Source organism: Nelumbo lutea, chromosome 5 (assembly GCF_056320005.1).
Source record: "Nelumbo lutea isolate HS-2025 chromosome 5, American lotus-T2T, whole genome shotgun sequence".
Lineage (NCBI taxonomy): Eukaryota > Viridiplantae > Streptophyta > Magnoliopsida > Proteales > Nelumbonaceae > Nelumbo > Nelumbo lutea.
In genome coordinates this window covers 49,893,267-49,965,355 of record NC_142688.1, presented here as the reverse complement: position 1 = coordinate 49,965,355, position 72,089 = coordinate 49,893,267, and the positions used below count along the sequence as shown (strand labels likewise).

The 72,089-nt window shown below is 36.1% G+C and overlaps 2 protein-coding genes across 3 annotated transcripts; one reads left to right on the top strand and one right to left on the bottom strand.

The window, feature by feature from the left end:
* The first annotated feature begins 25,205 nt into the window (after positions 1-25,205).
* Positions 25,206-65,755, top strand: LOC148852297 (uncharacterized). Of its 2 annotated transcripts, none has more exons than XM_088944778.1 (4): positions 25,206-25,498; positions 25,626-25,713; positions 54,835-54,987; positions 65,446-65,755. In XM_088944778.1, exons 1-4 carry the CDS (start codon positions 25,366-25,368, stop codon positions 65,477-65,479), a joined length of 408 nt encoding a protein of 135 aa, XP_088800904.1. In that variant the 5' UTR covers positions 25,206-25,365; the 3' UTR covers positions 65,480-65,755. The 2 variants fall into 2 exon arrangements, with proteins under 2 accessions (XP_088800904.1, XP_088800905.1); XM_088944779.1 differs by lacking the exon at positions 65,446-65,755 and adding an exon at positions 62,364-63,022.
* On the bottom strand, positions 49,021-51,331 carry LOC148852298 (uncharacterized). The gene is made up of 2 exons (XM_088943716.1): positions 51,128-51,331; positions 49,021-49,789 (listed from the first exon to the last, which is right to left on the bottom strand). The coding sequence occupies exon 2, from the start codon at positions 49,740-49,742 to the stop codon at positions 49,209-49,211; it is 534 nt and encodes a 177-aa protein (XP_088799842.1). The 5' UTR covers positions 49,743-49,789; positions 51,128-51,331; the 3' UTR covers positions 49,021-49,208.
* Positions 65,756-72,089: the final 6,334 nt, after the last annotated feature.

Genomic DNA, 72,089 nt, shown 5'->3' with positions numbered 1-72,089 from the left:
CTGAGCATGTGTGCTATATCTGCCAGGCGGTATAGATACATGTTGATATCCATTGCATGTCTTCTCATCCCTTCAACTCCACCTACTCCTAATAACAAATTGGTGGTTTCTGAGTTTCATAGGCTTATCACATATTTTTACGATATTTCACTGGATGAAAATTATTAGGTCCAATTGGTTAACTTGGCACCTATTGTTGTTTTCTTCCAAAAATTGAATGATTGATATTTGGGGCTAGATTTTTGAAGTAAATAGTTCCATTTTGCCACATTGTTGTCTTCTTTGGATTTGTTGGATTATAGGCGATTAACCCATGGGAAATGCTCTCGTCTTCCTTGGAATAATAGATTCAGCATAGGGTATCCCTTGGATAAAAACTTGAATGGTAGGAGTTGTCTCAATGCATTAAATGTGAAGGGTAAATGATCATACATGTTCTACTTGGGGATAAGGAAACCATGGGTTCATATAACTCTTAGATATCTTAAGCTAAATTTGGTAGCCAATGGCAAAATGTCCATGGAGCAATCAACCAAACACATGGAGTATATTTTACTAACCACCCAATTTACACCTCATCTAGATTTTTCAGATAGTAAATTGAACAAACTCATTACTTAACATATAGAGTTTGTCCTCTAAAAAGAATGCTATCAGAACTGAAGGAATGCAAGAACGTACACATTAGGTATAAGTATAGAGTTTGAACAAACTCATTATGATGGGTCTACAACATCTTTTATTTTTATAGAAAAAATTATAGTTAAAATTAAAAATACATTAGGTAAAAGTACTTTACTTGCTAAATCAACTCTTGTGTTGTTGGATGCTAGAACCATGTTCATGGCTTCATATTTGTCCTACCTGACCGGTAATCGTTCAACTATCCCTTCTGACAAAACTGATTTGAAGGGTTCTGCAACATCTTTTATTTTTAGAAAAAATTATAATTAAAAATTAAATTAAATTAGGTAAAAGTACTTTACTTGCTAAATCAACGCGTATGTTGTTGGAATGCTAGAATCATGTTCATGGCTTCTTATTATTTCTTTGTTTTTTTTTGTGTTTTGTAATTTATATTGTTTTCTTTATTTTGAGGAGAAAGGTGTAGGATAAAGAGACATCATTTCTATTTTCACCTTATTGTGAAGTAGGGGGAATGGATAAGATATACACTATACAGAGAGGGGTTTAAAGGAGAGAACTGGAGTTTTAGAATTTATTTATTCGCTTCATGTGTGAATGATATTATTTGGCCCGCTCATGAATATAGCCATTAGGCCCCCCTCCTAAAGGGGCCTAACGGCTAGTTTCAGCTTTTGGGGGGTTTATAGAAATACACCCCCCTAAACAACAATAAACAGGCATATTTGGGGGTATTTTTGTATTTTGATTATGGGGGTTGAAAAAATGACATAAATACCCTCCAACTGCTAAATGACAACTAGTTTTGGGGGGCATTTTGGGTAAAGTTATAAGTAACTTTACAATGACCAAAATACCCCTCCCAACAACTAAACAACAGTTAGTTTTTTGATTCGTTGAAATCAAGTTAGGATTTTGAACTGGCAATCCGGGTAAGTCGAATTAGATTAATTTTTATCTTTTTAGAATTAAAAAAAATGGTTGATTCTTCTCAAAACTGATTCCCCAACATGTTCACCATGGATGACATTCAATCGCATCACGACAGTGTTACCACTGATGCGATTGATGTCGATGGAAGTGGAACTTTCACCCCCAGTAGTAGTGGTACTTGGGGAAAAAGGAGGGATTCTAAGCTAAATAGTTCGGTTTGGAAAGTTTTAAAAGTAGAGGATATTGAGGGTAAGGGAAGAAGGCCATTTGCCAAAAATGTAGGAAATACTTTAGTAATTGTAGCAAAGGTGGTACAGGTAATTTGATTAAGTATTTTTTTCATTTATGTATTAAATAACTTAGATTTTCTCATTTATTAATTTTTTAAATAGTTCATAATTCCCAAAGTTCATAAGAAAGTTAAATATTTTAGTTTTACAACTTTACTAAGAAAAGAAATCGAAATTTTCAAAAAAAAAAGAAAATAAAAAAATAGTGCAGCCCGGTTCGGCCCAGGCCCAAGGCCCGCCCTGTGGCCCTGCCCGGAACGGCTTGCAGCCCCACCCGGCCCAAGCTTGGAATATGAGCATTTTAAGCGAGGATAGGATTGGAAATATGAAATCAAGGAGGGTAGAATTGGTAATGTAAAATCAGAGCGTTGGACGATGGACGCTCATTCATTTCTCTCTTTTATAAATGGGTAAGACATAAATTTGATAGTGTTTATTAGATATTATAAAAAAAATAAACATCTGTTAATAATTTAAACTTTACAAATACTTATATAATATAGGTAATCATATAGAGGAACTCTATTAAATTTGAGGGAAAACTTAAAATCTTGACATAGTAAAATATAGAAAAAAAATGTATATAATCATTATAATGAGATATTATGTTTTATAGTAATAATCAATAATTACTCAAAAAAATACTGGATATATATTTCTTTATAATGATATTAAAATCTTATAAAAGAGCCATAAGTTTAATTGAAATAAATTAATACACCTATTTTGGTCATAATTTATATTTATAAATTTTGCAATAGAGATTTAATGATAACATCAAATAAATTATAACATTATTATTGTCATTAAGTCTTTTGTTACAATTCATTATTGTCTTTTTGAAATTAATTGAATTTTATAAATTGACTTGTTAATATTGATTTCACAAAGTGAAAGTATAATTAAAAATAATTTTATTTTTATTAATCGAAGCATGTGCAAATGGTGTAGGCCAAAACTACACTTTATAATTGAAATTGTTATTTGCATTTAATAAGTAATTAAAAACATATAAAATCAATAATTACAATGTTTATATTTATCTATTATATTAATTTTAAGTTATGGTTTGTTAATAAGTGTAAAAATTTCCAATGAGTTGGGAGTAATAAGTATTTTAAATTTTGGAAACAATATAGAGAAAATGTGTTAAACACCCCTATAATCTATCTTTTTAATGTTAAATCTTATTCTCTTGAATTTAAAAAAGAAAACAAACAATATGTGTAAACTATGTTTTCTCGTATGGTTCAATTCTCTTTCCCCCTTATTCGGCTATTGAAAATTCTTAGAGGAACAAATAGCTAAATTTACGCACATTATGCTTTTTTTTTGTCCAAATCTCCTGCATCTATTCATATATATTAAAATAAGGATGATCATGTTAAATAAACTCTCCTATCTCCATTACCCCAACAGAGAGTTCCTGATCTATCTTCGTTATTCTATTCTTTGCTCTCTCAAGATACCATCTTACTGGTCTCTAGGTCAAAATTTTCCTTTCTTACCTATCTCAAGTTACTAACTCAACAGTTCCCCTCACTCCCTTTACCGTCCCTTTAATAGTCAATCACACATCATAGTTATAATGTAGTAAGAAACATTTTTTGAATTGATCACTACCAAAAATTTGAAAATCTTCCTCCTAAGGCCTCGTTCATTTGTAGGTAAATATGCAAAGGAAAGTTGGTCGATGGAAATTTTCCATCGACCAACTTTCCTATGTTCTTTTTGCATTAAGCTATGGGCCCCATAGTAAGTTGTCCTTACTTTCCTAGGTAAAACTTACATTTCTCCTAATTGGGTAAGTAACTATCCTACCTGAGAGAAATTTTTACAAAACTTTATGGGACAATGTTACCCATTTTAAGAGTTATTTTTTATGGGTAGAAATGTCATTTTATTATTTACCTAGAAATCCTAAAAATCAAAGGAACATGGGTAAGTGCACTTTCCTAGGTAAACAACACTGTTAGAAATGAATGAGGCCTAATTTGTAACTTTATTTTTCTCAATATGAGTTTGGTTTTTCAATTTGGAAAAAAGGGTGGAACAATCATTGTTATAATCTCGCAACCATCATTTTCAACCACTTAATCAGATATGTAAATAGCTTATCATTTTCATTCTTATCGTGGACATCAAAATAGAGGTTTTGCTCCCTAATTTTTTTTTAAGTTTTCACGTAATATGCATGATCTCTAAATGAAATTAAAGTAATGTTATAAGTGAAAAATAAACATGAAATAATAGTAAACAATTAACAATATCAACATTTAAATTACTATTACGGTAATTATAAGCAAAATTATTATAATATTATTCCAATGAAGAGAAACTTACATTATTTTAAAAACTAATACTCATTCATAAAACCACTCAACTAAATAATTTCAAACACATTCTTACACATAGTAATACGATAGTGTAATAACATTCTCAAATAAACTTATACATAATGCAAGCCCATTTCCATAAGTGATTGTCAATTTATAGGTGAGAGGATACTTATTCCTTTCAATTTTTAGATAAGAACAAATATTTTCTCTCTACATTTTTTTAGTGTCAATGATTTCTTTATGTCTTTTAATTAGAGTCCTTTTATATCTTTCAATGATAAGTTATCATTATTTTTTATCCCTCTTTTAAGATGTTATGGGATATTTCTTTTTATTGTCTTTTATCGGTTATTTCAGTTGCTCTATTCAAATATAAAAATAAAGTTATATGAATTTGGATTTTTTTTCTTTGCTAATGACCGTTTTTTTACCATTTGGTGAGCACTGACAGGAGAATCGTTGAAAGATTTATCTCTCACATGTTCTTTATCTATCTATCTATCTATATATTTAAATCATTGGGAGGGTATACGACAACATTATTAGGTTGACACATATACGCTTTTTGTTCTTTAAATTATTAACACATGTCTCTCTCGCTTCTATTCTTTATTATCTATTTTCTCCCGCGTCTCTTTGTCTGAAAATTTACAAGAATACCACATATAAGACAAACCCCTCTATATAATTGCTTCTATAATATTCAAAGGGGATATTTGGTTTCATTTATGTTTATTGAAAAAATGTTGCCACTTCAGTTCCATATCAGCATTTGGCACAATAAACATTTATTCACATTGAAACCACTGTTTGGTACGATCGTTGAAAAACATTAAAAATAGTTTTTCATTGATTTTTGTAAAAAATAATCATTGGGGGAAGTGAGAAAATTGTGCATAGCCAATGTGGCGCTTATGTGTCACATGGCGTGGCATACCGAAATTTTGATCCGTTGCAACCAGGATCTACCATCCCGTAATAACTTCATCTTTGTTTTACCATCTGATGAAACCCTAACCACGAGCAAAGCTTTGATGCCGCTCACAGACGATCGGAGGAGTGTTTTCTTGGGAACACAAACACTGACCAATGGACGATGGTAAGTTCATTGGTAACACCCTTTAATCCCCCGGCTTGCCACTGGCAAGGTGATTTTTTTTTCAAATAAATTGTAACTTTTCTCTTGTTTTACCATCGACACGGTGCTCATCTGCCATTCTTCATCAACGAGGTGATTGTTTTTCCTTGAACTTTGTCTTCGATTCATTGTACTTTAAAGAATGAATGATGCTCTGTTTTAGTTTGGCAACACATTTTTCCTTGATCTTTCCCCAATTGCTTAATCTTAGGCTTAAATCTTAACAATTGGCTTGAAGGAATGAAGGACTTATACCGCAAATTTCAACCATTATATGTGGGTTACATCATATATTCACCATTGGATCTGAAAATCGATCATTAAATACAAGCATGTGTTGTTTTTGGAAATGTGCCACCAAACAATACAAAGTGAAAAAAACATTTATTGTGTTGAGTTGTAAAGGTGCATTTCAAGAAAAACACCCAAAATAAACCTAACCAAATAACAAAAAAAGTTTAAGGCGAGTGTTTATCAGATAAACCTTTATCTGATAAACGCCCATTCAACAAACATAAACACAACCAAATACATACAAAAAGTACAACAATGCCACATATAAGACAAATCTCCAAATATTATTGGCTCAATTGCATTCAAAAATTACAGTAGTGCCACATACAATTATTTACAATTATGACATATTGTAAAAAAATGCTATTGTCTTCTTTCTCAACTCTCTCTCTCTCTCCTATTCTCTACCTCAACTTTTATTTATTCATTTATTTATTTTATTATTGTTATCTAAAAATTTATTTATTTAATAAAATTAAATAAACTATTTATTTTAATAAAATAAAATCGATAGAATAAAAGATATGTGATATTAAGAGATAGGTTTCAATAAACATTTATTTATTTATTTTATTAAACTATTTATTTATTTAAAAATAATTTACTAACAAATTATTCTATCCCCTTGATCCCAATATTTAGTGTTGTTAATGGGTCAAGTTTGGTTTGAGATAGCCTATACTAGTACCACCCCAACAGACTTTTATTTATTTAATTAATTTATTTAGGAAAAGAACTAGGGCTGACTCAATGGGTTGGGTTTATCTTGATGGAGTTTAAATGACTAAACATAATTATAACGGTTTTGGTTCCATGATTTTTATCTTGATTAATTGTTGGGTTAATTCTCATTCTTATTTGTCTATAAGTGATTCAAGTCTGGAACCAAACATTTTATGAAATATATAATTTTCTTGTATTTTTTTACCATGTTTCATGTTTGAAATAGTAAATTTGATAAATAATAAATAAGATAATATTTGTTAAAAATGTTTAACTTATTAGTATAAAAATAAATTAGTGTTGTTTTGACTATTGGCTTCAATTTAATGTGGTCTATGATTTGATCCCAATTAAATAATCGGTTCAAGTTTGGTTCTACGTGTTGTTTATTATTCATAATAATATAGTTGTAGTTATTTTATTTCAAAAATATAACCTAATTTATTATTGGATATCCCATGGTTTTCAAACCACTATTGACCCGGATTGTTAGATCGTTAGACCCTAGAACCTTTCAGGCAAGCGATTCCATTTTACCCCAAACCCGTTCCCTGGCAAAAAAACCATTTAATCAATTAATGACCCATTGACCCAGGGGTTCAAACCGTCAATCCATTCAATAGTTTTTTGCCTTTTATTTTTAATTATTATTTTTGTTAAAATGGTTCATTCGTTAAAACCAAATGGTCGATCTGTCAATCCAGAAACCGGTGGCCAAAATGGTTCCATTTCCAAGTAGTCTTTAAAACCATGGTATCATTCCAAATAGGTGTAAAAAATTGTATCTCCAAATTGCATTTTTTTGCAAGGGATTCCCCATTAATATCTTTGTATATGATTATCCTTAGCAATAATTTCTTTAGCTACTCCATTTCTAAATTGCTCATGTCCATTGGCACCGATTGGGAGTAGCAATGTGGAAAGTATTTTGAGAATGGGACAAACTATGAATGTTTTATTGTTAATTTTGAATTAAGAATATTTTACTTTGGGTGGACTTATAACTCCAATAATTAAAGTGTTTAGGTCTTCGCCCTAAAGGCCTTGAGGGGAATCTGCATCGATTTAGAGGTTCCCATTTTTTCATTGTTATAAACTTTATTATTATGATCTTAAAATCTATTTTTTCTCTTCAAGAATTCTTATAACAATATTGAATTCGAACTGATCATGTTTCTATACGAATGAGCTTCCTAGTACTTTTGATTATTGTTTAAGGAACATACCAGAAAATGATTTTTTTGAAGCCCTTTATTAGGATTTTATAGGATGTGAGCCGTCTCGCTTTTGTTGGTTGAAATTACCATATCTATATGAGAAAGAATAAACATATTAAATCCTTTTGCCTTTTCCAAGGATTTTACCTTCATTTTTTTAGTAGAGGTGAAAATGGGCTGTTGAGGCTTTACATTCTTTCCAAAGCGGCTACTACTTGCCATTTTCATTTATACACTATAGAAATTCATTTATCAAAAAATTAACTAATTGTCAGTTTCCTTTATATATTTCATGTCAAAGTCAAATACAGACATGATGGCCAGCCACCTAGCAAATATATGGCAGGACACCAAATTCTTTATCTTATTTTCTAAAATTTTTTCCCAAACCTATGGTCTATTTGCATGGTAAAGTTTTGGTTTACGAGATTAGTTTCGAATTTGGATATACGAAAGACTATATTGAGCACTTACTTTTTTATTGTCAAATAGTTCTTTTGAGTATCATTGCATGTTCTTGAGGTGAATCTTACTATCGCTTTCCTTTCATTACTAGTTTGCTTCAATGTCCCCTCATATCCTATGTTAAACGCATATGTTTCTATAATCTTTTAGCCCTTTACCTAATTCTTTTTATTGCTATTGTGATTTTTTTTGTCAATTTTGAGGGAGAATTTTTAAGTGTTTTTAGCAAAAGTTGTCTATTTTTAGCTGTCTTGATAATGGTCTAATATATAATTTAAGCATCCGAAAAATCTCTGTAATTATTTATCGTCTCTTATTTTGTCTATAAATTTGTTAGCAAATTCAAATACCCTCTTAATAGAAAAAACCGTTCTCTTTATTATATTGTACCTTAGGAGCCTGATTTCCATGGTTTTTAAAAATGAATCGGTGGCCAAACCAATCAGGGGTCTGGTTACCGGCTTGAATGGTCCAGCCGTTTGACCTTAACGGCTATAACATTCTAACAAAAAAATTAAAGAAAATTGGAAAATAGTCAAAACCGTTTGAACGGTTTAAACGGTTAACTAACCGAATCAGCGATTTGCTGACAAAAATCAATTTCCCGGGTTTTCCAATCTGGTCCGGTTTTGAAAACCATGCTGATTTCTATTTGAAATAGCCTCCTTTTTTTATTAGATAATGGTAACCCCCCCATTTCTTAGTTATATGTAGTAAGATGTTTAGATGTTTCCAATGACTTTTTGTTATTGTGAGAGAGAACATTAGAACAACATTAATGTATACTAAAAATGTCCAAATGTAATAGTGAACACTATAAAACAAAAGAGTTTTTGTAATGTTACATAAATATCATCAAAAGTGGGACAAATGTTGCACTTGCGAAAGTCGCAAAAAGTTTTTGTGACATTTGCAAATGCTGCTAAAAGCAGTTTAAAAGTCATTCAATGCACTTTTTCCAAATTCAAATATGTTAAACATTACTAAATGTGAGTGATTCTCACTTGTGATGACATTTATTAAATGTTGTTAAAAGTTTTCTTTTTTTACTCATTTGTAGTTTTTTTCGTTTCCTAATAACTTTACATCACTTGTTTTATGCCTGATTCATTAATGTTCACATCCATCCATATAATATATATTGAATTAATTGACAATATAATTCATAAAAGAAACTAAATTTTGTATACAATAAAATTCAATAATATAATTAAACAATTGACAATATAATTAATTGACAATATATTTGAATATAAACAATATAATTAATAATTAATAAAACAATATAATTAATTGACAATAATATAATTATTGTTTTGTAATTAATTGACAATATAATTCAATAAAACAAACTAAATTTCAATAATATAATTAATAAAATTTTGTATACAATTAAACAATTGTGTTTAAACAAATATATACATAAAAGAAAAAACACTAATCAAAAGTAAGAAATTTCCCCTTCGCTTTGGAACGGCCACTCTTCCTACTTGTTATACATGCATATGAGAATCCTGCACCCTGTTGTTAAATGTCCTACAAAAGATAAAATAATTAATGATGTTAGTTTTACATTAAAAGATATGAATATTTATATTAATTTAAAAAGTATGTCTAGCCTCAAGAATATTTTTGGAATTTTCTGGGGACAAAATTCACCCTTCTATATTTTAATTTACTGATGAAAATGAGGGAAAATAGGGTAATTGGTTATCGATATTAAATGAACTGAAAAAAGGCAATGTTAAAATATTCAATGTATTAAATTTTCTCTCATTAAATCCAACATTTAAGGTATTAATTTGCATTCACCTTCATTGAATCATATATTTAAGCCTTTTTTGTTTCTTTTTGTCATTAAATTCTATAATTAAATTCATACATAATAAATTAATAATTTGAATAATATAAAAACTTATACTTTTAAAATCTACCTAGACAAATAGTGTTTTCATTTAGGTGGTGATAAATTTCAAATGGGCCAATTCATGTTATAATAATTAAATAATAAATTTCAAATATATATAGAAATTAGAAAAAGTGGGAACATTTTTAGCATCATATACTTGACATGTTAAACAATAATAAGTATAAAAATAATGTTTTAAAAACCGACCCATAGGTAGTCCATTTTACATATTTTATCAATAAATAATATAGTTATGTTTTACGTATGTTACATATAATATATGTATTATGTTGCATTTATATATGTTTTTTAATTTAGTTTTTTTTTTATTTATAAAAATATTAAAAATTTAATTTAGGGCAAAAAAGGTTTTTTTTTCATGAAAATAGCAAGGGAAGGCACCTAAGGCCCTTGGGATGTATAGATATTAAAAAGTTACCAAAAAAAGATCACCCCAATTGGACATTGGAGTGCAAAGTTATGGCTTCCAAAAGTTTGCTCATAATGTGCAACTTACAACCTAGTTACCGGGTCGAACGGGTAAATGGTTGAACTGCCCAGGTTAGATGGTTTTTAACTAAAACTAGTAGGGGCCCATGCGATGCATGGGAAATTTTGAAAGATTTAATAGTTTATTTTTTATTTAATGTTGATTTATAAAAAATTATTATTGTTAATTGAATATGAACAAATGTTTTTTAATAAATTTAGTTTTATTAATAATTTGTAGTATTTTTTAAATTTTTATTCTTTTTATTATTTTTAAATAAAATTTTGATTAACTTTAAATAAATAAAAATAATTATAAGAACTAATTTTTTTATTAATTCAACTAATAATTAACAATTATATAGGAATGACAATAGGGTGGGTTAAAGGAAAGGCACCCCATCCCTTTCCTTGCCCCATAGTTAAGGCACTCTACCCCTTCCCCACCCTGTCCCTAGTGTCAAGCGAGTACAAGGCAAGGTAACCACTCCTCAATTTTGGGCGAGTTCTGGGGCAAGGAAGCCCACTTCTCATCAAGGATTGGGAATCCTTGAATTTCCTAACCTCATCCCTAGTATTGAGTGGGTTCAAGTAGAGGTGTAAATTGAGTCGTGGTAGTTGGCACGACACAAACCGCATGTGTCCCACACAAAGTGTGAGTCGTGTCATGCTCCACAAGGCATCTCGGGCCATGCCTCCCTCCTCTAGAATAAATTGGGAAGTCGGTTTGGCACGGGTTCGTACTATGCCGTTGGTCGGACTGGTCCATGGGTTGGGCCTTGGGCCAAGCCATGCCGCACACCGAGCTAAGATAAGGCAAGATACCTGCTCACCGTCTAATGTTTTTAAAATTGGACTAGATAGGAAACCATTATGGGGTCAAACGGTCTGAATGTTCAGTCCGAACGGATGACCCACCCTGACAAAAAAAAAAAAAAGAATTAGAAAAACAAAAAAGGCCAAAAACTAATGTATGGGTTGATAGTTCGATTACCCAGGTTAGTAGTTCGCTAACCAAATAGGTAGTTTCTGGACAAAAATCTATTTTGAGGTGAAACAGTGTCCACTTCCCAATTTTGTCGGTCTAATCATCTGGTTTGATCCAGTTTTGAAAACAATGTCCCCGTTAACCCAATATTTAATTTTGATGATAGAAACAATCAAAATGATATATTGAGTATCAACCACATGGTAAATTTCTAAAAGTACCATAAATTGTCTTTAATATTCAAAAATGTAATTTTATGAAAATTTTGAATAATTTTTTATACTTGTGTAAAATTGAAAATTTATTCAAATTTATTTAAATATTTATTAAATAATTTATTTTCCTTTTAAATGATTTACTTACAGAATTATACTAATTTATCTTATAATTTCTAATATAAACTAACCAATAATTTTTGTTTTCCAATATTATACTAATTTATCTTAATAATTTATGTAATTATTTGTTCAAATTATAGTTTTCCATTTTTCATAGTCATTTATCTTTAATAATTTTCAATAATTTGCAATGAAAATTACCTAATTTTTCAATGGTTTTACAAAAATGTAGTTTTATGAAACTTTTTGAAAAAATTATTACATTTTACAAAAATCTAGGAATATTTTTAGGTAGTTGGGTGGCATGGCGTAATGGGAGTGGTGGGAAGGGGAGAGGACAGAAAGTCAAAGAGAAAGGAGGGGGGTAATGGATAAAGGAGAGGCATGGTGATAGGGACTCGTGTGATGCACAGGCTTTGTTAAGCGAAAGTCAAATAATAGAAATACATAAGGGTATATAATTGTTTTATATTTTAACTTTTTAATAAACAATCCAATCAAATTCAACCCGAGTTGGTCGGTTTTCAATTATTTTAGATCGACTTTGGTTTAATAAATATATATTAATATTTTATATTTTAAATTTAATTTTTTAATAGGGAAAGTAGGAAAATTCTCATATTTCTTAGTCTAAAATATTTTATATCATAGATTTAATTTTTGTAAATTATTTTTTAATAATATCGTTGTAATTTATGAAATTTAATATTATTTTTTAAGTTCAAATCTTTTGAACAAACAAACAAATCCAAAAATAGACCCAAATCGATACAACTCGAGTTGGTGGGTTTTCCCTAATGGTTAATTGGTTTCAAGTGACAAAATGCGGAATTGAGCAAATTGATTTGGTTGGCGAAACAACCTACAACTGAATTGAACCAAACATTGAACACTCCTTATTTTAACTAAATTTATAGTTAAATAATAGTTATTTAATCTCTAATAATAATTGATAATTTTCTATTAAACAACAGAATAAAAATATATTTATAAATATTTATTGAAAGTATATTTATATAAAATAATAAATAATTTCTAAAACGAAAATAAATATTAGTTATAGTATATATAAATATATAATGAATATATACTATTATTGTAAAATTATTACTAACAAATATAGTTTTGTCGATAGTTATTTTCTATAATTATTAATTGATATAAGTGAAATTAGTTATTTACAATGTTATTAATTTATTGAAATAATGTTGCTATTTAAATTTTTAGAATATTAACTATTTATTGAATTTAATAATCTATATAATTATAATTCTACTATTATTATATAATATGTTAGTAATTTTGTAAAATATTAAATCATTATAAATATGAATATTATCAATTCTATTGTAATTATTTTTCTACTTTTAAGATTTTTTTTAAATTTATTACATAATTTCGCTATTTTAACTATTTAGAATTTTGTCATGTTAAATATTTTGTTATTTATTTTTTTATATATTTAAATAATATGTAAAAATTTTAAAATTTTCTTTATTTTAATGTCATTACATAATATTAAATATTTTGCTATATTATTTAGCTATTTTTAATGTTTTTTATTTAAGATTTTTAGTTGTTACTTCATAATTTCATGATGAACTTTGTAAAAATATTGAATTATTAATAATATGAATATTATTAAATCTATTAATTTTTTGTGTTTTGAATAGATATTTTCAATTTAGTATATAATTTTGTTATAACATTTAAATAGTTCTGGTTTGTTTTAATTAAAACTTTCTTTAGATAGATATAGATAAAAAGTGGGGGAGAGGATAAATAGGAATTAGAGATAGTTTAGGAGAGAACGTCTTTACTAAATTAGAGATAATTTAAGTGGTAAATAGGAGTTAGAGATAATTTAGGAGATAAATAGGAATTATAGGCAATTTATGAGGAAGTGGGGGAAAGTGGTCCCATTTGGCTAAACATGGGAAAGGCAAATCCCTATTTTTTATTATGGTTGTTAGAAATATTTAAGCAGATGTGATTTTCTTATTGGCTTAAGTGATATTATATGGATTAAAAAAATAGAAAATTCAAAATTCTGAGAATTTTGGAAAGGGGTGGGGGAGAAAGGAGAGATGTACTGACATGGTGGGACCAATTTATATATTTATATGGCGAGTTTCAACAAAACCAAACCCAAAATCAAGGTCGAGTAACGGTTTTAACTATTCAATCGGTGAGGTCAACATATGGGTTGAAAACATCGATGAGAAATAAGAAATGTTTTTATTAATGATGGAAATAGAATGCAAAATTTAAAACCAATTGGATGCAAAACTACTTTTCTATTATCTGTCATTAAATCTCATATCTAGGGTATATTCTCTTATTAAATCCTATATTTAAGATATATTTTTCTCCTCATTAAATTCTACTAATTAAATCCACAACATGTATTTTAATAATATAAAAATAAATATTATGAAAAGTAATTTGAAAACACAACCATTTTCTTTCCTCCTCATGTGGGTAAGCAATTCAACCATTTGCTGTCAAATGCATTAGTAAATAATGTCATAATTAAACAAAGATAAGTATGAAATGAAATGCCAAAATTAAATTCTTTATACTAATTGGGCACATTAATAATATTATAAATGCATTAATCAACCAATAGGGAATGTTAATAATATTATAAATTCATTATACTAAACAAAGATAAGAATGAAATGTAAAAATGATTTTTAATAAATGATGGAAATGGAATGCCAAAATTAAAATCAACCTAGAAATGAATTGATGTCTTGGTCCAATAATAAAACTTTTAAAATATAAAATACAAGAATTACAAAAATAAGTATTATACATAATATATAATTTTATCAATAATGGAAATGTAATGCAAAATTTAATGTCAACTTAGAAAACAAACAATTTTTCTTTTTGGGTCATCTGTTAGTGATTTGGTTCAAATGGATTAATCAATGACATGATAGTTAAATAATAAATCTTTAAAAAGTAATAAAAAAGTATAATTAATCAAAATAATATATAAAAATATATATTAATTATGTCAAAAAAAATTAAGTGTGATAAGTAAAAATTGTTTATATAATATAGATGAAATATATAATTTAAAACTGATATGAAAACAAAGCTATTTTCTTATCTAAAAAGTGGGTCAATAATCCAAATTTAAAAAAAAAACTCATGATGTCATAATTGAATAATAAATATTAAAAAAAGATAGAACACAAAAAAATAAAAAGTACAGAATTTTGTCAAAGACATTTGGGGAAATTTTTAATTCATCATATTAAATAAAAATAACTATTAAAATAAAAGTTATGTTTATTTAAGTTAGAAATGGTCATAACTGAATAATAAAAAAAAAGATAGAACACAAAAAATAAAAAGGGCAGAATTTTGTTACAGACAATAGTAGTAATAAATGCTATTGTAATTTAAAATTTCTCCAAGTGCACATTAGTACAAGTATTTAAGTTTATTTTTAATCATATTGTTACTTTTATTAATTTTTATTTTTTATTTTATTCACCACACTTGAATTTTTTATTGAATTCTTGGAGAAACAATATTGATATTCCAAATTTTACTAAAATGTACTAAAATATAATGAATGATATGTTAAAATCAAACATAATGTTTTAACATTAGAAGGTGACATGAGTGACAATAACAGGATAGCATGAATAATTAGGTTCGTCTTATAAGTTTAGCAAAATTAAGTTCAACATGACAACAAAAAAAAACAAACAAAACAAGTGAATTAATGCAATTTAAGTCAAATTAGATAAATGCCCTAGCATAAAAAAAAAAAAACCACCATGCCTATTCAATGCCTAAAGGCTTTTTAGTCATTTAATTCGGCATTGTGGTAAATATCATAAATGCGTTTCTTTAATATTCCTTCTCAAAATCTTGAGTTGCCATTAGAACATGCTCAAACATTAATAGTTTCAATAATAAAAAACCCATTCACTATTTTATACACATATCCAAAATGCCTCATTTTGCTATTATTTCCTTTATCTTTGCTTTTCGATCTTCCTTTCCATCTTATTCTCAATCATCTTCATTTCTTCATCTTAATCTTGCTAATCTCAAATCCATGTTTCCATTGTATTGTATGTAAAAGATTTATTCCTTGGTCTTCTTACTTTTCTTGATGGCTAATGTTAGGGAACCCCTCCTTATTATTTTATCTTTGTTTATGGATGAACTTTTTGCATCAGTGTTAACATTAGGGGTTTCATGAGTACATGTATATAAAATGAATATGCCATTGAGAAAATTATTAGCAATATGGTCATATGTTATTGGGATATGGTCAATCTCCTCATCTGATGGGGTCTCAACATTATCCATTAATGTGCAACAAGTGGTGGTAGTATCCAAATATATGCTATATAACTCTTGTAAGCATGAACAACCATTTTTCTTTAGTTGCTTATATTTTTTCATGAGGTATACTTGATATTAGCATCCTAGTAAATTAAAACCCCTAAAATAAGAAAGTTCCATACACTTTTACAAGCACTTTGTTTCTTTACAATTGGATCTATGGTCCTTATGTGATTGATAATTTTTTTGATAATCAAGTAATCATTTAATGCTTTCTTAAAATGATGGATCTTGCTCTTAAATTGGTCATGAGTGTATGACTTGTTATGTCTTTTGTTGAACTTTAACATTATATTTTTCCATATTTCAATATTAAAAGTTAATGTTTGTTTATTATGTGCTTTCACCTACTCAATCATCCAAGTGGCTGATTCATTTACTACATCCTCTTTTTACGTATTTTTGTAAATCATCACGTATGTGAAATGAATAAAATACATTCAGATACATCACATCATCATAACAAAAGTAAGAGACAATTCTAACAAATCATAAAATATTTTTTTAGTGGCTATGCATATGTATCTATTAAGCAAAGATAATTATGCATTATAATTTCATAGTTATTCTAACTCTATAACACAAATAGGTACATCAACTCTTTGGTATTCAACATCTATTAGTTATCATTTGTTTATATAAATGCATACAATTGTCATATCATAATTTATTTATAGAAATATCTCATAATAACCATCAAATGGTTATAGCAAAGAAAACTAAATTTCAATAAACAAATATTGATTGTAAAACACTTGATTATGATTTATTTTGTACTGGTAATCGAGATAAATTTATAAGTCAAGAGGACACAAAATGAGAAAAAAAAATAGTCAATTAGACAAATAAAAAAATCAAAATAAAAGCTTCAATGTATTTTAATGAAGCATAATTAAGATAGTTTTAAGGAAAACAACAAACTATTGCCTCTATATAACCCACCACTCTCTCTTAGGAATGGCAACGGGGCGGATTCAGGGTAGGGATTACATTTCCCATACATGACCCCTATTTCCAAATCATCCCCCATCCTCGTCTCTGATCCCCATCAAGGAAAGTAATGTTCCTCCATCCCCAACTCTGGCGAGTAAGAGACCCAGATCCCCGATTGCTTTTGACAATATTACATGAAGAATTTATTTTTTTTGCTCTATTTTATAGGGTAGCTCTAAATTTATGTTCATCCCAATTTTCTTGCGCATGGAAAAAAAATATTGAATCCAAAGAACTTTCAATAAGTTTTTTTAGTAAAAATAAATTTTCATTAGAAAAGAAAAAAAATGATACAAATGCAAACAAACTAAAGCATCACAATCAACCCAATTACAAGACCTTACTTCATTTCTTAAAGGCCAAACTGCCAAGCTGATTGCTTCAGCATCCCTCATTTTAATGAAGGATTTTGACATTTTCATTATATTTCCATTAAGCCTTGTTACTCTTTCCCATTGAACCTTGTCAATCTGTCATTGATATTTTGAATCTAAAACAATAGAGTATTAAACCTGTAAATGTTATTAGATAAATGCAATCCATTATTTAACTAGTTTGGCATCTTTCACAAATTGACTAAGTCAATTAACAAATGAAGTTCAAAAAATTTGAAATTCTAATTTCTGAATGAGACTACATGGTTACAACACATGCTTGAATCAGTGAAGGGATTGCATATATGTAATCTATTAACATACTTGAATCAATAAAAACAACTGACTAAAAGGGAGTAAGTCAGCAAAATAACATTAAAATTACACTTTTTTCCAAAATTCAACACCCCCAAGTAAAATGTACTAAATTAAAAAATAGTTTAACTTCAAAACAACCCATTCACGGTTTATCATGGCATCATTAAATATTTAAGAACTCTAACTTGGTTGACTTGTTGTCAAGACATTTTCTTGCAAAAATTAAATTAATCATCAATTACCAATATAAATAAGAATCACAAAATTCATGAACATCAATAATCAAATTAAGAAGCATATTTATTACCTCATAAACATTAGAATCATAGTCAATTATGCAGTAATATGCATCTGTAACTTTCAAATAAACACCTAAAAAGAAAAGACAATAAAATAAAATTAAAGACATCAAATTAGATATATATCAAAGAAAATTAATAATTTTTAATATTAATTACAATACATTATACTTGTTTCAATAACCAATTTTGAACACACATTAAGGCTTTAAAATTTCAACATGAAGTCTATAACGATGTGGACTCACCAATTTACCATTGGTACTGAAAGTAGATTTAGAAACCAAAATTGAAATGAGAATAGCTAAAATGTCCTTAACAATCTTTTGTAATGTTGTATACTTGATTCCATTAGATTCCCACCAAGCCAATATATCAAAAATTGGATTTCTTAGCAAAACTTTCTCCTCCAAGTAATAATCCAACTTAGACTTTATCGTCATATCATCAAAATCATCAATAAATGAATCATACCCACAAATAAAATTGGAATCTATAGAATTATTCATTGTTGAACAATGGAATTGAGATGAAGGAATTCTCTTTTGTTGATGAGTATTGTTACTAGAATTATATATTAATTGATATTTATGGAGTAAATCACAATAAAATCTTTGAATTCTCATAATTTCATCTAAAATAAAACTTCCATAAAGTTTAGCATAGAGATTCTTTAATACTTTCAATTTGAACCTTGGATCCAAAACAAATGCTACAACCATTACTCTATTATAATACACCAGTACTTGTCACACTTAACTAACATACTGATGCCATTGTTCTAATAATCTCATTAGAACATGAGAGCAACTGAGATAATGAAAGTTTAATTTCATAAATCAATGGAAATGACTTGTTTGTCGTTGGATATATTTAGTCCTAGAAAATATTTTAGCCACATTATAACATTCTTACACACTCTCACCAGGTTTTACAATCAATAATCAATTTTTTTGAACTTTATATTTGTAATTAACGTGTTGCTTTTCTAAAAGCTTGCTCTCTTTTGGGTGATACTACCTAAAAAACCACTATATTTTTAACTCTTTCTACATCTTCTACAATGATCCCCAAACCATCTTGGACAATTAAGTTGAGAATATGAGCACAACACCGCATATGAAATAATTTTTCATATAACATAAATCCACTAATATTAAGCTTATTCAAGATAACCTCAACGATGAAATCATTAATAGAGCAATTATCAAGTATCATTGTTGATAATTTCTTATCAATAATCCAATCCATCATGCAATCCACTAAAATGTTAGAAAGTGCTTCCAAAGTGTGTAGACAAGGCACATAAACAAACATAAAAATGCAACATTAATTTAGTAGTAAGAACAAGTGTCAAATATTTGTTTCAAAATTAAATTAGTTTGTTTGTAATAAACTAGTAATACAAAAAGAACTTTGATAATGTACTAAAAAAATTAAAATTTAAAGTAACATGTTAAAAACTAAATACCTCATAATATGAGTTTTCATCTCCCAACTATCACCAATGAAATGCATCATGATAGCCATAAAGCCCTTCTCTTTTGATTTCTAGTCGTCCACATATTAATAGTTATTGCAACCTTAGTAGGATTCTTTTTCAACAAGTGCAATGTTTTTTATTTCTCATTGTCCTATATTAAAGATGTCACTTTTGATAGTATTCTTAAAAAGAACCTTAAATAGAGGTTAAAAACCAATTGTATATTTCTTAAATCCACAATGTTCAACCATTGAAAATGGGTATTCATATAAAATTATCATGGTGGTTAGGTATTTCCTTGAAGCATCTTGATCAAAATGATAATTATTAATACACACTTTTCCAACAGTCATTCTTAGTTCTTTTACTAGAATTTGTTGCCTTATATCTTCATAACACATTCTTAGACAAATCTTATAATGGTCATGCAAATGAGTTAATTTTCTTTTTACACATTAGCATCAGGGGTTTGATTAGGTAAGTTCGAATCATCAACTAAAATTTTATTAAATTTTGAGTGAAAATTTTAATGAGTGACTCATTTGGAGAACCAATTGGAGTTATTGAAGCTGGAGCTTGTGAGTGTTTAAGTTCAACCCCAATTAGAGATTGATTGCTACCAATAGGTGTCATTAATTTAGAACTTTCATATTTATTTTCATTTTTTTAAAATTGGAGATGAAAGTTAGAAAGCAAAAAAATCCCATCAATTATAAATCTAAAAATAAAAAAAATAACATTAAACATGAATTAAATAATAAGTATATCTGTATATGGTGACCTTTGATTGATGAATATCACTACTAACTTATATCAAATACAAAAAACATAAACCCAATGTTTTAAGTGAATTCGATCAAACCATTAATTAAAGTACAGTGAGGTTAATCAATGTGAATTTTTAAAATATGATAAAACTAAAAATTAGAATGTCATAAAGTCTCTATTAGTAGTTGCTTTTCAATTTAGTCATTATTCAAATTATAGAAACAATACAATAAAACTAAAATTTTGATAAAATAACATATGGTAACTGGGATAGGAAAATCTGAAGAATTTTTTCGTAGCTATCTCTTTGCATTAATCAATAAATCATAAATCAGTCTATACATACCAAGTTGCAACTTGTGAGTTTTATAGGAACTTACAAAGTTTCTATTTGAAAGTAGATTCAAATCTGTTTGAGAGAGAGACTTTAAACTTACAACTTGCGAGTTGCAAAATTTCAGATCTATAACATCTATTTGATATTTCAAAAATCAGAAATCGGACTTGTGAGAGGACCATTGCGGGCTTGTGGCGTTGCCTCACTTGAACAAGAGAGAGAGAGAGAGAGAGGGAGAGAGAGAGTACCGACAACGACTACTAATTACTGAAGATGATAGACAATGAACAAAATAAGAAGAGTAGGGTTTTGAATTTCATCCACCACCACAAGTTCTTTTCTCTGTTCTTTCTTCTTTGTCTGTTGAGTTATTGAGTTAATTAGTTTATGTCAGTCAGTAGAAGAGAGTCAATAGATTCTCGAGAGTTTTAATTTTCTATCTTTTACTCTTTTTGAGTTTTTGTTATTTGTGTAATTGCATTTAGTTAATTGTTATTTGTTAATCAAATAATATATATATATATATATATTAATCGGGGGCGGGGTGGGGCGAGGATTTCATTCCCCATCCCTGTCCTCAAACCCAACTAGGGATTTAGTTTATCCAAGGTTTTAAATTTTGCAATGTATCGGTCGATACACATTCTTTTGGAAGAGTTTCGGTACACGGAACATGTATAATTAGATGATTTCATATTTTTTCATCCATATTGGCCTCGAAACGTTCTGATACGCATTATGTATCAACCGAATTTAATTTTCCTTTCCTTTTTAAATTTAAATTTAATTAATTTATTCTCTCTCTCATTAATATTGATTTTAATTAAGCCTTCAAGTTTGAGACTTCACTAAATGCTAATATTATTTAATTAAATGTTCGTTTGAGTTACTTTTAATTACGGCATTTAATATGTCATTAAATGTTATTTAAGTCAAATATCTTGTTAAAAATCAAAGGTAACAAGTTTCAAACCCAAGTTATTGGCTTACAACAATAATTAATTAACATTTATTCCAACCTCAATTGCTTAATAAAACAACATGCTTTTTTACACTTAAGGTAATCTTTCATGCCTTGGTGGATGTTTCCCAACAAATTCTAAAATTTGATTATTAATATTTATATAATAATAAGTTGAGTACAAATTATATTTATTTATTAAAAATTAAGGTATATATTAACTTGTATACATAGTAAATATTATCTAAATCTATATATATAATAAATATTAACTAATAAATGACTGCAGAAAAATATTAGTACATATGCACAAATATACATTTTAGTTTTATTATTTTTCAACGGTTACTAATTATATCCCGATACTTTATGTAAATCATTAAAGAATGATTTTTATGTTTAAATAAATTAGTTATAATCATATAAAACTCATTTTTATTGTTGTTCATATTTTTTAAGGACCTTTATTTTATTTTATTTTCTAGTGTATTCATACGTATTTTGATTTTTCATCCGTATCTATGTGTTTCCAAAGCATATATCGATACGTCTCTTAAAATTACCTTTCCGATACAACTTGCATTTCCAATACTTTGTACCTTGGTTTTAGCCACATCCCCGACCTCAACCCCGACCCTGCCAAAGCACTCCCCATACCCGATCCCATCGGGTCGGGGAGGCTGGATACCTATTGGGGATAGGGAAAATTGCCATCCCTACTCTCTCTCTCTCTCTATCATTCTCCTTCTTTCTCATTGTTAATGATAAAATTGTCTTATTTAAATCATATTTCTCCCCCTTCTCTACCCTCTCTCCCTCTCTCACGATTAATGGTAAAAAAGCTATTCTTTAATTAGATTTCTCTTTGGTCACCATTCAAAAAGTGTGATAAAGCAACTAAACGAGTGCAAGCCTTGTATAATATAAGGGAACATGCTAATAGAGCACCTACATGCTACTATACTTTTCATAACCAATTGAAAACTACAAGATTCACAATCTTTTTACTAGAAAAAAGAAAAAAAAACTTATATCAAAATAAATGGAAATGATTATCAATTTTTGAAGATTTAGGATGTTCTTACAAGGTAAGATTGATAAATAAATCATTATCGGTTACTAATTCAAAAAATTGTTTAGGTGCATGGAATTATCATGTTGCAATGGATTTATGTTGTTTTGGTTCATTATGAATGAATCATTTTATGGAGTCTATTAGATTAATTCTATCTATTCCTTGGTAGGGGGAACTAGAAATTTTATAAGTGGAATGTGGTAATGCCTCTTAAAAAATTGGATGGGGGTTTGATGCTACACTATCATGTTTGATAGTGCTACAATCAAACCATTATGGGGATAGGTTGTTGGAGGGTGGTTTCCTTGGATTTGTTTAGTATGGGTGGGAATTTTCACCGAACCCACTGAATCCACCCAAGCCACCCATTTACTTGACGGGTTGTGTGGTCAACTCATCATCCAATCCGCCCATTTAAGTGGGTTGGGTTGGATTGAGTTGTGGATAACCATTGGGTTAACCATTACAGACATAAGTATTAATTCCTTAGCCTTTTGTTTAATTTTCTTTATTTGAATTAAATAATTTATAATTAATGCATTAATTTTCAATTAATGCAAAATAATTACGGGCGGAATGATTTGGTTTCTTCATGCTTTGCCCGGCCTGGACTGCCCAGTCTGGCCCAAATCTGGATCGACCCGATTTACTTATGATGACCCACTTCAGTCCCAAACCCGTGTACAACCTAATATGGCCGATCCAAATCAATCCACCATTGACTAAACCAGTCCGGTCCGGTCTGACCAGATCGATCCAGATCTAAATGGTTCAAACACCCTCGATGTGATTAGCTTGAAGATAATCTAATTAGATAGTTTAAATTGGTCTGACCGGTTTGAACCTAAGTGTTTCGGTCAAACCCGAAATTTGAACATAATCAAATGGCTTCTCTGCTTGTGTAAAAATAACATGCATGTAATGTGATTTAAGTCTACACCACTTATGTAAATAGTAATTATTATTACCACCAAGCTATGACCAACTTATTTATTAATAGAGATTTAGATTGTTTTTTTAAATCTATAAATATAAGATTAATCGGTTTGGACATATTAGATTGAATTAAAGCGGGTTTGGGTTGAACCCAATTGAGTCATTAATGGGTTGGCAGGTTATATGGATTGGGTTGAAGCTCAACACAAAGCAAACCCAACCCAACCCGCCTAATTACCACCGCTGCTACTTCCTAGTAGCCAAATTATGTTGGTTGTGATTTTAAAGCCCATAATAATTTCCTAATCATGCGTGGTAGGAATTACATTCTTGATCATAGCATTTCTTGTATATTCCCTCGTAACTTGGTAACCTTGATTGTTATTTGTGGTTCTTGATAGGGCATTTAGTTCAATCAAAATAGAGGTTCATCTTGTATATTCCCTAGTAATTTGTGCTTTTGATCTTTAAAAGCTTATCCAAACTCAAAAGGAAATAAGATGATTTGCTTCATGGACCAAAGGTGGAGAAAAATCTATTAACGAATATATATGTGTTTGTTTGTATATTTTTTGGTAGATATATATATTTGTTTGTTAAGACATTTTTTAGCATTCTTACCAAAAATGGACATATTTTTAGCTTGCATCCCTGTATCTTTGATTCTTTCTTTGTAGGGCATCTTAAATTTCAGGGAGTTCTATCAATTTATGACACCATTTTTGTTTTTATGAATTTTCATTTTTTTAGATTAATTTTCACCATCATTTCCTATCTTATCATAGTAAGTACTTCAAAACCCATCCTTATTGCAATAAAAAAGAAAAGAAAAAAAAAATGTTACCAACACAAAGGTAAATGAATAAATAATACCACTAACCCCACTCCTTGTTGCGGGTGAGTTTAAATAACACTGCATTTTTTATTTTTTAAAATAAAAAATCATAAAATTTAGAGGGATTTGAGCAAAAAAGGAAGGAAGAGGGAGATAATTTGACCAAGAAATTTCATTGGCTCAAGAGTAGAAATGCAATTATGTAAAGAGCAAAATTTTATATTTTATATTATTTTATTTGTATTTATACTATATAAATTTGCATTTATACTCATTCCAAACAGAGCCTTAAAATACAAATACAAATATGTAAATTACAAAACCTTATACAAATATAAAATTGCATTTGAAATACACATTGCCCGATTGCTACATGCCTCTACTATCAGATAGCGATTCTGGTATAACAAAAATAATGATATCAACTTATTCAGTTAGGGTCTACACGTCACAACTCACACGATAAACCCAAGGTCCATACCCATGATGGTCATATAATTCGAGAGACGGCTCATAACTCTGATAAAACATAAAGGTATAACAGAATTTTGTTTTGTATTCTTTTATAAACACCTCGTACACCATTAATCTAGAACATTATATCATTTTAAGTGGACCCATGCAAATTATTCTAGTCTTGTGGTTTAAAATAAATTTGTAAGGGATACGGGAAAATAATTTGTACCATTAGCATTTCTCAAGGAAGGAAAGAAGAAAAAGAAAAAGAAAGCAAGCTGGCAGTTCGACGACAGTGTTGTTTCTCTGGTGGAATCCTCTTCTCTTACCGTTTAGCTTAAGCACGAAGGCTGTTTCTGCTGGAGTAGAGCATCTTGAATTTGTGATGGATTTGAGGGAGCTATGGGCAATCTTTGGTCCCGGCTTCGCCGGTGCAGTCTTCGGTGCCGGCTGGTGGTTTTGGGTTGACGCCGTCGTCTGCAGTTCCGTCAAGGTCTCCTTCGTCCATTATCTCCCAGGTTTTTACCCCCCCCCCCCCCCCCCCCTTTTTTTTTTTCTTTTGTATCCATCTTCTACTCTCACCTTTGATCCCTATTCAGATGGTGATTACATTTCTGGTATTCATTTTTGTTTGTCCTCTGGCAGGGATCTTTGCATCGTTAGCCGCTTTGATGTTCAACTGCGTCAGAAGAGATGACATTGATTACTCTCCATACGAAGAGGGAGAGTGGAGGTCAGTTGTTTATTTCTTCTATTCACATATAGTGTTCTTATTTATTTGTAAATTTTATCGTCTAAACTTCAATTTTCCCTTTTTTCATTATATATTAGAATTATTGATCTCTGATGCTTCTGCGCTTTTTTGTGTGTTTGGTTTTTGCTAAAAACGAACATCAACCAGTTCAGTTCATCAGGATCACATTGTTTTAGTCCACTGTGTATACTGTGGTAGGATATATTTGGGATTTAGTAGTCAAGTGGTGCATGCGATATGATAGCTCAGATTCGATTCTGCTTGGCAGGTAAAAGTTGATAGTTTTTAACTCGGAAGACAAAAGAACACGTTTAATCATCATTATTATTCTATAATCAAATATATCAACCATACCTGATTGTGTAGATCCGAATGCCATTGTTTTAGCTGTTACTGGTTAGAACTTCGATCATCCAGTCTCTCTCTAATCAGAGTGTGCTGATCTTCTTGAGTTATCAGGCAACTGTAATGGATCCTCAAGAGCCTTACGATGGGGTTTATACAACCTGAAACTCAGAGTTGACCAGGAATCCTAATATCAAATCAAATGGCTAGGATTAGTTGTCCTTATCCATACTGTCCTCTCACATCTAAACTTTCCCACATCAGATCCTTATTAGAATTAAAGTTTCATACATCAGTTATCAGTTCATCTAGAATCCTGGAAAGGTATCTGGGTGAAAATCATTAAGTTGCCACTTTTTTCTAGGATTGGTGAAATTTTTGCAATTTAAGAAAGTCGGCCTTGGTTTATATATTCTATGAAATTCCTTATGTAGGCTTGGCATGAAGAACTGTAAGTGGTGACTACTCTAGTAGTTTCTTGTCTGCAAAGTGGAAATTGAGGTGTGTGGACCCATAGACAGGCCATGAGGGCGACAGGATGCATTGCTAGGGAGATCAAAGCAACATGTTCTTGGGTTAGAAGATCTTCAAATGGTTATGCCCTGAGGGCAATAGGATGCATTGCTAGGGAGATCGAAACAACATTTTATTGGGTTAGAAGATCTTCAAATGGCTTAACAAATTTGTTAGCCAAGCAAGGGGTAACTAGAAATAAGTGTTTGGGGCTGTAATGTAGTAATCCCTTTGGGGCCAGACTATGTTAGTTTGGTTGTTATCTTTCTATAAGTTTTAATGAGATCTAATGTTATGGATTAAAAAAAAAAATGATTCATATAGACAGCCACAAAAAGGTTGAGGTTAAAACTGAATTGAGTTGAGAAAGTGATTACAAGTGGGAGAAAGAAGACCTATTTGGATGGAGTTAAGAAGGTTTTTGAAGTGATTTGATGTCATGTGGAACCTAGATAAACCTTTATCTAGGATGAATTTTTACTTGCAAGCTTTGCAGGCCTTACTCCTGTGGTCCAACTTGGAAGTTGGAAGACACTAAGAACTAGGAAAAGAATATTAGTAATAGCTTTCCTTTTGACCATTCTCTGACTGGCATAGGAATTTGGACCTGTTGCAAGTTTGGCTGTGTCTCTTGTGCTTCCTTCATTTGTGCACTTTTCTCCAATCCTAATCCTCCTCCTATTTATGGTCATGGCTGTGTGAAGCAGACAGTCCCACCCTAGACCCTAGTTTAAGACTTTTGTTCTTTTTTGATAAATGATGAAATTTTATTAAATCATAAAAGGTTTGAGAATGAAAGCTCACACGAGTTGCAGCCTCCCCCACAAATTACAAGGAAATTACTTACAACACAGATCACAATTGAGCCCAGAATAGGTCTTCCCTATTTGCCCCTTGCTTGGCTAACACATTTGCCAAAGCATTTCCTGATCTTCCCACCCACTGTATAGAAGTAGACATATTCCTCATCAGCCATTTGAACTACTTGATTTCATTTTTGTAGCACCAAGCAGCGTTCTGGGGGTTATTCAGCCAGTTCACCACTACTTTAGAGTCCTTTTCAATAATCAAATAATCCACCTCCATCTGGTTTGCGAAAAGAACCCCTTGTATAGCGGCTAGTAATTCTGCCCTAATAGAATCTCCATGTCCCAGAGGACCTGAGTACAGCAAGACTGCCTCTCCATTCTGATTTCTCAACACTCCCCCCATTCCAGAAGGTCCTGGATTGCCTAGGCTGCTCCCATCAAAGTTCAGTTTCACAGATCCTGCAGACGGGGGAATCCACCTCATAGCTACCCAGATCTTAGTGGAGGAACAGCTTGCTACTGTATGCTCCCATCAAAGTTCAGTTTCACAGATCCTGCAAGCAGGGGAATCCACCTCATAGCTACCCTGATCGTAGTGGAGGAACAGCTTGCCACTGTCATCCAGTTTCTCCAAAGATCACTAAAGGAGAATTGCTGAAGGAGCTCCATGGTTTTTAGCCATTGTATTGCCCTATTCAGAACACAATCCTTCAAATCAAGGCTGTTCCTCTCCTTTTCTTGGAATATTCTTGCATTTCTTTCCTCCCATAAGGTGCAAAGCAAAGCTGCCTGAGCACATCTCCACATGACTCTTCCTCTTTTTTTGGGTCAAGAGAAGGTAGAGTGGTCAAAATCATGCATACATCTGCTGGTAGTTTCCAGCTACACCCAAACAATGAAAGGAGCCAAACCCATAACTCTTCTGAGAATGGATAGGAAATCAATAAGTGATAGCAATCCTCCCCATGAGCTCTACAGAGAACGCACCAGTTGGGAGCAATACACAAGAGATGTCTTCTCTTTTGTAGGTAATCTAAAGCATTTAATTTCCCAAGGTACACTTCCCAACAAAAGGCCATGATCTTTGGGGGAATTGGCCTACACCAAACTTCCTTGAAAGGGAACAACTGATAACTAAGAGAAAGGTAAAGAGACTTGAAATAAGAGGTGCAAGTGAAGGTCCCTTTGGGCCTCAGAACCCACACCCTCTTATTTGACTCCGTTGGGTCCAAACAGACCTGACTGAGGAGGGAGAGAAAATCAGTCAAAGAATCAACTTCATTATCCCTTAACCCTCTACGAAAGCCAAAATCCCAATTCAAAGCCAAAGGAGTTCCTGATGTTGAAACAAATTTTGAGACCCATTTTTATAAAGAGAGAGAGAGTATAACAAGGGGAAAAGGTCTTTTAAGGGGTTATTTCCCACCCAAACATCCTCCCAAAATCGGACAGTTTCCAGAATAGACCTCATACCTAACATACCTGAAATTGAGGAAGAGTGTTATGAATGGCCTTCCAAGGTGCTGCCGAATTAGCCTGTCTTGATACACTAGCGTCCCATCCATCCTCTGAACTACTGCGGATGCTTGCAATCACCTCATGCCATAACCTCTCTTTCTCCAAAGGCCAACACCAAAGCCATTTCCCTAGCAAAATGCTAAAATTTTTTAACCACCCTTGCTATGTCCAATCCACCCTCCTCTTTACTTTCTGCACACAACTTCTCACCTAACCAAGTGATCCTTTTTTGTCTTGTCCTGGTTCCCATAGGAAATCCTCTCATTAATTTCTCCAACTTCTTTGCTTCCCTAGGTGGTATCCTAAACACAAACAAGAAGTGGGTAAGTTCGCCAAAGTAGCCATTATTAACGTGATCCTACCTCCTAGGGAGATGTAGTTCTTCTTCCATGAGGCTAGTCTCTTCTCAAACTTTTCCACCACCAAGTCCAAAAGCTACTCTCCCTAGGGTTTGCCCCTAACAGAAGCCCTAAGTAGGACATAGGCCAAGAAGAGATAGAGGGTCTCCTTGTCTTATTCCCCTTAAAGCTAGAAAGAAGTCCACCATAGTTCCATTTACTAGCACAGAGTAGTGGCAGTTCCTGACACATCCCATGACCCACTTGCACCATCTTCCCCCAAACCCGAAATTTACCATCACTTCCTTCAAAAAAGCTCAATCAACCAAGTCAGGTCTTTTCTAAGTCCAACTTATAGACCACTCCCTTCTTCCTACCCTTCTTAAAATTCTCCACACTTTCATTTGCAATGAGAATCTGATCGGTTATTTGCCTCCCTTTCACAAAGGCTCCTTGGTTTGGTGCAATAATGGTAGGCAGTACTAGCTTTAGTCTAAGAGACAACACCTTTGCAATTACCTTATACAAACCATTAACCAAGCTGATAAAGGTTTGAAATCGTTTTGGTGTAAGGCATCCTTCTTCTTTGGAGCCAAAGCAATGAAGGTGGAGTTCAACCCAGGATTAATCACTCCCCTCCTATAAAACTCATCAAACACTAGCATTAAATCTTTTTCCAATATTTCCCATCAATCCTAATAGAAGGCCATTGTAAATCCATCTGGGCCCAGAGCTTTTGTTCTCTCCATGGAGAAAACAACTTCCTTTATCTCCTCCACTTCAATCCTCCTTTCCATCTTTTCTCTGTTCTCAACCCCAATACTTGGCAAATCCAAACCTTCCAGCCAAACCCTCTCACCTAATGGTCTCCTAAAGATGGACTTAAAGTGATCTATAAATGCCATTGCTATCTCCTTCGGGTGAGTGAGGACTGAGCCCTCAACTTCCAATCTAGAAATGGAATTCTTCCTCCTCCTCCCATTTTCTACTGCATGAAAAAAGACATGTATTTCTGTCTCCCTCCTTCAACCATTTACAACGAGATTTTTGTCTCCAACTACTCTCCTCCTTAAGTACACAATCCTCTAGCTGCCTCCTTGGTCTCCCTCGTTGTACCTTGTCTTCTTCTGCAAAATCTCCTCATTCTTTTATTTAATCCATCAATGTACTCTTTCTTTTCTCAATTCTACCAAACTCCAAGAGATTCCATTTTTGATCTTTGCTTTCAAGAATTGGAGCCTTTTGTGAAACCTCATATGGTCATACCTTCCCATTCCATTGAAGGGTGACATTGTTCCCACCATTCTCTAACTTTCTTTGTGAACTCCAGGTGATGTAGCCACATGTTTTCAAATCTGAATGGGGTAGGCTCATCTCTTCCCCTTTCCTCCTTGCAGTTCACAATGGGCCAATGATTAGAAGTAACTCAATAAGCCTTGGGGGTGCTCTAGAGGATAAATTTCCCCAATGTAATTCTCAATCTGTGGAGAAAAGAAACCTGTCCAATTTGGAACAAAGTGGGTTCGACTGAAGATTAGACCAGGTGAAAGTCATATGGGATAAAGGAATTTCCTCAAGTTCAAAGGCATCCACAAATAGGTTGAAATTCCTCATACTTGTAGTAACACTTTGATTGGGATTGTTAGTCTCTATAAATCTAATCACATTGAAGTCCCCCCCCCAGACCATGCTCCATCCCACAAGCCCCTAATATCACTCAATTCCTCCCATAACTCCATCCTTTCCCTATATTTGTTTGGTCCATATACATTCGTTAGCACCCATTCAAACCCATCCTCCACTTGCTTAAATTTCAGAGAAACTGTGTATTTACCTATTAATTCCTCCATCCCCATCAACATATCCTCCTTCCACAATGTCAAAATCCCTCTAGAGGATCCCCAAGATGGAGCAGCCACCCAGCTAATCAACCTTGTCCTCCATACACTTCTTGTCCATCTGCTATCAAATTTCATTCTCTTGGATTCCTGAATAAGCACTACATCCGGATTGAATTTCCTACTCACTGCTTTAATTGTAGCTCTCTTCCTTGGCACTCCCCAATCCCCTCACATTCTAGCTAAGTATCCTCATGAAATCTCTTTTTTCTGCTCTCTTCCTATTCCCCCCTTCACTTTAACCCTTTTCTTCTCTCACCCTTGACACTAAATTGCCTATCTCCTTCTACATCCCTTTTCAGTCCCTCAACCTCACTTAGCTTTCTTTTCTTGGTCTTACTCCCCTCCTTTTTCTTTTGCAAGAATGCTTTTAGGTCATTCGGGTTCTTTAGTTTACATCCCAATTTACCTACAAATTTTGTAACAGAATCCTCCCTTCTGGACTCCTCTAAATTTTGTAACAGAATCCCAATCTATGCAAGTTGGGAATGTGTGACATTTACTCCCAACTTGAGGGGGAGTGTTGAAGATTAATCAGTTTTATGATGTTTTATGTTAGTTGTTAGATAGGAGGTGGGGACCACAGTAGTTATGCGAATCCAAATTTTATTATGTTTTTGAGTCTTTTATATGCTGTTTTATGTTTTGCTGCCCTATAGGGGCATAGTTGTCTTTGTACTGTTCTTATATTTTTTAGTATAAATAATAAGTGAAGGGGGGCGGCCAGATTATTGCTCTCTTTTCTTTTCAAGGTCTCTTCTTCTCTTCTTCTCCTTCTCTCTTCCTCTCTCTTCAAGAAACTACTTTTCTTTCATATTTTTTAGTTCAGCAGATTTCTACTTGTTTTGTGTAAGTCTGCTGAAACCATGTCCATCTCCTTTAGCCAGAGTTAGCAGCTCTCTACCTTAGTTCTCAGACGAAGGGTCGCTCTTGCTGGAACCCTAGTCTGTGCAGGGCTTTAGATGGGTGAGATCTGGTTCGAAGCAGGTCCAACAGGCTCTGGTTAAGTGGAAGAACCATCCAGTTGAGGATGCAACATGGGAGGACATCTCAAGACTGCTGTTACAATTCCCTAACTTCAACCTTGAGGACAAGAGGTTGATTCTGAAGTGGGTGGGGTTGATAGGATCCTGGACCAGCACAACAGTATGCAGACAACGACTAAAGCCCAGGCTCAACACTCTCCAAATCTGATCAGTGAAGGCAGTAGCTCAGGAAGAGTATCTTGTGTAGTTCAGCCCATCAAGTTCGTCTACACCAGGAAGCCACATCACCATAACTAACTCAACAGTCCCATGTGCAGGGAGGCAGCTTGACAGTAGCCTATTTTGATTGAATATAAATAGCACGAGAAAGCCCTATAAGTGCATGAAAAATATCTGAATTACTTTTCTTCTTCAACCTCTCTTCTCTTCTCCTTTTTTTCACTTCAGGAGGAAGAGCTCCCTTGAAGAAGCTCATTAGAAGTGTTCTTATCAGACACACTAGGAATTTCAGGCTCTCTAAGGTTCTTCTTGAAACCTAAGTTCCAGTGCAGCCTTGAAGGGTGAGAGTGCTGGCCAATAAATCAGACACCAGTCTACCCTTGAGACTGGAAAGCAAAGAGTGAGGGAAAGCTCTTAACCAAAGGGATATGCCCAATTCAAATATCCTCCCAAAACCTAATTTTTTGACCTGAAGCCAAATCATACCTGACATAGTTGAGGAAAGTAGGAAGAATCTCATAAATGGCCTCCAAGGGGTGGCTAAGTAGCTCTACATAGAAAACCAACATGCATCCATTGCTTGACATCCCATGAATACTTGCAACAACTTTATGCGATAACCTCACATTTTCTTTGGGAAACCTCCATAGCCATTTGCTAAGCAAAGCCAAAATTTTCATCTTGACATTACTAATCCCCAAACCTCCTTCTGCCTTTAATTTCACCACCTTCTCCCATCTTACCAAATGATCTTTCTTTCTTTCTTTCCCCCCAATTCCCAAAGAAAATCTCTTGTGATTTTTTCAAATTTCCTCGGTACCTCTTGGGGCATCCCAAAACTTGACACGTGGTTGATTTAGGGTTGTCACCTAGGGGTGTTAAAGTCTTTTTTTTATTCAAATAATTTGCAATAAGTGGGCTAGCTACTCTACTAGCCAAATCATTAAAATTATAAAAAGTATCCTGTATGGGAGTTCTCCCTCTTAAGTGGGGAGTTCTCTCTCTTTAAGTGGGAGGGACAGGTGTCCTTCACCTAGGAAGAGGGGGTAGTTACATAACCACCCCACTCCCTATTTAAGCTCCTTAAGGGGAAGCTAGATACACACAGAGAGACTCTTCGGAGAAAATTTTCACAAGAGATTCTTAAGAAAAGCAAAGATAAGGAGAGAAGAAAAGAGAAGTTCTCTAGGGAAGGCAAGGAAGGAAAAATCTCACTAATACAGGTAGAGAAAAGGAAAGTCCTCTCTGTGAATACTTCCTATTTATGTCTTCTGCTATGTATCCTTCTTTCTCTCCCTTTTGTTATTACTTTTGAGAAAGGAAAAAGAGGGAAATAAACCATCTACAACCAGGTGCCTTTACTTGGTTGATTATGGTCCCTCTTTCAAGACAAAGTTAGGGATTAAACCATCTACAGTCTAATTCTCGAAGATTGATTATGGTTCTCTTCAAATGAAAATGAAGAGTAAGGGGGAATGAACCATTTACAACCAAGTGCCTTTACTTGGTTGATTATGGTCCCTCTTTCAAGACAAAGTTAGGGAGTAAACCATCTACAGTCTAAATCTCAAAGGCTGATTATGGTTCCCTTCAAATGAAAATGAAGAATGGAGGGATGAAAATCATCTACAATCAAATATTCAATTTGATCGACTATGGTTCCCTTTTTGTATGCAAAATTCCAAGGAGTAAGGCTGTCTACAATCAGAATTTCATCTGATTGACTACAACTTATTATGAAGAAAGGAGTGAGAAGGAAATTTTCTTTGTATTAAAGAAAAGATAAATGTATTGCTGTATAGTTTCTCAATTGTATTTTCTTCTCTTTCTTCTCATTCTTGTACACCTGATGTAAAAGAAAAGCAAATGAAATGTTCTTTTTTAAGTATCCTATTGTTCTTTTCTTTTGTTCTATGCGTTCATTTCTCCAAGTCAGAATCAAAAGGTGTTCTCTACTTTCTTGTTGGGATGTAATTAAGGGAAACAATCCGTATGATTCCTTGAATGGGCCTTACCCAAAATAATAAAAACTCAATCACTTGATTGAGTGAATTATGTTGCATGAGAATTTATTAAAATTTTCACACCAACATAATTTTGGCATGCTCGGTGGGACCCATTTTCCTTTTCATCTTTGACTTAAAGTATAGAACAAAAGAGAAAAAAAAAAGAATGTATAAGTCTTATATCAATATTATCTACTTACAGGAAGAAATATCTCAGACATGGCACCTAAAGTGGTTGTCTACTACCACAAATTGACTGCTACGGAGAAGGAAAAGACGGGAGGCTCTAAGAAGCCTTCCTACAAGGCAACATTTACTGTGGACGTGAATCCTCTTGCTGTTGTTACTATGTCTTCTGTCACCAAGGTGGAGAAAAAAATCAAGGAGAAAAAAAGGAAGGTCACTAAGACCTCTCCTATCAGGAAAAGTCTACATGTTCAAGCCATGTTCAACTCTGCCAGGAAGGAAGGTTTCAAGCCACCAAGGGCAAATTCCTCCAAAAAGATTGCTTCGTCAATCTTGAATATCACAAAATCAATGGTGACTTCCCCAAAGAAGTCCACTAAAGCAAGGGGTAAGGTTATTTACCCTAGCCAAATCATGATAGGAACCATTCCAGTGAATCTTTCGATTCCTCCTACAACATGAGTCATGATTGTGACTATTTCTGAAGAGAAATCTACTCTTCAAACCTTCAATGAGGCTATAGGAGAAAAGGAAATAGATGTTCCTTCTTCTACACAAGTGAAGCCCCATGTAATTAAACTCGGAAATTCAAGTGGAAAAGTTTCTTCCTCTTGTGGAAAAAAATTATTTGTAATCAGAAGCCTTCAACTAGAATTGAAGGATCTTCAAAACAATCCCCAATTCCTGTTCGTAAGCCTAGATCCAAGAGGCCTCCAAAAGCTAAAAAGCTACAAAGTAGCACTCCCATTTCCCTTGCTGATTTTGCTGTGGAAAAATCAAAGAAGCAAAATCATACATGGAAGCTAGAAAATGGGCTTTTATTTCTGGATACATGTTTGCTAAACAAGCAAATTTTTACTTTGCACCAGGGGCATATACCATGCCCAATGAAGAACTTAAACCTTATAAAGGCCCTATCACTAGAGCAAGAGCTCGATTGTTGCAAAGTTTTGAAGACACGTCAAGTTCAAGTTTGATCGGTGAGTCTGTCACTTCCAAAGTTCAACTAATCCAAGAAGATCATAAGACTTCAATTCAAGAAGATGAATCTGTGGATGAAATTACTTCACAATTGCAAGGAATTTGTATGTCCTTAGGAGAAGACCAAGAGCCATCTCCTATGACAGTCATGGTGACTGGTACCTCAAATTTAGAAGAGCGAATTCAAGAGATGCAACGAAAGATCGCAGAAAAGGATGCAGAAATTGCATCTTTGGCTGCTCAGTTGGCGGCTCAAGCAAGCACATCTGCTAGAGAGTCGTCTCAGCAAGCATCAACTTCCGCTTCTGCTCCTCAAATAGATCTAAAGACACTTATTACAGAGGGAATAAAGGAATTCCAAGCATCTCTCACACCACCTGTCCTTGGTTACAGGAAACCATATCCTGCCCATTATGATACACTCCCATTTCGTTCAGGATATTAAAAGCCCAACTTTGAAAAGTTTGATGGAATAAATGGGTCTTCCCATGAACATTTGGTCCATTTATATTCTGCATGTGGTGAATCAGCGATGTCTGATGCCTTAAAGGCAATTTGTGCAATCTTTAAAAGGAGCAACTTTTACCTGGTACACACAATTAGCACCAGGATCAATCATTACATGGGATGATATGCAACATGCTTTCTTAGCACAGTTTGTAAGCTCTAAGAGGAAATTAGCAATCATAGACCTGGCTGAAGCGAAACAAAGGCCAAACGAAAGTGTAAATGAATTCATTACACGATGGAGAAATATGAATCTTCAATGTGTTGAATAGTTAAAGGAAACCTCAGCAGTACAAATGTGCACTAACAATCTCTTGCCAGAGATTGCTACCTTTGTAGGCACAATAGAACGTCAATCATTTGATGCATTGGTTTCTAAAGCCAGTAATGTGGAAAGGCAAATTGCCAGGCAAAAGACTGTGGCATGCAAGCCCAATCCTCCTTTAGAAGTAAAAAATGATGACAAAAAGCCTGTAGGCAAAGGAGAGGCCATGACCACCTTTGTTAATATTAAAAAGAAGGATAAGGCTAAAGGAAAGGATGTCCCTAAGCCTATGACTCTACAAGAAAGAAGGGAAAAGAAATACTCATTTGATAATGAGGATGTGGAAGGAATTTTTGAAAACCTCTTAGCAGCAAAGGCAATTGAGTTGCCAAAGCCAAAGAGACCATCTGAGGTGAACAAGACAAATGATTCGGAATATTGTCAGTATCATAGGATGGTCAGCCATAGCATCAAAGATTGTTTTGTTCTCAAAGGTATCATCCAATCAATGATAAATAGGGGAGAAATTGAAATTGCAGAACCTCCTCTTAAAGAAACTATTGCAGCTGCAAATAATGTTTCTCTATTAGAGGGTCCTACCCTCCCTTCATTATATGAATTGATGCAAGAACCAAGTATGATGTGCTTCAGTGATTCTTCTGAGGATGAAACAAATTGGCAAACTGTAGTCAAGGAGGCAAAGGGGGCAGTCAAGCCCATACAAATTACACTCTCCAATTCTCCGGGCATTAAATTTTGGGGACGAAGAGCCTCCACAAAGAACAATAAGAAGAAAAATAAGAGGAGATTTAAGAAAAAAGTTCAAGTTGATTTTGAAGAAGTGTATGAACAACCTCCAAGGTTTCCAGTCACATTGAAAGAGTACATCCCAAAAGAAATCTTGGGAGAAAGTTACGATGAATTGGAAGTAGCACCATGTTATGTGGCTTCATGCAAAGAAAATGAAGAAAGAATAGAAAATGAGGTGGATCAAATTACTTTGCAATATAGCCGAAAACACAAGAAAGAAAAGGATATAGATAGTTCTATTTCCAGAGTAGAAAATGAAGAGCCAGGAGAGAAAAGGGAGTCGGAATTGACTCAACAAGTTCAACAAGACAAGGAGAAAGACCATAGATTAGAGAATCTAATCAGGGCCCGACCTCAAGTTCAAAAGGCATTTCGAGAAACAAAATTGCGCATTGAATATGACATTCTTGCCCATCTAAAGCGCATTCTTGCATTATTAAGTGTTTATGATGCTCTCCAGCTTTCTCCATAATTGAGAAAGGCATTAATTCAGGCATTGCTTAATCCTAAACAATTCAAAGATGAAGTCAATCAAATTGAAGTACAACTAGAGTCCCCAAAGGTTTGTGCTTCATGTATGGCATGCGTATCTTTTGATGATGAAGACCTACAGCTTGGGACGAAATATCACAACCACCCTTTGTATGTATTAGGAGTAATTGGTGATACTCCCATCAATAGAGTTCTTTTAGATTGTGGATCTGTTGTTAACCTTCTACCCTTGAAAACTTTATTGGTTATGGGTATGACACCTCGCCAATTATCCCCTTCATGTTTGACCATTCAAGGGTTTAATCAAGAGGGGTAGAAGGCAATGGGTACCATTGCTCTGAAGATTGAAATTGGGGAACTATATTCCGATGCTTTGTTTCATGTTATTGATGCAGATACTTCGTATAATGTCCTTTAGGACGTCCATGGTTACACACATATTGTGTTGTCCCATCAGCACTTCATCAATGTTTTAAGTTTAGCAAAGATGGAGAGGTAAAAAAAGTGGTTGTAGATACAGATCCATTCCAAGGAGAAGAAGAACATTATGCGGATGCTAAATTTTATAAATCTGCTAATTTTCATTCTTTCCCTTCTTCAAAGGAAGAAGTTAAAGAGAATGTTTGTTAGGGACTGCCTAACTCAGGGACTCTTTTGAGGGAACCTGCCTCCTGAATAGAGAGAGAGGAGAGAGAGAGAGAGAGAGAGAGAGAGAGAGAGAGAGAGAGAGAGAGAGAGAGATTGTATTCCCAAATCGATAATCCCTTCCTAACTTCCTTTCCTTATTTATATACTGTTGTTACAATTCTGTTATACCAGCCTCTCCACTTGTCCAGTCCACTTGTCTAGTTTGTTATTTAGTTTGTTCTAGTGGTTGGCTGTTAGTTACATTCTTTAAAGGCTGGCGTGGCCTTTTCTTGTACACTTGTATTCCCTTTATTTGTGTCTCAACAGTCCCTCTTCCCTTGAAAGCAACCTTGCCCTCAAGGTCAAGATGTGGGAATCTATTCTGTAAATCCAAGTAAGGTTCCCAAGTTGCATCCTCAATTGGGAGACCTGACCATACCACCAATGCCTCTGGTTCGATGTGATTTCCTTTGCGTATCCACCTGAAATCTGTTATCTGAGTGGGCCCAGTTTGAACTTGGCCATCTTCCGAGAATGATGGGAGGGTGGTTGTTGTTATTGCTCATGTTTTGGCCATTTCTTCAATAGGGATACATGGAATACAGAGTGTAATTTTGATGTTGTTGGGAGGTCAAGCCTGTATGCCACCGACCCAATGCGTTCCACAATCCGAAATGGGTCGAAGTACCTAGGGCTCAGTTTGTTCCACCGGTGGCCTGCTACTGAAACTTGCTTGTATGGTTGTAATTTAAGGAAGACTTGCTCCCCAATCTGGTGCTGGACAGGCCTATGCCTTCTGTTGTAGGAGTCTGCCATCCATTGTTGGGCTCGATGGAGGTGGGATTTGAGATCTTGTAACACCCTATCTCGCTGGAGGAGTTGGTCTTCTACTGCTGCTACTGCTGTAGACCCTTTCTCATATGGGAGTAGGGGAGGTGGGTCCCGTCCATATAGAGCCCGGAAGGGAGTCGTTCCTGCTGCACTATGATACGTGGTATTGTACCACCATTCTTCCCAATGAAGCCACTTAAGCCACTAACGTGGCCTATCCCCTGCATAGCACCTTAGATAGGTTTCCAAACTCCAATCGACCACCTCAGTCTGCCCATCTGCTTGAGGGTGGTAGCTGGTAGATTTGAAGAATTTCACTGCCTGTAGTCGAAAAAGTTCTGCCCAGAAATGACTCATAAAAATAGGGTCGTGGTCTGAGACAATAGAGTTAGGGGTACCATGCAGTTGTGCCACCTCCTTAGTAAAAGTTTCAGCCACCATGGAAAGGGGTGGGACAGAGGGAGAAAATGGCAGTATTTGATGAATCTATCAACCACTATGAGAATGACGGACTTGCCATAGGAAAGGGGGAGCCCCATTTATTAAGTCCATGGATATATCTGCCCACACTTGTGTAGGAATTGGGAGTGGTTGTAGCAAATGACGCTTTCGGCTATGAATTTTCGGGCCGAATTTCGCATGCCTTTCCAATGGAATTGGGTGGCTAGTCTTGTAACTGCGCAACATCCCTAAGTGTCCTCCTGCTGGGGATGAGTGGAACACTTCTAGAAGCTGCTGAATATGGGTTGAATCCTGTGGTATCACCATTCGACGTTTATACAGCAACAAGTTATTCTCCACTGTGTACCCTGGGCAGCTAGTAGGGTCCTCTTGGACCTGTGAACGCAACTTGCTCAGTCGTGGGTGCCTTTTAGCTTCTTCCCTTAGCTGACCCATGATGGAACATGTTGGGCCCGTGAGAAGTAATGGAAATTGATGTAATCGTTTCTAGTCACGTACCAATTTTTGTGATGTATCAATTTTTTTTGGCCAAGTACCTTGTCATTTGACCTGGTGGTGAAGTGCCTTGGTGATGAGCTACTTGGTGGCGAACTCCCTGGTGGAGAACTGCCTGGTGGCGAGCTCCCTAGTGGAGAGCTGCTTGGTGGCGAACTCCCTGGTGGAGAGCTGCCTGGTGGTGAACTCCCTGGTGGAGAGCTGCCTGGTGGCGAACTCCCTGGTGGCGAACTCCCTGGTAGAGAGCTGCCTGGTGGTGAACTCCCTGGTGGAGAATTGCCTGGTGGCGAACTCCCTGGTGGAGAGCTGCTTGGTGGCGAACTCCCTAGTGGCGAGCTGCTTGGTGGCGAGCTCCCTGGTGGCGAACTCCCTAGTGGCGAACTGCCTGGTGGCGAACTCCCTGGTGGAGAGCTGCTTGGTGGTGAACTCCCTAGTGGCGAGCTGCCTGGTGGCGAACTCCTTGGTGGAGAGCTGCTTGGTGGCGAACTCCCTAGTAGCGAGCTACCTATTAGCGAGCTGCCTGGTGGCGAGCTCCCTAGCAGCGAGCTCCCTACTCCTAGGCGGCCTGTGACTCAGAGAATGGTGGAGCTCCCTGATACAGCGCAACCCGACTCCCCTCTGCATGAGGTGATCTTTCCTTTGTAGGCAGTGGGAGCTGAGGGACCTGCGAGAACTCCATCTTTTCCTCCTCTTTGTAGGCGACGGGAGCTAGGGGACCTACGAGAACTGAATCAGTGGACCCGAGGTATTTTCCCGACGGGGACTCTTCGACGCTTAAGTTAGCACTCTAATTGTAGAGAGCTTGAAGATGATATTGGAGAAATGAGAGAGCTAGAGAGCAGGGATTACCTCTATTTTTTCCATCCTCCTCCCCTTTGGGGGGTGAGGTACCGGAGTCCTCGCGGGTTAGGTGGGTGAAAAGCCTCCAAACGGTAAGACTCGTCACATCCCGTCAGAACCGGGGTACAGTGGTGAACTCCTCGAGGTCGTCAGGCTGGCGCTTGTGTCAGGCGGCCAGGTCGGCGCCCGGGCCAGGTTGTTAGGGTGGCACTTGCATCAGTCGGCGGGTTGGTGTCTGGGCCAGATTGTCAGGTCGGCGCCTGTGTCAGTCGGCGGGTCGGTGTCTAGTTCAGGTTGTCAGGCAGGAGATCTTCCTGTGATACGCCAAACTACTCTTGTACCGAGCTACCCTACAAGTGGCGAGCTGCCCGGGGGAGCTATGCCGAGCTGCCTGGCTCCTTGGCAAGCTCTTTGGTGAGCTACCGAGCTCCTTGGCGAGCTCCTTGTTGAGATACCGAGCTCGTGGGGTATGCATGCCGAGTTTATCGGTGGACGTCTTATGGGCGGCTAGGTCGGACAGGTCGGATCATGTGCCAGGCCGATCCAGGTCGGTCAAGTCGCGCGCAGGCTGCGCTAGGCCTCGTGCAAGCCACCCGTACGCCGCATGCAGGTCGCGCCAGGCCGGCCAGACCGGTGCCCGGGTGGGACACCAACTTGGTAAGTTGTTGCCTGAATGTTTGCCTAGTTGTCACGAGGTGCCACGTGTTGCAATTTCATTGGAGGGCCAAATCTGCCCTCATCAGAAATAGTTGTGGCTGGCGTGACGGTGCATCCGCCACCTTGTTATTGTGCTCTGCCTTGTATTTAATGACATAATCGTAGCCAAGTAATTTGGCTATCCATTGCTGCTGTTTCGGGGATAGTATGGACAGCTCCAACAGAAATTTCAGGCTCTGGTGGTCAGTTCGTATGATGAACCTCCTTCCTAGAAGGTAGGGCCGCCACCTCTGAACTGCGAGAACAATTGCTATCAGTTCACGTTTGTATACTGATTTGGCCTATTTCTGTGATGTCATTGCTTTGCTGAAAAACGCTAGTGGCCTTTCTTCTTGCATGAGGACTGCACCAACTCCTTGGCTTGACGCATCACATTCAATGATGAAGTCCTTTGAGAAGTCTGGAAGTGCGAGTGTTGATGGGGATGAGACAGTTGTTTTGAGTGTCTTGAAGGCCTGTTGGGCCTCCCTAGTCTAGCAGAACCCATTCTTCTTAAGTAAACTTGTCAAGGGGGCAGCAATCAGTCCATACCCTCTAATGAATCGCCGGTAGTACCCTGTTAAACCCAAGAAGCCTTGTAACTCCTTAACATTTTGAGGTCGGGGCCAATTTATCATGCTTGAGATCTTTTCCGGGTTTGTTGCTACAATGCCGTTTTCGACCACGTGCCCTAAATAGTGAACTTGTGTTTGTCCAAATGCGCATTTTGACTCCTTTGCAAGGAGTTTATGAGTCCTTAGCAGTTCCAAGGTGATTTGTAGATGTACTAGGTGTTCGCCCTTTGTAGCCCTATATACAAGTTTATCATAAAAAAACGAGCATAAATTTGCGCAAATGGGGTCGAAATATGTCATTCATAAGGGCTTGGAACGTAGCTGGCGCATTGGTCAACCCAAACGACATAACCAGAAATTCATAATGCCCTTCGTGTGTACGAAAGGCAGTCTTGTGGATGTCTCCCTCATGGACCCGAATTTGATGATATCCCGATCTTAGGTCTAGTTTAGAGAATATGGTGGCCCTGCCGAGTTCATCTAGTAGTTCATCGATTACCGATATGGGAAATCAATCCTTCACAGTAATGTTGTTCAGAGCCCTATAGTCTATAAAAAACCGCCATGTCCCATCCTTCTTTTTCACAAGTAATACTGGCGAGGAGAATGGGCTTTGGCTGGGTTGTATAATTTTTCTGTCAAGCATATCTTGCACTTGCCTCTCAATCTCTAGTTTTTGAAAATAGGGGTAACGATAGGGCCTTACATTTGTGGGTGCAGTTCCGGGCAGCAATGGAATGCAATGATCATGGGCACGTTTCGGTGGTAGTTCCTTAGGTTCTTGGAAGATCATTGAGAACTTTTGAAGTAGCTGCTGTAGTTGTGTGTGGCTTTCTTCGGATCTGCTTCCTTGGGCTAGAATGGGGCTGTTCCCATGGGAGTCTATCTGCGTTAAAACGATGTGGGCTGGGTCTGCTGCCTGTTTCCTTAGGGAGGTGAGACTAATAGGTCCTGGACCCTTGGACAACTGCCCTTGAATATGCACTGGTGAGCTGCCCACTTGAAAATCCATGGTGAGACGGTCCCAATCGCATATCACCGGCCCTAGTTGCCTTAACCATTGGACTTTGAGAACTACATCTGCTCCACTGATTTCCAGGGGGTGCAGATCTACCTTGAACTCATGTCCTTGTATCTTCATCTTTAATTCTGTGCACGTACTGTCGCACACCAGGTTGCTCCCATTAGCTACGTGCACCTGGAAGGCTGTACATGGTTGGACCGGAATCCCTAGTTGTCTGACTAATGTTTGGGTAATGAAATTGAGGGTGCTGCCACTGTCTATCAGAACCGACACATGGCGCCCTTGTACCAGTCCAGTTACTCTCATAGTTTGAGAAGAAGCGAGACCGGTCAAGGCTTGCAGGGATACTTTCGGGTATTCCTTTGTCCATTGCCCCCATTCTTGGTTGTCCATTGGCTCTTCAATGTCTGTTGATTGCTTGACATATTCGGTTTCAGGTTGAAGGAAGAAAACTTGAGGGATCTTATAGTGATGGCCCGGCCTGAGTTTCTCTCCACATGCATAACAAAGGCCCCTTTCCCGTTGGGCTTGCATCGCAGCCCAGGTTAACCTCTTGGATGAGCCGGGGCCTGAACTAGAGTTGGCGTCCTTGCCTGTGATTCCTACTCCTGATCTGGGCTCCGGTTTACCCAAGATACCTGGTTCTGGGTTCGGTATACCTGGTCTGATCGCAGCTCCCAGAGGTCGATTAATCCTTCTTGCCCGATTTAGTTTGCCTTCATGTAGTCGAGCTAATGCTGCTGCTTCAAGAATGGTGGTGGGCTGCATGGCTTTTACCTCCAGCCGCAATTCTTCCCTGAGTCCACCATCAAAATTGTCGACAAGCGCGTTTTCTGGCCAGCTTTGCACGCGCACAGCTAATCTTTCGAACGCCATCTGATAATCTTGGACTAAGCTGGTCTGTCATAGCTTAGTGAGGCTTTCATCATAGTTCTCAAAAGCCGAGGCTCCAAATCGCATGGTTAAGGCATCGGTGAAGTCTGCCCATGTGGCTCTTGGGTGCCGTTGTCGATACCATTGATACCAGACGATCGCCTCTCCTTCCAGGTATGCAGAAGCTAATGGAACACGACCAGGTCCTTGTGTGTCGTGGTAATCGAAGTATCTTTTTGTTCGCAGAAGCCAGGATGTGGGATCTCCCCCTACGAAGATGGGAAACTCGATTCTTGCTGTTCTTGATCCGCTTCGATGACTGGTGTCACTGCACTCTTCCTGGTTCAGCGCAAGTGGTGCCTGTGCCAGCCGTTCAAGCAAGGATGCAAAGTTTTCTTTGATTTCTTTGACGTTAGCCGATATTCTTTGCATTTCTCCCTCCATGTTGTCGACTCTATTCTCCATTGCGGATGACCTTGTGCTTGGCATCTTGGCTCTGATACCAACTGGTTAGGGTAATCCCCTCCTAACTTCCTTTCCTTATTTATATAATGCTGTTACAATTCTGTTATACCAGCCTCTCCACTTGTCCAGTCCACTTGTCTAGTTTGTTATTTAGTTTGTTCTAGTGGTTGGCTGTTAGTTACATTCTTTAAAGGCCGGCGTGTCCTTTTCTTGTACACTTGTATTCCCTTTATTTGTGTCTCAACAATGTTGAAAGTAGTCTTCAAGAATGCAAAAAACCATTGATGACAAGAGACTACAATGGCGACATTGATGACATTGATGACAAAAGGTTCTTACTTTAGGTACATTTAGGTACATTCCAAAAATCCAAAGGAAATTGGGGCAAAAGGTTCTTACTTCATTGCAAGAGACTACAATGGCGACATTGATACAAGTTATACTTGTCCACTTAGGAAGATTGACCAATCCATCCCATACACTCAATTTATTGTATCAACTTCCCTTCCAAAAAATGGAAGAAAGAATAAAAGGTTAGTTCTCCAAAAGTTCAAGCCATTGAGTCACTACCATAATCTTACATGTAGTGATGCAGAATCGACCTCAGCAATCCCTATGTTCACAGAACGTGAAAAGGCTATTTTCAGCCAAGAGAGGATAAAGCCACGAGTCTCTGTGTTCTAACGACTTAGAGGTTTGAAGAATATACAGAAAAATGAAAAGAAACGAGTCTCTGTTTTCAAGAGACTTGTAATTCCAAACCAAAAGGTCAACAAGGTTGTGAAAAAGAAAGAGTAACCCAACATTATAATTAAAAAGCTAGAAGATGGTTGAGAATTCAAAATAGAGGTCAATTACATCTCCACCAAAGAGCATGAATCCTCATTGGAGGATCAAGGTATGAACCCTATCCAGGATTCTAATACTTCAATGGTGCTTCAAGGTACAAACCTTAATTGTAATAATTTGCAACAGGTAATGCCTCAAGTGGATATCCCTCAATCAGTGAATCTTCTCCATGAAGACGAAAAAATAGAAGAAGTCAAAGAGGCTCAACCTGCACCGTCAAAGCTTGAAGATGGAGGTCAAGCAACAGTAGATGACCTTCAAGAAATCAACCTCGGATGTGTTGAAGACCCCAAGCCTATCTTTGTCAGTGCTCTACTTACTAGGGAAGAGCTAATAATGTATGAATCTTTATTGAAAGAATACAAAGATGTTTTTGCTTGGGGATATAAAGACATGCCAGGATTGGATCCTAAAATAGCTGTACATAGATTAGCTATTTCTAAGGATAGACGTCCTGTAAAACAAGCTCAATGTCGCTTCAGACCAGAGCTCACAATACAAATTGAATATGAGGTTGATAAGTTGATAGGTGCTGGTTTTATCAGGGAAGTTAAATATCCTACATGGCTTGCTAATATTGTTCCTGTTAAAAAGAAAAATGGACAAGTCGGCATCTGCATAGATTTTAGAAATCTTAATGATGCATGCCCAAAAGATGAATTTCCACTACCCATTACAGAATTGCTAGTGGATGCTACTACCGGATTTAAATCATTGTCCTTCATGGACGGTTTTTCAGGTTATGACCAAATTAAAATGGCTCTAGAAGATGAAGAGCTAACTGCTTTTCGAACTCCAAAAGGGATATTCTGCTAAACAGTTATGCCCTTTGGTTTGAAAAATGTTGGAGCTACATACCAGCGAGCCATGACAGTCATATTCAGTGATATGCTCCACAATACTGTGGAATGTTATGTTGATGATTTAGTGGTGAAAACTAAGGAAAGAGAACACCACTTAGATGATCTCAAAAGAGTTTTCGACATACTTTGAAAACACCAACTTAAAATGAACCCCTTAAAATGTGCATTTGGGGTAACTTCAAGAAAATTCCTTGGATTTATTGTCTGACATCGAGGGATTGAAATTGACCCTATAAAAATTAAGGCAATCTTAGAAATGCCTCCTCCAAAATTTGCGAGAATTATGCGGCTTACAAGGGAGACTTGCTTATATAAGGAGATTCATCTCCAACTTGTCTGGTAGATGCCAACCTTTCTCTAAGTTGATGAGGAAGGATACACCTTTTATATGGGATGAAGCATGTCAAAATGCTTTCCAAAGCATAAAAAATTATTTGTTAAACCCACCAATGCTGGCCGCACCAATAAAAGGGAAGCCATTAATATTATATATTTCAGCTTCACCAAATTCTCTGGGGGCATTGTTAGCTCAAAATAATGATAAAGGAAGGGAAGATGCCCTTTATTATCTGAGTAGAACCTTAGTTGGGGCTGAACACAATTATTCTTCAATTGAAAATATGTGCTTAGCTTTAGTATTTGTTGTGCAAAAGTTACGACATTATTTGCTTGCACATGCAATTACCTTAATTTCTAAAGCTTGTCCCCTCAAATATTTGCTCTCTCGGCCAGTTCTAACGGGTAGACTAGCAAAATGGTCACTTATTTTATTTGAGTTTGAGATAAAATATGTTCTTTTAAAAGCAATAAAAGGGCAAGCTTTAGCTGACTTCCTAGCAGAAGAGTGCGATGTACTTCCTAGGAGTATTGATGTGCTACACCAAGCTGAACATTACAGATATATAAATGGCATTTTATATAGAAAATCCATTAATGGAATTCTACTTAAGTGCCATTCTAGAAATGAAGTTCAACAAGCTCTCCGCGAAATACATGCAAAAGAGTGCGATGTACATCAGGATGTCCCTGAAATGGTAGGACATTTAGAAGAATTGGGCTATTTCTGGCCCACTATTATCTTAGATGCTATCTGCATCTTAAGGAATTGTGTTAATTGCCAAAATCTAAGGGGTATGTTACCAGAAGCTGTCAATGTTAACATGGTCACAATGTACCAAATTGAAGAAGAAACAGATTGGAGGCAACCCATTATTGATTAGTTACAATATGGGAGGTTACCTACAGACCCAAAGAAAAGAGTCGATATATGTCGACAGGCCCCACGTTTCACTTATCTCGGTGACACCTTATATAGAAGATCCTTTGATGGAATCTTGTTAAGATGTCTATCTAATGAAGAGGCAAGAAGTGCATTATATGAAGTCCATTCAGGCACATGTGGAGCCCATCAAGCCAGACCAAAAGTTGCAGGCCAATTAAAAAGGTTAGATTATTAGTGGCCTACTATGATTCGAGATGCAATACAATTTGCTTATACTTGCAAAGTATGTCAACTTCATGGTGATTTTATACATCAACCGCCCATGCCTTTTCATCCTACAACATTATCATAGCCATATGAGACTTGGGGCCTAGATGTTATCGGTCCTTTTAAACCACCATCTTCTAAGTCACATTCATATATTTTGGCTGCCACGGATTATTTTTCCAAGTGGGTAGAGGCAATTCCATTAAAAGAAGTTAGGGCAATAGATGTTGCCAACTTCATTCAAAACCATATTATATATAGATATGGAATTCCCTCCAAAATTATATTGGATAATGCCTCGTACTTTAAGTACAAGGCCATGATAAAGTTAGCTGAGAAATATAAATTCTAGCATGCCAAATCTGCATCTTATAACCCCTCGTCAAATGGACAAGCAAAAGCTTTCAACAAAGTTCTTTGCAAAATACTTAAGAAGATGGTATCGAAGAATAAAAGAGATTGGCATGAATGCCTCCCTGAAGCACTTTGGGCATATCGAGCAACAGTGCGGGCAGCCACTAGATGCACACCTTATAGTTTGGTATTTGGAGCAGAAGCTGTTCTTCCTCTAGAAGTTCAATTGCCCTCTTTAAGGATTGCAACACAACTCATACATTCGGAAGAAAATGTAAAGATAAGGCTTGTTGAACTTGAGGCTCTAGATGAGAAGGGACTCATAGATCATCAAAGACTTGAAGTCTACCAAGCCCAAGTTGCAAGCGCCTTTAATAAAAGGGTGAGATATTGGTCATTTGTGGTAGGAGCTTTGGTCCTAACTGTCAGAAGACCTATTGTAGTAGTCACAAGGAAAACTTCAGGGAAATTTGAACCCAAATGGGAGGGTCCATATGTAGTCACTAAAGTCTTCCCAAAAGGAGCATATGAACTCTTTGACTCTGAAGATCAAAAGTGTAAATGGTAAATTCATTAAGCGCTTTTATGCTTAAACAAAAAGAAGGCCTAAATGAAGACCCACCGATGCCTCTTATGTGATTAAACTGACAAAACAATCCACCGATGCCTCTTATGCGGTTAAACTGATGAGACAGTCCACCAATCTCTCTTACACGATTAAACTGTTGAGGTAGGCCCAAGAAAAACATTGGCAAAAAAAAAAAAAAAAGCAAACCACCAATTGCTCTTAAGTGGTTAAACTGATGAGTAAAACCACCATGTCTGCACGTGGCTAAACTGCTTAGATAAACCACCAATCGTTCTCATGTGGTTAAACTGTTGGAGCGGCACATGAACTACGTTGACTTGATCCCTAAATGGGTATGTAGACAGCCTAATATATAGGTCCAACCACAACAATAATGTAAAACATATATTCATTTGAATATCAATGTTATTATAAAAGTTTCTAAAGAATGTATGAACAAATCAATACATTTCAAATATCTTTAAAGAGTTGGTGTCTTTGCTCATATGAGCTAAGTAAATTTTCATAACTAGCCACACGAGCCTCGTGGGCTTTCATTTGCTCCTCTCCAGCTTCCAACTTGTGAGTCTTTAATTAGCTTCTTGCTCTTTACATTCCATGAGCTCACAGTCAAGAGCAGATTTCTTTGCTTTCAAGGCCTCATCCTTTTGTTGTTCTTCAACAAGTTGATGTCTTAGATTAGCGACATGGCATTCAGCTTCCTTGAGCTCAGCAGACAAATCAATCATTCTTGAAGTTATCTCAGAACAGTTCACAACCATGTCAGCCTGCCTCTCATGAATAGCATTAATGCGGTCAAGGCATTTCTTATAACGAGAAACAGCTTCTCGGTATTTGAGTTCATCTATACCTGAACCTTTTGCAATTTCAGCCTGGCGGGAAAGAAGGTCTTTAGATGTGGATAAAACCTTGGTCACAACATGACAGAAATTTTCCACCTTTGTCCGAAGATCGGGTGCTAGAGTAACCATTGATTGAAGTACAGGAAGGCTGTTATGGATCTCCTTATTCTTAAGGATTAATTCCCTGGGGGAGGAGTTATTTACAATTTCCAAAATTTCTTGGAAGCTGTGATTTACAAACTCCATCATACGAGACACCATGTTCCCGGGAAAGGTAGCAACAAGAACACCAATACAGTCTTCATTACCTGCTGAGGTAGGTAAACTGTCAGCAACAAGCGAAACATTTTCAACCTCAATATTCTTCTCATTACCTTCTAAGGAAGGTAACTCATTGTGGATACATGAGGTTTCTTGCGCATGGCTAGTTTCAAATTCAACATTCTTCCCACTAACCTTCCAAAGAAGGTAATTTATCAGAAGCACCATGCATCACCATTTTGACCTCATAAACAGAGAAGGTAATGAGAAGAAAATCTCCAATTAGGTCCACTTAAAAAAATCAAAATGATTTTCAAACAAAAGAAAATCTCCTTAAATTGATTTCTGTAGTCAAATATTTTGATATAATCTCTCTTATGATATCAGTCTTTGATCTAAGAGAAGAGATCAGATTTTCTTACGATTGATTTCTGTCGTTGATTCTCTTATGATATCAATCATTGATTTCTGTAGTCAAATATTTCTTCTTTTTCTAAGGTTGATCTCTTTTATGAGATCAGATGTGAAATTGATCCCCGTAATGAGCGAGGGGTCACGTGTGAGAAGCCCTTAATCAAAAGATCATCAGTACTAAAAAAGCTTTAGTACTAAAAACAGAGTGAACATACCCGAGAGAGAGAGAGAGTTTTTAATTAGCTACGAGATTTTCACTTGATAAGGAAGCTCTGCTCTATTTTGTAGCAGACATGTTGTTTCTGATGCAGTGGCTATACTGCGATGTTGATTTTAGATAAACAGCAGATACGCTGTTTCAGCAGATAGGCTGATGCAGTGATTATACTGCAAGTCTTGATTTTAATAAACAGCAGATACGCTGTTTCAACAAATATGCTGATGCAGTGATTATACTGCAAAACTGATACACTGTTTCAGCAATATGCTGATGCAGTAATTATACCGCAAAACTGGATTTAAATAAACAGTAGATACACTGTTTCAGCAGGCATGCTGATGCAGTAATTACACTGCAAATCTTCTTTAAATAAACAGCAGATACGCTGTTTCAGCAAATATGCTGATGCAGTGATTATACTGCGAATCTTGGCTTTAATAAACAGCAGATACGCTGTTTCAGCAAGCATGCTGGTGCAGTAATTATACTGTGAATCTTGGCTTTAATAAACAGCAGATATGCTGTTTCAGCAAACATGCTGATGCAGTAATTATACTGCGAAATTGGCTTAAAAAAAAAAAGAACCAGATATGCTGTGTGGTACTGCAAACTTGGCTTTAAATAAACAGTAGATACGCTGTTTCAGCAGACATGCTGATGCAGCGATTATACTGCTATAATCCATTGAAGAAACAAGTGAAGCTTTCTCTTGATAGCAATAAAAAAAATAATAAAAAAATATATATCAAACCTGGTTTAGGGTTTTTTTTCTCCCCAAGAGAAGAGAAAAAAATCTCTCTTTGTTCATCCACCACTTCAGAAAACAAAGAAAACTTTCTTTGTTTAATCACAGATTGTGAAGAGAAGACAAAAAGTCCCTTGTTGAAAGATTTCAGCAGCTCCTTGACTTGAAAACTGAAGGAGAGGTTTCCCTTTCTCTCATGAACCGTAGAGAGCTTGTGAAACAGAAAAAAAAAAAAAAAGAGGCTGGAATGCCAGCCCCATGCCTTTTATAGCCAAAATCAGTCTTACAGTCCTAATATGATTAGGATTGTTCATTAGGGTTAGGGTTAATAACAAAGGCTGGGGCGTGCAGCCCACTTAACAGCTTTATAACAACTTATTTGTGGACCTATTTTAAGTTTAAATAAGAAATTTTAAAATAGCCCACTTACAGCTTTTAGTTGGGCCCAAGTACACAGCCTTATTTAGCCCATTTAGTGGCTTGACAGTAAGCCATACGTGGGCCTCATAACAACTCATGATACAGCAGCCCATTTAGGCCCATTAAGTTTAAGCCCAAGCCTTTTTAAATAAATTAAGAGGCTGGGACCACTTCTAAAAAGGGGTTAAATGCAAAGAAAGTTAAACCCAAGCCCTTTTAAATACATTAATAGGTTGGGACCACTTCTAAAAGGGGGTTAAATGCAAAGAAAGTTAAGCTCAAGCCTCCTTAAATAAATTAAGAGGCTGGGACCACTTCTAAAAGGGAGTTAAATAAAAAGAAAATGTAATCAAAACCCTCTCAAACATATAAAAAGAAAATATAAGTCCAAAATCATAATAAGCCTTCAAATTTTGCCCCTTACAATATCTCCAATTCAAAAGGATTCAAATTGACCATTAATACCCTTAAGGGCCCACCTGATGTTTAATTAAAATTATTCATCAACTAAAACATAATAAAAAAATAATAAAAAAAAGGGAGTAAATCACATCCATCTTTGGATGCTATAAAAAAAGAGACCTATTCAGAATCCTATTCAGATTAGGACTCTTCTGTTCCAAAAATGAAAAAAAAAACTAATTACATGATTATTTAAAAAAAAGCCTACTAAAGCCAAGATTCCTCCGCGAATCCTACTTAAATTAGGACTCTTATTTTATGAGCCTACAAAATGATTGTCTTGGTCAAAAACAACTCGGGATCAAGATTTAAGGGTGGATCAAAGATAATTTGATAAAACCAAAGAGTCCTACTTCAACCAGGACTCTTCCAACTGTGAAAATCTGTGATTAACCCTCAAAGACTCAAATCAAACCACACAATTAATAACATCAAGCATAACAAAATCGGAAGTCCTAGTTGCAGTAGGATTTCTCAATTTAACAAGATGAGCAACTATAAAGCCTCATCAAATCAATCAAATAGTTAGATTATATCAGATTTTGTCTAATGAAAGATATTGCAAGAGTCCTGATCATACTATGACTCTTCCAATTTTGGCTCAATTCTTTTTCTAACGATAAAACTTTCATAAGTTTTGACTTTAACTGCTTTTTTGAGCCCTGTATGCCCCATATTCTAGGATTCTGGGCCTACAGTGCTCAAGGGGGCACTGTTAAAGTCTTTTTTTTTTATTCAAATAATTTGCAATAAGTGGGCTAGCTAGTCTACTAGCCAAATCATTAAAATTATAAAAAAGTATCTTGTATGGGAGTCCCCCCTCTTAAGTGGGGAGTTCTCTCTCTTTAAGTGGGGAGTTCTTTCTCTTTAAGTGGGAGGGACAGGTGTCCTTCACCTAGGAAGAGGGGGTAGTTACATAACCACCCCACTCTTCGGAGAAAAATTTCACAAGAGATTCTTAAGAAAAGCAAAGATAAGGAGAGAAGAAAAGAGAAGTGCTCAAGGGAAGGCAAGGAAGGAAAAATCTCACTAATACAAGTAGAGAAAAGGAAAGTCCTCTCTGTGAATACTTCCTATTTATGCCTTCTGCTATGTATCCTTCTTTCTCTCCCTTTTGTTATTACTTATGAGAAAGGAAAAAGAGGGAAATAAACCATCTACAACCAGGTGCCTTTACTTGGTTGATTATGGTCCCTCTTTCAAGACAAAGTTAGGGATTAAACCATCTACAGTCTAATTCTCGAAGACTCATTATGGTTCCCTTCAAATGAAAATTTAGAGTAAGGGGGAATGAACCATCTACAACCAGGTACCTCTACTTGGTTGATTATGGTCCCTCTTTCAAGACAAAGTTAGGGAGTAAATCATCTACAGTCTAAATCTCAAAGGCTGATTATGGTTCCCTTCAAATGAAAGTGAAGAATGGAGGGATGAAAATCGTTTACAATCAAATATTCAATTTGGTTGACTACGGTTCCCTTTTTGTATGCAAAATTCCAAGGAGTAAGGCTGTTTACAATCAGTATTTCATCTGATTGACTACAACTTACTATGAAGAAAGGAATGAGAAGGAAATTTTCTTTGTATTAAAGAAAAGATAAATGTATTGCTGTATAGTTTCTCAATTGTATTTTCTTCTTCTTTCTTCTCATTCTTGTACACCTGATGTAAAAGAAAAGCAAATGAAAAGCTCTTTTTTAAGTACCCTATTTTTGTTCTATGCGTTCATTTCTCCAAGTCAGAATCAAAAGGTGTTCTCTACTTTCTTGTGGGGACATAATTAAGGGGAACAATCCATATGATTCCCTGAATGGGCCTTACCCAAAATAATAAAAACTCAATCACTTGATTGAGTGAATTATGTTGCATGAGAATTTATTAAAGTTTTCACACCAACAAGGGGTAATCCTAAATATCTCAAGGGCCACTCTCTCCCCTTACAACCTAAAGATTCTGCCATAGCCCTCATATCATCTCCTTCTACATTGATTCCAGCTATTAAACTTTTAGACCAGTTAATCCTCTTCTTCTTTTCTTCTTTTCCTATGGCAAAATCACGGGATTTCCCCCTATATTTTCTGAATTTTATTATTTTTTTCTTCTTTTTTTCTCATAGATATGTTGATTTTCTATACTTCAATATGAAGTTTAATACTTTTTAATGAAAATCATAGATAACTATTAAGGATAGATGGTCGCTAGTTGCCATGCAACCGAGGAAACTACCCTAGGGTTCATGATTTTTATTTAAAAAAATCATTACCTAGGTGATTAGGTGACAAGGTGCCCCCTGTTGCATAGCCTTGCCTTGGCGCCTTGAATACTATGACACTGTATTGCCAGTAGGAATTAGGACTGGAAACCTTGTTGGTCTCAGCTTCTAGGGTGTGGAGATAACCTACAAGTCTAATAGCTTCTGACAAGGTGCTCTCTGTTTTCACGGTATAGCATAATCAAACAGATTGTTCTTTCTCTATTATTAGCAGCTGCATCTTGGACTCAGGTAATAAATCATGTATGATGGACCTTATTATCCAGCTTGATGAAATAATTTCCTACTGCTTGAATAGTGATTCCTAATGTTTCAAAATAAAAATATCATACATATGCAAAGTGGCAGTGGCAGAGATGTTGGCAATAATTATGTTTGAGGGCCTTAAACCCTTAATTATGAAAATGCACTGGTCGCACCATTGTCCTTGTGCTTGCCTTTTTTTTTTTTTTTAATTATGTACTGTTATTTATGAGAATTTGTATCATAATGTTTACTTGTCGAGAGGTGGTGGAAATTGGCAATAACCCATTCACTAATGCAACTTTTGTAACTGCAGATTGAAGCTTTGGCTTTTCCTAGCATATGTTGTATCATTTGTGTCTCTAGCAGCATCTGTGGGCCTACTTGTACAGGATGCACTTGTGAAAACTGGTCCTTCGACATGGACAGGCACTGCTGGTGTCTTGCAGTGTGTATTGGTATTAATCAGGTATATTTTTTTTCATGATTCCTTTATAATCACGTGTTAACACACTTAATATTGGTGTGCATGCATGAATGTTCTAAATGGGTCAGTTAAGTCTCTCGTAATGCATAAGCCAATGTGGAATTGGGGATTTCTTCTTTTTTATGTACAGATAATAGGTTCGTTGCTGTAGTTTTTTAGAAGCTTTTTTTAGTCATTAGTAGTTTCCTAATTGCATTAGGAGTTGGTTTTCCTAATTGGATTGGGAGATTGTTTTCTAATTGGATTTTAAGTTACTTTAGTAAATTGCAATTGAAGGTTTCTGTTTAAGGTAGCAATAGGGAATTGAAAAAGGAGGAAAGATAATTTTTTATCAATGTCGGAGGTAGGTGATCAGATGGTGTGGATTAGTTAGGGATAGAAGGTTGTGGAGATGACTTTGGTGTGAATAAGGCTTCATTGACCAGTTTGTGCAGTTCCCTTGTAAGGATGTATAAGTGGATAGTTTAGAAGATGTTTTCAGGTTTTCTTTTGGTTTTTGTTCATTATGTAATTGGGGGCTAAAGATTGCTTTGAAAGTTGGGGTGCTCATGGTGATATCTTCTAACCATTTAGCATATTTTTTATTTTTTTGTTTATCAAAAGTTTCTTTTTACTTTCAAACAGAAAGTTAAGTCAGATTCACATTCATCTAGTAGGATTTGTCTTATTCCTTGTCCCAAGTCAACCTGAATTTTAGCCAAAGTCCTAGTGCTTATCCAATTAGGATTTGTACTATGCATCTTATAGTTGATTTTGAAGTAGGAAAGCAAGGGAAAAGGGCTACCTTACCCTCCTCTCTTTGCCTATATTCTTAGGGCCTTTTCTTTTTCCTATAGAAGTTAATATTAGGTTAAGCAGGATATTAGGGTGGTTGTTTTTAGGAGAAGAGTTTGTGAGAAAAATGTTCTGGGAATTGGAGGAAAGATATCCTTTGAATGAAGAAAGCTCTTTTGGGGATACTTGAATGATAGAGTTTTGTTAGGATCATTTGAATTGGGTGTTTTGGGGGGGTGGGGTGGGGGGGATGTTTTGGACTTTTGAAGTTTGCTTTGGGTCTTGTGTCTGTTTTGTTTGTTATTTGTAGGGGAGGTAAAGTTTTCATTAAAGAGGGAGTGGAGGGTTCTAGTGGTGTGGGTTTTGGGTTTTGATCTGTGGCTGATCAACCCCATCCTAGAGCTTTTCCAACCTGATTATTGGACCCACTATCAACCCCCCTCAAATCTGTTTTAGGCTTGTAAAGTGGGATTTTCTAAGCATCCATTATCAAATGAAACAGGATGTGGCTTATCTATACCATCCATTAGATGAGGTTCATTTGGGTTTATATGTGCTTACTTCCCAAGTGGATAACAGCTCCATACAATCCCTGAACTTTTGTGATTAAGTATCCTTTCAAAAAAAAAAAAAAAACTATTGGAACATTTCCCAAGAGATGAAGATCTATTTAGCTTTCCTTTTTATTCTTTTTGATTTAATTCAATACTTATAGACCACAAATTGTTTTTTTTTTTTTTTGTAAAAGGTAAGGTATTTTATTAAATCAAATAACAGTACAAAGGAGCCTAGGCCAGTAAAGGCTCCCTAGAGCCACCTCAGATTACAAATGTATCCAAGTCTGAGAACTAAACAACAATCTCAAATTCTGATTTTTAAATTCCTCCGTTGCCGACACCCAAGACAGTAGTTTACCCACAGCTTTCTGCACCATTTCCTCTGGAGATTTAGCTTTGCCCTGAAAAGTTCTGTTATTTCTTTCAATCCAGATAGTCCAAAGCACTGCATCCGGAGTAGTTTTCCAAACCAAGGTTCCTTTCTTGCTGAGACCCTCAGTTTTCCAACAAAACAGCAGATCCTTCACAGAATTTGGCATTATCCAACTGACTTCCAAGGCCTGAAGGAAATGCCTCCAAATATGACTCAAGACTGGGCAATGTAAAGAAAGATGTTCAATAGTTTCTGCTGCCCCACCACACAAGCCACATGACATGTCCAAAATCTGAATGCCATGTTTCACTAGATTAACTTTGGTTAGACACTTATTTAAAGCCATTGTCCAGAGCAGAAACTTCACTTTAGAAGGACTAATTGAGTTCCAAACCTGCCTAGCCGGAAAGTTCCCCTGACCTGAACTTATCAACTTACTGAACATAGACTTTACAGTGAACCTGCCATCAGCCTCCCATTTCCATCTCCAAGCATCCTCCTTGTTCAAGTCAATCCTCTGGTTATGAAGCAGGTCCAACAGATTTGCATACTCTTCAACTTCCCAATCAAAGAGGCACCTCTTACAAATTAGATTCCAACTGAAAGAGTTACCAGAGGCATTGAAATTCTCAGCCACCGAGGAATCCTGATTTACAGAAATTTGATAGAAGAGAGGAAAGGCATCTTTCAGACACACTTCAGAACACCAAGAATCTTTCCAAAATTTAATTCTTTCCCCATTTCCCAATTTATATCCGATTCCTTCCTCAAATAAAATCGAGTTCTTCAAAATACCTGTTCAAATGGAACTTACCCCTCTTGAAATAGGAGATTTGGATCTCCAATCACCCCAATCCACTCCATATTTGTCCCCATTCAGCTTTCTCCATGATGCATTTCTTTCATTTGCAAATCTCCGGGGCCATTTACACAGGAGGGCAGAGTTGAACTTATTCAATTTTCTTATTCCCAACCCACCAACTTCCTTAGGAAGACACACTTGGTCCCAATTTACAACATGAACCTTCTTCTCCTCCTCCCAACCTCTCCAAAGAAAGTTTTTCTGTATTTGCTCCAATCTATTTGCTACTTTGGAAGAAATAGGGAAGAGGGAGAGGAAATAAGTAGGCAGATTAGAAAGAGTGCACTTAATCAGTGTAACTCTCCCCCCGAAAGAAAGATATTTAGCTTTCCAAGATGCCAATTTCTTCTCCTTTCTTTCAACCACTGGAATCCAAATCTCAGAGGAAGTACATTTAGCTCCAAGAGGAAGCCCCAAGTATTTGATCGGAAGATGGGCAGTCTGACAAGCCTTAACTTCTGCACAATCCTCTAGATTTGTAACATGACCTATAGGGATGATCTGAGATTTACTCAAGTTTACCTTGAGGCCAGACACCACCTCAAACCAACTCAAAATTCCAAGCACCACCTCCAGCTGACTTGGTGAAGCATCAACAAAACATAGTGTCGTTAGCAAATTGAAGAATATTAACTTTTTCCTTGCCCGGTGCAATTGCAAAGCGATTCCAAAGCCCATTCTCAGCAGCCTTCTTGCTAAAAAGAGTTAGAATTTCCATGACACAAATGAAAAGTAGGGGAGAGAGAGGGTCACCTTGCCTCAAACCTCTAGTGCTTCCAAAAAACCCCGTTGATTAACTAAGATGGAGAACTTAGGAGTCTTAACACAAACTCTGATCCAGTTTCTCCAAAGCTGCCCAAAATTCATTTTCTCCAACACCAGGTCCAAACAGTGCCAGTTAACATGATCATAAGCTTTTCCAATATCAAGTTTACAGATAACACCTGGGTTCCCCCCTCTTTTTCTGGATTCCAGCAATTCATTAGCAATGAGAATTGAGTCAACCATCTCTCTACCCGGGACAAAAGCACTTTGATTGCAAGAAATAACACTGCCTAACACACACTTCTTTTTTCTGCCAAAACTTTAGCCAAGATTTTGTAAAAACTGTGCAAGAGACTAATGGGCCTAAAGCCCTTTATATTGACAGTCCCCTCAATTTTTGGAATTAGAGTGATGAAAGTTGCATTCAAGCTTCTTTGAAATGAGGCATTAGTATGAAATGCCTGGAACACCTGCATCATATAGGCCACAGATTGTTAATTTGGATCTGTTGCATTAGCCGTTGAGCTGAAATGTCCATGAATTGGAAGTGATCAAGGGAATATGTGAATCCTTGTGACTTTAGAACAATATACGGACGTTTCATGTCATGCCCTTCAGGAGATGGAGAAAGCAATTGCTAGAAATGAGGAATGCTAGAATCGGAGGAGTTGTAATGGCTTGCTTCAATACTTGATGGTGGTCAAGATGAGAGAGGTGGTTGTGAAACCGAAGAAGATGTTTGCAGTCGATTTAGGCTGCTGGAAATAAGCTTGGTGGATCGTTTCATTAACTCTAACCCAGATGTGGAAATTGTGGGAGATTGGGATGTTGCTGAATGGCATCCAAAGAAACCTTTCTAGGTTAGGAAGTTGAGTGCTGGCTTCTTCCTTTTTACCTCAACAGTGAGGGGGAGGCAATCGACATCTTAAGGAGAGAACAAAACCAGATTCGATCTCCAGACCTTAGGATTGGAAGATGGAATCCTCGTATAGGAGCAATCCGAGATTTTGGGCCTTCAAGCCTGGTGTGGATTAACACATTTGGAATTCCTTTACATGCCTGGTGTTTTCTAACTTTTGTAGTGGGAAATGCGTGCGGAAGAGTTTACAGTTGAGGCGGGTAAACAATCTGGAGTTGTGGAAGAATGATCTAAGTAAGAGTTTACAGTTTGATATTGATAAGGGCGTGAGACAAACAGATGGACTGAAGGGGGATCGATGGAGGTTGAAGTTGAGGGTATTTTGGGAATTGTAAAAAGAGTAGTTTGCATGGGGCAGGTTCGCTGGGTCTTAATGAATGTGGAGGCTGCAAGTTTCCAAGAATAAATGAAAGATGTGGGCCCCATCCGAAGTTGAATAAAGAAGATAATAAGATGGGCTTTGAACAGATAGGCTGAAGGGGGAGGAGGGATGGAGGTTGAATATGAGGGTGTTTTGGGAATTGTAAAAAAAGAGTAGATTGCTTGGGGCAGCTTCGGCAGGTCTTAATGAATGTGGATGCTGCAAGTTTCCAAGAATAAATGATGATGTAGGGCCCATCTGAAGTTGAATAAAGAAGACGATAAGGCAAGCTCTTTTTTTTTTTCATGGAACAAAGGTGGTGGTGGGGAGATTGTAGTTAAGGGGTAGTGGAGGGCCATAAGGAAGTAAGGGTGGGCTTGATAAGGAAGTGGAAAGCATTTTGAACTTGGAAGTTGAAGAAGTGGCTCGAGATGGGAGACATGATGAAGGATTGACTGGGCCTCACTCTTTGAAAATAAAGTTTAAAGATGGGCGTAAGTCTTAACACTCAACAAATTTAAAGGTTGATAAAATGAAATGCCCAAAGACTAAGAAGCTTGGGGTTTTGATCAAAAGGTTCTAGCGTGAGGAATGAAAGGGAGAGGGGGAAGTAGTGGTTGGAAGGACTGGTGTGGAGTTGGGTCGAAGAGGAAGACCTAAGAGAAGAGTTTGAATGAAGCTGTGGTGGCGACCACTAAGAAACCTCAGGGTTAAGAAATCTTCAAATTGTTCACATTTTTTTTGATCAATAAGATAATATTTTATTAGAGTTGGATAAGAAAGTTACAACAGATGGACTGAAGGGGGAGCGTTGGTTACTACTTCTGAAGAAAAGGTGGATGGTTTAGGAAGCTTGCCTATTGAGGAAAGCATTGAAAGAGAAGTATCGGTTGGTAAAAGGCTGGGCCTGTTTTTTGGGGTGGTGAGGAGTTTGCTAGAAGAGCCTTTGAGGAGTTTGAGAGATTGAGGAAAGAAGAAAGGTTGGAAAACAGAGGCTGGGGAAGGTGGTGAGATCTGGAACGAGGATGATGAAAGGCAAGAGGAATTGTTTGAGGGGTATGACTAGGGAGATGGTTTTTTCTTGATGCCATATTGGCTTCGGTGCAATTGGTGGCGTGTGGGAGTCTTTTGGGTTGAGGATTTTGGGATGCTTCTGTGGCTATCAATTGAGTCTGGTGGCTCTCTGGTTTTTCGAGTTCTTGTTTTGAGGCTGTTGTAAGCTTTTGTCAGTTGCTGGTCAACTCTTAAGTAGTGGTGTCTTTCCCTTGGGCGATATCTTATCACCTTTCTCATGTACTATTCTTTTTTGTTTTTTATTGATTTTTTTTCTTTTACTATAAAAAACCCTTTTGGTTATCAGCTATTGCGTCCATATGTTAGACTCCTGAATCCTCTAAATCTCTTTTAATGATTCTAGCAGATAGCAGGTGCCAGCACCATATCTATGTGTCCATGGGGGTGCACATGTCATATCCATCCCCATTATTATTTTTTGATTATTAATGGAATGACTTTTATTCATTATAAAGGAAACTTTGCTGTCCAAAAATGGGTAGCAGGCGAAATACAAATACAGCAGCAAGCTGATAAGTCTTACTCAAGTATTGTCATTAACCAGTGTTTGCAAGGTGATCCTAGGTCCCAGACATCCAGTCTTAAAGCTTCCCTAACTGAGAATCTTGATCTCCATGGGCCTCCTTTACTGTACACTGCCAAGAGACTACCACTTGACTCCCTTTCTATGATTAAATCCTCCCCAGTTATTCATTTGTGCAAGCTTTAATCCTTGTATTGTCACCATCAATTCTGCACTTAGGGATTCACCAAGTCCTGCTGGACCAGAGAAGGTAAACCTTACATGGCCTTCTTCATCCCTAATCACCCCACTGATACATGAAACACTGGGGTTATCCAGGCTGCATCCATCACAATTTAATTGTAGCTGGCGGACTCTGGAGTCGGGTAATCCTACCATCTGAGCATAACAAAATTTCTTGTTTACTCTACAGTCTTGACCAAATTTCTATATCTCAAGATAGCAAATGGAGCATTTAATTAGATGGTTTGTGTTTGATTGAGCTTCTAAAATGCTCTATCTATTGGTCGGACACTTTGGATTACCTTGGCAACCCATTTCTTGTTATGGGGCTTAACCTACTGTTTACTGACAAGATGCATAGCCTGTATCACTTATCAGTTTGTATGCATTGTGAGAATCCTATTAAGCTTTGTATATTTTGTAATAGTCTCTGGTATCCTTATCAAGTATGAAGGGATTTCTTCATAACAGACCCCTTTTCCTTTCAACATACAGAACAAGAATAGTGGTTTGTGATCATTTGGGGAGAATAATGTGGAATGATAACTTTGCCTAATTGTTATTTATAGATTTTATGGTTTTTCTGTCATCGTATCTCTTGCGGGATGGGAACCTCTTCCTCACTTGTTTCTTTTCTCTTATTAATAAATTTCACCTTCAAAAAAAACAGAAATCCAAGAAGATGAGATTATCTTGTTTTCCTGGGTGTTGTATTGTCAGATTAATAATAGAAATTAGGAGTAGATATTGGAGGGCAGAATGGATAGAAGCTTAGAATATTGTGGTTACCATTCTTGATGGTGAAGGCCACCAGAAGTTTTGGGCAAATTTGCTCCCATTTTTGTGTGTTCCTTTATCTATTTTACTCTAATGGGCTCAGGATGCACTGGTGCAGAACAACTGAGAATTGAATCTGAGCATGTTGTAGCCTGTAGGTACTCCAATCAAGGATTTGGTTGCATGAGTTGGACATGTACTTGAGCCTTCACATGAGCTGTATTTGTGTCAAGGCATATAGTGGCTGACTTCTGCTAGCTTGATCAACTTGAAAACTGTAAATATAGCGTCTAACTTTCTGGCTTGGGTCTGCTTGATGATCAACCTTACAAGTTGGATACTGTAAATATAGCATCTAACTTTCTGGATTGGGCCTGCTTGATGATCAACCTTACAAGTTTGATAGAGAACCGGAAATATTGCTTTCCTGGGGGTCCCCACATTGGACTGCCTGTTCAATAGAGTTGTTTCTTTAGTGAGTTCTACCAGAAGTAGGAATTGAGAATGTTTTTATTTAGCTCTAATAATATGAGCAGGAGTTTTATTTTATGATGAAATTTTCTTTTTCTTCTCTCTCTCTCTCTCTCTCTCCCTCTCCCTCTCTCCCTCTCTCTAATTTGGGTTGTAAGAATTAATTGTGGAGCTTCTGCCCCTATATTTTCCTGTTCTTGTTCTTGCATTTTGCAAATTTATCTGTTCTATCTTGTGGTGTTGGTGGCACTGTCAAGAAAAGTATATGACGAAGTCCAAGTTTGTTAATAGTTTAAACCAACTTCTGTGAGCTATATCAACCCTGCAATCTCTCTACTACTTGGTCATGTTAATTTTAGCCACTAGTGCTATAATTATCCAGCTCATTTTACTTTTTCCATTAATCGCAAGTGGTTGTCTCCATTTCTCTCTTAATGGCTACCAATCTACCAGCCCTAACATGACTTTATTTCTTGTTACTAACCCTCTGGTCTCTTCTACTCCTTGTTCAACTATCAACAATATAGGCTCTTAACTCCAAGAATTTAATGCCTAAGAGCATGCAAAATAAGCAACAAACAATGATGCAATAAAATCTGAAGTTTTATCAATGTTCTCCTTGGTTGGCCTAAATTTTGTAAAACCTTGGTTTAAGCAACAAACAATGAAGTGAAGCAATAAAAAGATGAAGTTTCAACAATTTTCTCTTTGGTTCGCCTATGATCTGAAAATTGTAATCATATTGTAAATCAAAATGGGCTTGAATCGAATAATATTGCTCAATGCACTCCACTAAGTTGCACATTGTATATGAAATATTGGTATAAATATGACTGCAACTTGGGCCGGGTTAGCCTGAAAAACCTGAAAAGTCAGGTTGGGTTGATGTTTGGGTTAGGGTTGACTTTTGTCAACCCAATTTCACTTTGGGTTGGGTTAGGGTTGACCTCTCAGGCAACCTGGCCCAACCTGAAATTGGCTCTTTTATTACTAATGTACATTTGTAATATGATTCTACTACATACTACCATAATCCATTTATCTTAACTCTTACAAGTTCTCATTGGTGATTTTCATTTTACATAATTTTGATTTATTATTATCTGATTTCATGTTCAGGATTTCAGATGTTTAATATTAGATCTCTTAGTTAAAGACTAGGAAAACTTTAGGTTGTGTTTGGTTTGAAGGTAGGGAAGTCTATACAAAGTTTGTAAAGGTTTCCCTACCTTTCCCTACTTTTTCCTTCAAACCAAACATAACCTTAGAGATTTTACAAAGTTTTAAGAGGGTGAGAGAAGGTCGGGCTGGGCCAGTGGGCCCAACCTGATACCAAATTAAACTTTGGGTTGGGTTGGATTGGGTTATGGTTAAGGGATTTTAGGTTTGTTAGGGTTAGAATTTCCTGGGGGGGGGGGTTCAAAACTTTGGTTTGGGCTAGGTTTGACCCAATCCAACCCAGCCCGACTTGCACCCCTAGAGTGTAAAACAGTAGACATGTTACTTTATTTGGAAAAAGCTTCCTGCACATGACATGTTTACTGAACTTAGTTCTCTATTTGTCTTTTTAATTGAAGAATATTGATTGCAATTAGTCTTTTACCCTACATGCTGTTTACATGTCATCCGCATGAAACTCGAACAAACCAGGCTATTTTTTCCAAACAACCAAACTTATCCCTCTGCTGGGATTGTACCATACCCCTGGGTTGCTTTTGTTGAAAAGCAAAATGTTTTTTTTTTTTTTTTTTAATGATAAATGGTTTCCAAGGGACTGGCAATTAGGGTTCGTTACGTGCTTAAAGTTTTGTTTTCAGAGTTTTCTTATCTTCCTCCTCTAGATGGATAGTTTGGGACAGAACCAGCAATTTCATAGATGTCATGTGGCATGTCAACTGAGCCATGGGATCATGCCTAATAAAGTTGATTATAGTGTTATTCTTTGCCATAAAGCTTGCTATTTGTTTTTTGATAAATCTATAGAAAAGGGGCTACACAGAACCGGGGGGGCTGCAGAGTTGTGACGATACTCCAATTTGCCTTCTAATCTCTTGAGCAAAGACCTGCAATCCATGATTATTGACTTCACTCTCCATGGGGGATCCACATAGTTCTTTAGACAGTGACCTGCAATCCTCGATTATTGACTTCACTCTCCGTGGGGGATCCACAGAACAAGTTTGGTATTGCCGTCAATAGTGATGTTCTTGTTAATGAAATTAAGGGCCACATTGTGGGCTTTTCCATGCAGCCCATGCTTCGGCCACAAAGCTTACTATGCAATCTCTCTCTCTCTCTCTCTCTCTCTCTCTCTCTCTCTCCCCTCCTTCAGACTTGAAGATTGGGTTACTTTTTCAATTAATTGAAAGCAAACTATTGAAGTCTTCCTGTATATTATTTTCAGTGCTTTCATTTTGAGAATCAAGCTTGCCATCTTATCATTGTTAGGACAGTTTTGTTTTACTGATATAAAATAACGCACAAGCACACACACACCCACACGTGCATACATATGTCCTCATGATGTAAAATCATCATTTTCATTGTTTTATTTTACCTACCTAGTCATCATCTTCACCAGCTATCATCATAATCATTATTCACTGGGGGTACAACTTCGGTGGGCTTGTGTTGAACATTACTAAACATTTCAAGGGTCCTTGCCTGAGGGCCCGAGCCCGAAGGGTACCCAACTTGGACACCTATCATTATCATTTTGGGGTTGTATTTGACCATACTAACTGTTTTATGAATTTGTGCAGTGGACTAATGTACTGGACGTCTCATTGGGATTAAGTTGGTGAGACGGACAGCCTTCCATTTGACAGAGGCATGTACATCCTAGATGTCTAATTGGCGACAAAGAAATATCTCAATCTGTAATTCTTCCCGGTGCTTGAGAGGGGTAGTTTCCTGTAAATGTTTGTGTTCACGTCTTCGTGCCTGTTTGTAAACCCAATTATTCAAATGACCCTGTTGAAAACGACCCACTCTTATTGAATTTGACACTTGCGGTGATTCCTTGTAAAATTGGAATTCAATGGGGGTGCTTGAAGATATTTGATTGGTCAAGTCATCCAGCTTTTTTGCCGTCTGACAAAATTTTGAACGATAAAATGATGGATCACTGTTTAGGTGTGTAAATGGCTGGGGAGTGGAATCCTGAATGATGCTAAACTTCTGAACTTGGAGCGTAAGGTAAGGTGTTTCTAGCTTGGGCCTTTGTCTTATTGAACACTGATCTCGACTGAAAGACCAGTCTGGTTCTGTATGACATCCAGGGATGGTGCCATGGATGTCTCTTCGGATCTATTCTAGTAGGCTTTCTGAAGATGGAAACCCCATGCGAGTTGGCAACTTGGAATGGATGCAGATGGCGGAAGGATATCAGGCAGCGTTACTAGGTTAGATTGGTCCAGTAAATTACTGGGTCTGGAGTTCTGGACCACTGGTCCACTGACAGGGTGGGGGCTGGGTTGGCATTACTGCCTCTGCCGATAGAGTTTGGATCTTCTCCTCACACCAACCTCACATCATGTTCCAGCCGCACATTGGGAACAAGGTTCAAAGTATCAGAATGGTCAAGTGTATCAGAAGACATATTGGGATGCGTCTCGGATACGCATGCATATCGGAGAAAAAATTATATATGCTTGGAAACACTATAAATATTTTAATAAATCATAAAAATACATCAACAACACTAAATATAAGACCTCAATGAGATGTATACACATTAAATTAATATGTTGTAATTATTTTATAAAAAATATATTGTAGTTTTATAATTTCATTAAAAATCTTATAAAATTTAATAAATTGTAATTCTTAACTTTTAATGTTTTATGGGATGGGAAAAACCCAACTCTCATATTCAATCATAAAAAATGCATTGGCATAACTTCTAAGTGAAAATATAATTAATAAATATTTATTATCTATTATTTACTTTTAAAAATTATAAAAAATAATAAACATTATATAATATATTCAAAAAATAGTTATTAAAAAAAATTCAATTGCTTTGTGGATATGATAGATTATTCATAGAATTATAATATATTCAATCATTGTGATCAAATGATAAAATATAATTAATTAATTAATTACTTTTAATTCTAAAAAAATAAAAAAATTATTAAATAAGAAATTTCAATTGGTTTGTGGATATGATAGATCATTCATAGCATTATAATATATTCAATTATTGCGATCAAATGATAAAATATAATTAATTATTATATATTTTTTAAATATAAAAATGTAAAAAAATTAACAAAAATAAAGAAGAAATTTCGATTGCTCTATGGATATAATAGATAAATCCATAGATCTAAAACATATTTAGTCTTTATAGGCAGAGAAAAAATTACATTTTCAATTTTTTTGTTAATTTATATTTCTCCAAATATCCTCATGAATTTTCCATAAATCTATTGATAACATAAAAAAATTATGATTTTGAATGTAAAAAATGTAGATCAACATAAATTTATACATTCAATAAAAAAAAGAAATCACAAGAAATTATAAAAAATGAAAATATTTACTTGCTTTTTGCCATTTTTTTTTCAAAAATTAAAAAATATTCAAAAAATTAACGATTCACACATGTTTCTTGCAATTATTTTTTTTTCCAAATCTAGCACTCTAGGAATGAGGTTTAGAGTTTGAGTCATTTGGGGGTGAAAGAATGTTTATTTCAGGGAAAAGAAGCTTGTTTTTCCCTTTATTTTTTTCCAGTTTTTGGCAATATCTTTTTTGTCAATATGCCCCCAATACTTGTCCGATATGCATGAAAAAAGGACAAAACGCCTGATTTCCATATGATACGACATGCCTCGCATTGAGTGTATCATGTCGAAATTTTAAACCTTGGGTAGGATGTGGTTGTGAGGTAGATGTGAATTTCGGACCTACCAATAGGGTGGGGCCTGGGTTGGCCTTGCTGCCTCTACTGACAGAGTTCGGATCTACTCCTCACACCGATCTCACATCATGTTCTAGCTGATCGGGAACATCCCCCGTAGTTGTATGTTATTATTCATGGGAGATGTTCCGAATGCATGGTAGGATGTATCTGTGAGGTCAATGTGAGGAGTGATCTGTAAGGAGTAGATCCCAACTCTTGATGACAAGCCAACTGGTTTGGTTGAGCAATTTTTCCAATGTTAAACGAACTTGGATTTAGTCCTCATAAAAGGAGATCACATCGGCACCCCACGGGGTGTGCCTCGAGTGCATTAGGCTCAATTTGGAAAGAGTACAAATGCAAATATGTAAAATGCAAATACACAATAGTTCTTGGAAACAATGTAAATAAGTGTAAATGCAAATATGTAGAGTGTAAAATGGTTCATATAAATTGCAAAATTGGGTTAGTTTTGCACCAACAAATTTACCTTCTTACCAAATAGACTTTTAGCTATAATGGATGCAAACATGAGTTTTAATAAATCATGTACTTTTTTTTTTTTTAAATCAAAAGCCCACTTGAATTCAAAATTGCCTCTTTTTTATTAATGTACTTTTACATTTATTATCAATATAAATATGCATTAGTCTATCATTTATCAATACATAAATGTAATATTTCCAAACACAGGCAAAGTGAACTAGAATGCAAATTTACCCTGAAACGGGATTTACACTCCATTCACATTATTTCCAAATGCAGCCTTAGGAACATCTCCCCTGTACTAGTCATTGGGAGATGTTCCCAATACATAGACGGGATGTTGTGTGGGGAACTGATCTGCTCTCATAAAACTTTCCTCACATGTCCTCATATTTCTTCAGCTGTGCATTGAGAAAATCTCCCCATTGGTAAAAACATGAGTATGGATATGTTTTCAAGGTTTAAAATATCAAAAATGTATCATGCCGTACCAATTGATACATGTTGTATTAGTGACCTCCCGATATGTCTTTACATCGGATGTTTTGGGGTCTGACCTGGTCCAAGGGGGTAGACAGGCCTTACCCTCCTGAATCAGTTTGAAAAAAATAAAAGCGCAGATTGATACAGGCTGATACGCCTCAGTCAGCATATTGGCCTGTATTGATATTTTGAACCTTAGAAAGCTGTGAGGACTGAATCTGAATTCATGTTAAACCTGTTATCTGTTGGGTCCGACTGGCTTAGCCTGTGCTGATCTATAACCCGGGCCTGGCCTGATAACCCTGATCAGCTGATGGAAGATTAAGAACTGGACCAAACTTGTGACGGTCTAGTCAAGATCTTGTTATCTTCCCAGGCCTTCACATGATGTTCCTCTTGGGTCCTGACAAGTCTCATTATACTCGATTCTTTTGCTTATTATTTTGCACGTTCAAACGATTGCTCCGACCACGCTTCTGCAATCTGGGTCCGGTAACTTCTCCTGCATGTGGTATATGTTTGTCTTGGCTTCTCTCATTCTCTGCTGTGACAGTAAGCTTCATTAGTGGATGTTACGTGATGACGAAGGTTCCTCATTTCTATTTCTTCCGAATTATTGTTAGTTCTTCGAAGTTCTTACAGCCAAATGAAGTGTCAGAGCCTCAGAGGCTGGAGTCGGCATTGGGTTGAACTGGGCCATGCCCAACTTTGTCCAGGCTTGGGTTGGGATATGCCCATCAGAAACGGATCCCGAGTCCTGACCCACACAATTCATTAGTCATTACAAAGAACAAAAAACATAGAAATCTGAGCAATTAATTAGTACGTTCATCATGTTCTGGAGTAATGCTAGCGCTACAGCCTATAAGTGCCCTATTACTGCAGACAAGGCACTTTCTTGGGAGACTGTTTGCCTTTGGAGTTGAGCGGAGGAGGTGCAGCTCATGGTGAGCAAACCTAGCTCTGCAGCTCTGACACTGGGGCCTTGGCATCGACAACAATGACAAGCAGTCAGAGACTTGGAATGGGTATCAATTATCAGATTCCAGCATAAGCGTTACGTCCTGAACCAACAGTTTTTTGGGCAGAGATCTACCAAAAAAAACAGAAAAGGGTTTGTGGAGATTGGAGAATGGTTAACCAAGCCGACCTTAGAAGGTTTCTGAGTTGGGTCCAGTCCAGGATTTCATTCTTCAATCAAATGGGACGACAAACATTTTATCCGTCACCTCCACTAATTGCTTCGTTACCCAACACAGATGGGATGATTAGCATGAAAAACCTAGGGCCCCGTTTGGTTTAGGAGAATAGGGGTCTGGGTTATTTCGATTTTAACTTTTTGATTGAGTGGAATTAGAATCTCATTTCTATTCTTGCTAAAATGGTATTTATCTGTTTGAGAGAATAGTTATTTCTTACTTTTTCTTTGGATATAAAATTTTATTACTGCTGATTCCAATTATCATTATCATTTCTATTTGAACCAAACAGATTATAAAAACAAATGATATCAATTCCAATTCCAAAAATTTTCGATTTGGATTCCGATTCTAAATGCAAAAGAAACGGACCCTAATGTCATAACTAGGCAAGCTCTTTGATACACCATGTGCCGATGACCCTAGTAATTCAATTGATTACTCAATGTCCCTCCGTTTGAGGTAGTAGTGTGGGTTCAAATCATGGAAAGGCAGCCTTGTCACCACTAACCCACCAACCTCGCTAACTGGGTCTGGTGTAGTATATCACCTTAAAAATTTGGCTGTTTACATTCGTCAACCTGTACCATCCATAGAGCTCTCTGCCTCTCCCTGTGCCACACGTTGACTTACATGAACTTCAAGCAACAACAGTAACAGTGCTAAGGGGATGGCTATCGGCTATATAGTTTAATGTGTCATCTGGAGGAGAGAGCCTGTGGGCAGCCAAAATTTTTTCAGCTCCTCGTATACCCAAAAGATGGACACACTGTGTGTTGACATGGATAACACATCTGTTGCAACCGTGACCACAACACTCCCTTGCAACCCACCCTCCAATGAAACATGGATATCCTTCAATTTCAATGCGTTTGAGTTTCATTGGAGGGTTGTAAGACCCCGTTTGGTTATGAGAATAGGGGTCTAGAATCAGAATGGACTGTCCCAATTCCAACTGTTTGATTGGGTGGAATAATAGCATTTCTCATTTGAGGTTTGAGGGAATGGTCATTCCCTGCCCCTCCTTGGGAATGCAATCCCATTCCTGACGGAATATGGAAATATACTATTCTGATTCTGATTCCAAATCCAACTACAAACCTAACGGACCCTGAGAGAGGACTGAGACCATGGTTTATGATGAAAATAAAAAAAGGCATTTGATAGATGTGAACTCTATTCGTATTTCGTTGTGAACCATTGACTGTAAATGGTGTTCCTTTAAATAAGTTCTTTCCTTAATAACCTAGTGGTGGTTTAGGTTGCTAATGCTGTCCATTAACTTTGTTTTATTCTATTTTTTCTTTTCTGTTTCTGGGATGATAGGAGGTTCTTGGTACTTTCCATATCTAGACCTTCCATTCTCTCTCTCTCTGTTATGCACTAACATAATCTTCCTTGCACGTCATGTGCACGTGAATAAGGAAACAGAAAAGCCGTGAAGATAAAGTCCCACTAATCCTTCTTTTAGGCATTCCAGATTGGCCAATTACAGGAATCCACTATCCTCTGATACATGTACTCATCTTCAACAAACATGTATGTGAAGACATTTACAGAAGTTTCTTTGTTGCAACCACGCTTCTCTCTTTGATGAGATCACATCTATTGGATTGCAGACACATTTAATGGTAGTTTTGAGGGGAAGTTCTTTAGTCAATCAATCTTCTGTTCTTATTTTCAATGAAATCAAATACAGCCAAAACAAACACAAAATCAAAAGAAACTATGAATTTTTAAAGGCAAATTCAGCAAAGAGTGAACCGTCTTGTTGGTTGAGCAGACTCGGTGACACTTGAGGAACAAAGAATCTACTGAACTATCTACTCTGAGCCTCTGAAGATTACCTGGGGTAGCACTCCAGAGCAAAATTTGCCAGTTTAGTTTAATAGAAAGCAGGTTTGATGAGCTCCACTTTAACAATCCAGGAATCTTCCACGTGGCAAACTAATTTAGAGCTTAAAACAAGTCACACACTCAGAATCTTCCATCTTCCACATTAATTTGAGATGGTTTTCAACTTGGGGCGGTTGAACCACTCAACCACAAAAATGGGTTTGATGGTTTGATACAGAATGCAGCTGGTTGGTTGACAGTGATCCAACTTGCTGAGTGCTGACCTGCTGAGGCACCCAACAAGAAACAGAAACTACATTCAAATCTTAATACCTCTACTCAAACAGAGGGGTTCTTTGGCAACCAACCACACTAGAATCATCCCAACCCTGAACCCAACTACCCACTCAAGAATCTCTCAAGGGTATTTCAGAGAAACTGCATGAGAATTTGAAATTTCTACTATTCCAGGGCACATACACACACAAAC

Excerpts from the sequence above, each read along its gene's own strand:
- LOC148852297 (XM_088944778.1), top strand. The coding sequence starts at position 25,366 with ATGGATTTGAGGGAGCTATGGGCAATCTTTGGTCCCGGCTTCGCCGGT. Across the intron at positions 25,714-54,834 it reads TACGAAGAGGGAGAGTGGAG|ATTGAAGCTTTGGCTTTTCC; the intron begins GTCAGTTGTTTA and ends TTGTAACTGCAG. Across the intron at positions 54,988-65,445 it reads TGTGTATTGGTATTAATCAG|TGGACTAATGTACTGGACGT; the intron begins GTATATTTTTTT and ends GAATTTGTGCAG.
- LOC148852298 (XM_088943716.1), bottom strand. The coding sequence starts at position 49,742 with ATGGTGTCTCGTATGATGGAGTTTGTAAATCACAGCTTCCAAGAAATT.